The sequence below is a fragment of the Sus scrofa genome, chromosome 6, assembly GCF_000003025.6.
Source record: "Sus scrofa isolate TJ Tabasco breed Duroc chromosome 6, Sscrofa11.1, whole genome shotgun sequence".
NCBI classification, from domain to species: domain Eukaryota; kingdom Metazoa; phylum Chordata; class Mammalia; order Artiodactyla; family Suidae; genus Sus; species Sus scrofa.
The window spans coordinates 78,789,049-78,849,996 of record NC_010448.4 but is presented as its reverse complement, the minus strand read 5'-3'; the positions used below and the strand labels follow the sequence as shown (position 1 = coordinate 78,849,996).

Genomic DNA, 60,948 nt, shown 5'->3' with positions numbered 1-60,948 from the left:
GTCTCCCATCTGGAGAAAGCAGGGTCAAGAAGCCAAAACTCGGAGTTCCCGTCGTGGCTCAGTGGTTAACGAATCCAACTAGGAACCATGAGGTTGCAGGTTCGATTGTTGGCCTTGCTCAGTGGGTTAAGGATCTGGCATTGCCATGAGCTGTGGTGTAGGTTGCAGACTCGGCTTGGATCCCGCGTGGCTGTGGCTGTGGCTGTGGCATAGGCCGGCGGCTACAACTCCGATTTGACCCCTAGCCTGGGAACCTCCATATGCCGCAGGAGCGGCCCAATAAATGGCAAAAAGACAAAACCCAAACTCAGCTCTCTATGCCCAAAACCCTGCTCCATGGTGCCTACTTCCTCTCCTGGCAGAAAGAGTCCACCTTTCTATAAAGACAAATCACCCCATCCCTCCTAAGAGAGGAAGCAAGGATTGAGACATAGCAAAACCGTGCTCTCCTGAATCAGGATGCTCCATGATGTTTATAATTAGAAAAGTCGCTCAAAGCAGGCTAGAACCTTGTGGAGGCTGATGGAAGCAGCACAGACTTGGATGGAATTTTAAAGAGGCTCCACAGGAAGGAAAGGGAGGGACGAGGTGCTCTGAGCCCCAGGGAGGACAAGGCAGTTGCAACGTGGGGCTCTGACCCAGGCTGGCGTAAAACCCGTTATCACTTCAGTAGATATCTGATGCTCGAATGTAATTTGGAAAAGTCATCTCGCCTGGTGCCTGTGGACTTGGGGGCCATTTGGCAGGAGTCCCCAGGTCTGTGAGAACGTCCTCATGAAATTCTCCAGGTGGCCGTCCCCTTAAGCAACATGTGGGAACCCAGGGTCTCCCAGGATGTTCTCCACCTTTCACTGGATCTTCTGCAGGTCCTCGGGCCCAAAGGAGGCCGGTAGCAGCTCCTGGATGGTCCTGACAACGTATGTGCCATCCGGCTTGGTCATGTAGACGGCCCAGTTGGTGCCAAACTGGAAAAAGAGGCAAAGCCAGTGTGAAGGAGGCCGTGCGGCCCAAGGGTTAGAGCTGAGATGGGGTCAAGTCTGGTCCTACCTCCTGTTGTCTAAACTGCCTCTCTGTGCCTCAGTTTCCTCATCAGTGAAATGGGAATGACAATAATCATACCTGGTTCATAGCGCTTGAGGGAGGAGCCAATGAAAGATGGCAACATGTTAAGCAGTTAGCACAGTGCTTGGCACACGGGTTTTTTTGGGGGTTTTGTTTTCCTTTTTTTTGTGGGGGGGCCCTGCAGCTATAGCATATGGATGTTCCCAGGGTAGGGGTCACATCGGAGCTGCAACTGCCGGCCTACACCACAGCCATAGCAATGTCAGATCCAAACCGTGTCTGCGACCTACACCACAGCTCACAGCAATGCCAGATCCTTCACCCACTGAGCGAGGCCAGGGATCAAACCTGCATCCTTATGGATACTAGTTGGGTTCATTACTGATGATCCACAACAGGAATTCTGGCACATGGTTAATGGGCAATAAGTACTCTGCTCTGGAGTTCCTGCTGTGGTGTGGGATCGGCAGTGTCTCTGGAGCGCTGGAGCACAGGTTCAATCCCCGGCCAGGCTTGATGGGTTAAGGATCCAGAGTTGCTGCAGCTGCCACAGGGGTCACAGCTGCAACTCGGATCTGATCCCTGGCCTGAGGACTCCATACGCCTCAGAGCAGCCAAAAAACAAAAACAAAACTGTCCTAGGGCTTTGTAAGAAAAGCATCTAACCCCTGGGCCAGACCTCCTCCTGCTATGACGGAAAACAACTAGTATCTGCTCTCCCTAGAGACTCTCGTTCACTCCCGACAACCAGGTTGCCGGCCTGCCTGCCCTATCACCCTGCACTTTGAACATGCACGATTTCACGAGCCACACTTTGAGGTGGATGGCTATTAGTCCCATTTTACTGATGAGGAAACTGAGGCTTCGCGGGGTAATGTCAGCCAAGCAGAGTTTCAGCTCAAATCCGTCTCTGTCCTTCTCTTACCTACTAGGAGTGAACACTTGCTTGCTGTGTGAGGTTGGGCAAAAGATGAAACTCTTTGGGTCTCTTTTGATCTGTGAAATGGTTTTAGAGACAAAAGAATGCCTTTGGCAGGAAGATAGGTGTCCTGGGCAGAGAGCCGAATCAGCTGTGGGGTAACAGCAAGAATCTTGGAGTCACCAGACCGAGGCTCTACGTGGCCAGGTGCTGTGAGTATCAGAGGTGATGGGTATAAAACACCTGGACGCAGTGCCTGGCATGTGGAAAATTAATTAAGAAGAATAGGGAGGGAGTTCCTATCATGGCTCAGTGGCTAATGAATTGGACTAGGAACCACGAGATTGTGGGTTTGATCCCTGGCTTTAGGATTGTGGGTTAAGGATCCTGCGCTGCTGTGAGCTGTGGTGTAGGTTGCACGCAGATGCGGCTCGGATCTGGTGTGGCTGTGGCTTAGGCCAGCTCCGATTGGACCTATAGCCTGGAAACCTCCATATGCCACAGGTGCAGCCCTAGAAAAAGACAGAAAAAAAAAAAAAAAAAAGAAGAAGAAGAAGAATAGGGAGTTCCTGTCGTGGCTCAGTGGTTAACGAATCCGACTAGGAACCATGAGGTTGTGGGTTCGATCCCTGGCCTCACTCCATGGGTTAAGGATCTGGCATTACCATGAGCTGTGGTGTAGGTTGCAGATGTGGCTCGGATCCTGAGTTGCTGTGGCTCTGGCATAGGCCAACGACTGCAGCTCTGTTTCAATCCCTAGCCTGGGAACCTCCAAATGCTACGGGAGTGGCCCCAGAAATGGCAAAAAGACAAAAAAAAAAAAAAAAAGGAAGAATAGAAGCTGTTCCTATTGATGGCTAGCGGTTACTAGTGACAGCTCAGGTTTACAGCCTGCTGTTCATGCTCTTGTCTGAATCACCAAGTTATTATTACCTGGCACAATCAGTCTTCTGGCTTTTATAATTTTTTTTTTCTTTTTCAGCCACCCCAGGGGCATATGGAAGTTTTCCCGGCCAGGGCTCAAACCCCAGCTGGGGCTGCAACCTAACACCAATGCTAGATCCTTGACCCACTGTGCCAGGCCAGGGATCAAACCTGTGCCTTCACAGAGACAGGCTGGATCATAAATCCGCTGTATCACGGTGGGAACTCCTGGCTTTTTATTTTCATTTTTCGGCTGTGCCCATGGCACACAGAAGTTCCGGGGCCAGGGATCAAACCCTTGCCACAGCAGTGACCAGAGCCACAGCAGAGGCAGCACCATTCCATAACTGCCAGGCCAACAGGGAACTCCAGTTTTCTGGCTTTTTAAAATGTTTTAAGGGAAGAAATCTTTCTGTTGGCAGGCTCTGCCTGAGGGTACGGCTGAAAGCAGAGTGGAGGCGAGTGTAAGTGCCAGGCCCCAGGCCCCCAGGCTTCAGCTTTTATGATTTGCATTTTGGTTTCAGTCTTGCCTCTCTCTCCCTCAGCTTTTCCATTCGCCTTCTCTCATTTGCCAACATCTAATCTGTTTGGAGAAAACAGCAATTAGACCAAGGCAGGGCCTTGGGAGTCAGGGAGCTGGCATCCTTTTGTGATTTCTGTATGTGGCCTTGGACCTGCCGTGGTGCTGGGCAGCCATTTCTGTCCCCTAACGGGAGATGAAGTCCATATTGTGAATTCAGTGCCTTTATGGGCAGCATTCTTATCTGCATTTGGGAAATGATTTCTGCTAACTGTGTCTGGTTTGCAGTCCTGGCAAGATGCCGAGGGAAGACACAGATGTTCGCACATTTGAGAAATGCTCTGAAACCCTGAGAAACAAGAGCAAAACCAGAACAACTCTCACGTCTCCCAAATTCAAACAACTCCCAAAGCAGAAGCCCCCATGGGACATGCAAGTCCTATTCTGCAAAGTACCATTATGTCGCCTCAGAGGCCAAAAATAATCTGTCCCATCTATAGGATCGCCAAGGCAAGGGAGGCAGCTGTGAGGAGCATGGGCTTCGCGCTCAGCCTGAACTGGCCGTGGATGCCAGCTCACCTGCCACTGACTGGCTGGCTGCATGGCCTTCGGCAGGTCATTTCACTTCTCTGGGATGTGGGATAGATGGGGTGTGGGGATTAAATGAGATACTGCATTTAGAGGGGCCCATGGTGCCACGTTAGAGCTCAGGGGGCTGGGGATTCTTTAAACTGGTGGGTTTAGCCTTTTGGGGACTCTGGAAGACACAGCCCCTTTGTGAGTCCACAAAGGCTACTGATATGCCCCCTCCCAAATGTATGAATACACACCAGAAACTTCACTGAGCCCCGATTCAGAAGCCATGATCAAATCTACCCCTCTGTTTTTAGAATCGAAGAAACCGAGGCCTTGCATCAAGGTCTTTGTGAAAAGTAGGTCAAATCCCTTAAATACCTTCTGAAAATCATCAGTGAATCCCCTTTATTCTTTTCTTTCCCCAACTTTTGTTTTAATGTTATCAAATATACATAAGATCGACCATTTTCATCAATTTTTTTTTTTTCCTTTGGGCTGTGCCTGCAGCATGCAAAAGTTCCCAGGCCAGGGATGGAACCCATACCACAGCAGTGACAATACTGGATCCTTAACCCACTGAGCCGCCAGAGAACTCCCATTTTAACTTTTTTTTTTTTTTAAATGGCTGCACCTGCAGCATATAGAAGTTCCTGGGCCAGGGATTGAATCCAAGCCACAGCTGCAACCTACATCGCAGCTGCAGCAGCGCTGGATCCTTAATCCATTGCTCTAGGCCGGGGCTCAAACGCTCACTTCTGCAGTGACCTAAGCCAGGGCAGTCAGATTCTTAACCTACTGTGCCACAGTAGGAACGCCCCATTTTAACCGTTTTTAAGTGTACAATTCAGTTCACTTTATTCTTAGAATAAAATTTACCCTCCCTTCACGGCCTCCTAGGCCCCATGTGATCTGACCCTGCCCACCCCTCTGACTTGACCTCCAACCACTTTTCCTGCCTCACTCGCCATGTTCTAGCCTCTCTGGCCTTCTCGTGACCCATTCAGCCTACCAAGTGTGGGGACATTAAAGTTGCTGCTTCCTCCATCTGGAAATCTTTTGTTGACCTCGGTCTGCTTCATCTCTTCTCATTATTTATACCTCTGTCCAAATGCCCTCTTCAAAGAGAGGCCCTTCCTGGCCATCTAAAGCACTTGGCAAACTCTTTTCCATAAAGGGTCAGATAGTAAATATTTTAGGCCTTGTGGGCCATAAGGTGCGTGTGGATATATATATATATATATTTTGTCTTTTGAGGGCTGTTCCATGGCATATGGAAATTCCCAGGCTAGGGGTTGAATTGGAGCTGCAGCCACTGGTCTACACTGCAGCCACAGCTATGCCAGATCTGAGCTGCCTCTGTGACCTACACCACAACTCACAGCAGTGCTGGATCCTTAACCCACTGAGCGAGGCCAAGGATCAAACCCTCATCCTCATGGATACTAGTCAGGTTCATTAACTGTTGAGCCACAAGGAGAACTCCATGTTGTAACTCCTCATCTCTCTATGTTGTAGGGCCAAAGCAGCCAGAGACAAGTGAATGAGTGGGTGTGGCATGTGCCAATAAAACTTTATTTACAATAACAAGCAGGAGTCTGGATTTGCCCCTGAGCTATTGTTTGCTGACCTCTGACCCTGATCTAGAGTATCACCAGCTGCCTCTTCTGTCACTCTAGTCTCCTTTTTTCTGCATTCTTTTCTCCATAGCCCTCATCACACTCAGAAACTGTTTATTTATTTTGTTCCTTATTTATTGTTCGTCTCCTGCACTAGACTATAAAGTCTGCTAGTGCAGGGCCTGGCCTGTGTTTTCACTGCCATCTCCCCCGAGCAAAGTCAACCCCTAGCACAGAGCAGACACTCAATAAGTATTTGTCGAATGAAAGAATAATTTCCAGTGATTCATGCAAGCTTGGGAAGGCCTTAAAAGTCAGCCCAACCCAGCAAACAGGACAGTTGCTGTGTGTCCTCGCTGGCAGGTTGGCTTGGCTCCCATGGCCTGGAAAAGCAGGGAGTATCCATTCCAGAAAGAAAGGAAAGCTGCTTACCTCTCTCATGACTTGCCTGCAGGCCCCGCATGGCGAAATAAAATCATCTTGCAGATCACTGGGGAAGCAGAGAATCAGACACAGATCAGTCTCTTCAGAGGCAAGAGGCTCAAACTCAGGCCCTGAGGCTTGCCTGGCTCCAGATTCAGGCAACTCGCACCGGGCAGTTCCTGGTTCACAGATGCACTGTGTTCTAGAGGCTGAGAAGGGCACAGAGCTTTCCACACTGGCAAGAGGCAAGGCCATGGGCAGAACCATGGCTTCCACCAGTGAGTTCAATAAAGCTTTAGTGAGCACTTACTGTCACTCCCACCCCAGGGACACAAAAGTTAGGGAGAATTTGTCTCTGACCTTCAAGAGATTGCTCAGCCCAGTAGAACACTAGATAAATTATCATTTTTATTTATTTATTTATTTATTTATTTATTTATTGCCATGCCCTGTGCAATGCAGAAGTTCCTGGGCCAGGTATCAAACCCGAGCTACAGTCTGGACCTGTGCCACAGCTGCAGCAATGCTGGATCCTCAACCCCCTGTGCATCACGGGAACTTCCAAACATTGTTTGTTGTTGTTGCTGTTTTTGGTTGCACCCATTGGATGTGGAATTTTCAGGGCCAGGGCTTGAACCCATGCCACAGCAATGACAGTACTGGATTAATAATGCATTAGGCCACTAGGGAGCTTCCAAGTATTTTATTTTATTTTATTTTATTTTATTTTATTTTATTTTATTTCACTTTAGTCTTTTCTAGGGCCGCACTAGAGGTCTATGGAGCTTCCCAGGCTAGGGGTTTAATTGGAGCTGTAGCCACTGGCCTACATCACAGCCACAGCAATGAGGGATCCGAGCCACATCTGTGACCTACACCACAGCTCATGGCAATGCTGGATCCCTAACCCCCTGAGTGAGGCCAGGGATCGAACCTGCAACCTCATGGTTCCTAGTCGGATTCGTTAACTACTGAGCCACAATGGGAACTCACAAATTGTCATTTTAAACAAAATGCAGTAAGAATGCATGGTAGAAAGGGGACAATTCTTGACTAGGAAGGAAGAGAGAGTATTTTCTGGGGGAGATAGCATTGGGCCCGGCCTGTGGAGGTTGTGTAGAGTTCACCAGTCACCACTAGTGAGCACCTGCTATGCTCCAAAGCTTGGTACTAGGCACTCACCAGACATTATTTCATTTAATTCTAGGATAACCTACATGTAAGAATGACCATGTTACCTTCGAGGATACAGGTTCAAGGGAGGTGAAGTAACAGAGTGCTATTCTGAAGCTCTGAGTGTTGCAGGCAAGGCATAGAGTCTGTGCAAAGGCCCTGAGGCATGAAAGAATAAGACACCTGTGAGTCAATGAGAAAAGTGGGCTCCTTGCATCTGTGAAAGTCGGAGAAAAGAAGCTCATGGCCAAGGGGTTGTCTCTGAGGATTAAGGCACCTGGAATCAGGCCTCCAGCTCTGAGCAGGACAAAGGATGGTGCTTAAAGAAAGAGTAAACCTCCAAGTGTGATGAAGCACCAGAGGTTAAGCCAGTGGCCACCCTCATCCTTGCTCTTCTAAGACCCACAGCTCTGTGATATCTCTGGAAGATTACAGGATTTAAAATTTGGTTCTTTTTATTTTATTATTTTTTTCTTTTTATGGCTGCCCCTGCAGCATATGGAAGTTCCTGGGCCAGGGATCAAACCTATGCCAGAGCAGCCACCCAAACTACTGCAGTGACAACGCCAGATCCTTAACCAGCTACACCACAAGAGAACTCCTCTCATCCACTCTTTGGAGACTGGACTCTTCCCAACAGCCCAATGGGTAGGCATTTCTCTCCTTCACTTTACAGATGAAAAACTGGGCCCAGACTGCTGAAGCAACATACCCAAGATCAAAAGTGGAGCAGGCTTTGAAACCAGGTCTCACTAACCTGGGAGCCTGGGCTCTTAAGCTTCACTCAACATTCTGGCCAAGAGTAAGAATGAAAAGCTGGGGGAGAAGAACCATCCCAGAATGCACTGGGTACACGGGCACCATCCTGCCTCACTTTCCCTCTTCTCCCTCTCCCCTGTTCTCTGCGCCTCCTGCCTTGTGCTGGGCATTGATGGTTTCTTATGGTTTGTGCTGACCTTGGGCACACACGGAGGGCAACTTATCGGACTTGACAGGCTGGAAACCTGTGACTTTGAAGACAACAGCTGGGACCCCAGGGGGGCAGGCTTATTGCCCCATTAGCAAAATCCCACCTGAGCTGTGCTCCCTCCATCTTACAGCCTTGGAGGGGCTCTTCGACTGTTCACACCCATCAATGTTAACAAGGGAGCTGGCACTTCCCATTCACCCTCTGAATCCACAGGCTCAATTTTACAAATCATTAGTGCGGTAATGACCGCATTTCTGGCTCGGGGATGCCGGCGCAGGCTGAGTCCCCGGAGAGAAGCAGTTGGGTGCTGGAAAAAAATGCAGTTTTTGTGTAAACAAGGACATTTACTAATCATCACTAGCAATACCCAGTCATGTTTGAAAGTAGATAATGACCGAGAGAAAAAGCCTTTCATCTGGAGTTCTCAACAGAGCAAGCTACCTCACCATTCCCCTTTTGTTGACTTTGGCCTCCTTTTCCCCAGAATATCATTATTTTCTTGGATCAACCTTGAAATTAAGTTATCTCCCCCTTTTTTATAAAGTGTAATTCACATCCTGATCTCTGCTCATCCGCACAAAATGTTCCCAGGGTGGCCTCATTTATTCCTCCCAAAGCCAGATGGAAGCCAGGACAGACGTTGGTCACAGCAAGAGCTCCTGGAAGCCGGGGCCCTCTCTCCTGAAGCGCATCCATGGCTCCAGTTACTCAGGGGAAAAAAACCTTCAGTAATGAGGTCCACTGCGGGGCCAGACGGAGGCCAAATTTAGGATCTTAAAAAAGAAATGGCATCGACCTTACTCTCAACCGCTGCATTTCTTCCAGAAGGGTCTTGTATCTCCACCACAGGAGAGAGATCCACACTCCAAGTCCATGACCCTTGTGCCCAGATGTCTTTAAAGACTAATACTTTGGCAGCTAGGCAGTCTCTTTCTGGGTGGATCCAATACTTCTCAAATTATTTTCCTTGAACCATTATCCTTTTTTTCTTTTCTTTTCTTTTCTTTCTAGGGCTGCGCCTGTGCCAGATGGAAGTTCCCAGGCTAGAGGTTTAATCACAGCCGCAGCTTCTGGCCTACACCACAGCCACAGCAACTCGAGATCTGAACCTCACCTGCAGCCTACACCACAGCTCATGGCAACGCTGGATCCTTAACCCACTGAGCGAGGCCAGGGATCAAACCCACATCCTCATGGATACTAATCAGATTCTTAACTTGCTGAGCCACAATGGGATTACCCCCCACCTTTTTTTGCACCATTATCTTGCTAACAGAGTTCTCTCTCACAGACAATGCAAGAATACATAGTTCAGCGAGTACCTGTTGTGGCGGAGCAGCAGAAAGGAATCTGACTCATGCGGGTGTGGGTTTGATCCCTGGCCTTGCTCAGTGGATTAAGGATCTGGCATTGCCGTGAGCTGCGGTGTAGGTCACAGGCGAGGCTCAGATTCTGTGTTGCTGTGGCTGTAGTGTAGGCCGGTGGCTGTAGCTCCTATTCAACTCCTAGCCTGGGAACCTCCATATGCTGCAGGTGCAGCCCTAGAAAGCAACAACAATAACAAAGAATATACAATTCAACATTAAGTGAGAAGCATAATGGGGTCCAAATTAACAAAAGAGTCTATTCATGCACCTTGCATCCTGAAGCCAAAGAGGTGGAGTCCAGGGCCAGCAAGAACCCATCGAATTCCCTCTGAGGGCACACCTGTGGGAACTTGGATATTTATGTGTGAGGCATGTAGAGAGAGAGTTGATAAGTGCCCTTGTGCAGCCAGAACCTGGGGTGGAATCTGATCAGTTTAGACCATAACCCGGACTTCCCTGGCTGTAACCCCTCCAGCTTGTCCTTGTGTCCTGGGTCTTATACGAGAGGTGTAAGACTGATGCCAGGTGAAGGAGCCGGCTTGCTCAGTGAAGGATTCTGGTTTTGGCTCAAGGAGAGCAGAGAAGATGGTTCCCTTTCCTGGCAGGGGCCGGCACAGTGGAGTGAGCCCTCGAAATGCTAGAGAGCTATCTTCTGCTTCTCCACTAATTCCCAAGGAAGTTGCTCGACCTTTCTGGGCCTCAGTTTTTTCAACTGTAAAAACGAGTACAGTGTCCAGGAGTCTCTACCAAGTGATTTTTAGGTCCCTCCAGCTTTAGGTTACTATGTTGCCTTTCTTGTCTTTTTTTTTTTTTTTTTTTCTTCTTTTTTCTTTCTGGGGTCTCACCTATGGCATTAGGAGGTTCCCAGGCTAGGGGTCTAATTGGAGCTACAGCTGCCAGCCTACACCACGGCCACAACAACACGGGATCCGAGCCACCTCTGTGACCGACACCACAGTTCCCTGCAATGCCGGATCCTTAACCCACTGAGTGAGGCCAGGGATCGAACGTGCAACCTCATGGTTCCTAGTCGGATTCGTTTCCACTGCGCCACGACGGGAACTCCCTAAGCTGCCTTTCTGTTGTATCTGGAGGGATTCTGTGGTACTTTGTGCCGTGTTGTTATTAGAACAAAAGCACACCGGCCCTTGTCTTAAGAGTTGTTTTTGTTGTTTACCTGCTTTTCAGACTCACCAAGGGCAGAGTTCATGTCTTATTTATCTCCTACCCTCCGCACTCAGCCCAGCCCTGCAGTGCTTGGCTCGGCAGAATTGAGAAATAAATGCATGTTGGGTGAATGAGTGGATGAGTAACAGGTGTGTGGGGGGTGCTGGCTGAGTGGCTGAATGAAGGTTGCCATGACTTGCCTTTCACACTCACCTGGCGATGGCAATTGCCCTGAACTCTTTGTATCCTTCTGAGATGGCCTTCTGGATGGCGGTCCGTTCAGCACAGACGCCCAGCGGGTAGCAGGCATTTTCTATGTTGCACCCTGAGAAGAGAGGAGAGCCCAGTGCTATTTCCAGCAGAACCACTTCCTGTTGTGTGTGTTGAGTAAGAGACTTGCCCCATTCCAGGACAGGGAGGGACCCAGTACTCAATAAGGAGGGAGAAGAGGGCAATTTGACTGGGAGCACTAGGAGCCTCTGTGACCCACTGGTGCCGTGGCCCTTCCTAAGAACCTCCCACTCTCATTACTTACCTGATACCTGCATCTCGAGGCACAGCCTGGATGCAGGGGCAGTGTAATAGGGCAGATTAACTTAGCCTCATCTCCCCAGCAGAGATCAAGGCCAAGGGGAGATGCCGAGGGTTGAGAAAGTGGGCAGGACCAACCTCTTCCCAGCCCTAGGTCTCAGAGACAGAAGCCACAGGGTGGGGCATGGTGGTGATGCTGATTCAAAGATCGGCCTTGGGTAACATTTTTGGTGTGGATACCATTTGTTGGAGTTCAACTAGGGTTCTCTGTGAGTTACACTGCAAAACAAATTGTCGAGACAAAACACACTAACAAACAAAAAAACTCCCGAGCTTTGTAAAAGGTGCCAGTGATTGCACAAGCCTTAAGATAATCAATCCCTCGGAGTTCCCGTTGTGGCGCAGTGGTTAACAATCCCGACTAGGAACCATGAGGTTGTGGGTTCGATCCCTGGTCTCCCTCAGTGGGTTAAGGATCTGGCATTGCTGTGAGTTGTGGTGTAGGTCGCAGATTCGGCTCCGATCCTCCGTTGCTGTGGCTCTGGCTTAGGCTGGTGGCTACAGCTCCGATTAGACCCCAAGCCTGGGAACCTCCATAAGCCGAGGGAAGTGGCCCTAGAAGAGACCAAAAAAAAAAAAAAAAAGATAATCAATCCCAGCGTTCCCATTGTGTCTCAGTGGGTTAAGGACCCAACATTGTCTCTGTGAGGATGGGGGTTTGATCGCTGGCCTTGCTCAGTGGGTCAAGGATCCAGGGTTTCTGCAGGCTGTGGTGTAGGTCACAGAGGCAGCTTGGATCTGGTGTTGCTGTGGCTGTGGTGCAGACCTCAGCTGTAGCTCTGATTCCACCCCCAGCCCAGGAACTTCCATATGCCTCAGGTGTGGCTATAAAAAGAAAAAAGAAAAAAAAAAAAGAGACAATCCCCAGGCCTCTGGTGGGAGGTAGCTGCTGAGGCTCAAAGCCTCCAGTAAGGGGTTCCCCCCAGTGGGCCTCTCTGGAGTGTCCCCGGGGACAATGGGCAAGGGCTGTTCCCAGGATATAAAACGATGGTGTAACCAGGTTGGCTGCCCAACAGACTCCCCATTTTCAGGGAGATGAGGCCAAGAACAAATGGCCACACGAGCTGGGCTTTCCCCTGACAGTCAGGGTGTGACATATGGCATGTGGCTCTTCATACCTTGTCCTTTTCCCTGAGGCAGGATATTCATTGTTCCTCAGGATTCACTCCTCCTTCTTCTTTTAAGCAGGACAAGTGATTCTCATTCCAATATGGCTGATCATGCAGAGACTACACTTCCCAGACTCCCTTTTGCAGCGGAGTATGGCCATGTGACTTGGTTTCTGCTAATGTGATGTGGCCCACAGTGAGGTGGGGAAATTCTGGATCACATCTGTTGCAGAAACTGCTGGCCTTTTCCTTCCTTTCTTTTCCCTCTCTGGGCTGGGGTGGCACGGACAGCTTTGACCACTCTATGTCACAGGGATGGAGAACTAATAGAACAGAAGGGATTTGGGATCTTGGCCAACTCGTGGAGCAGAATTGAGTCGCCTGTTTGCCCTGGACCAGCTGCCTACTGTCTTTATTTTTGGCTGTGTCCGTGGGAAGTTCCTGGGCCAGGGACTGAACCCGTGCCACAGCAGCTGCTCAAGCCACTGAAATGATGCCAGGTCCTTAACCCACTGCACCACAAGGGAACTCCCCAGCTGCCTACTTTGAATCATTATGTGAGAGGAAAAGAGAACTCTGTCATGCTTGAGTCCTTGTATTTTGGGATCTTTTTGTAACAGAAATGTTTGCTAAATACAGAAATTTGTGCTAAAACTAAGATATGACTAACCACAACTAAAAAATCTAGAGTTCCCTGGTGGCCTGGTGGTTGAGGAGATGGTTGTCACTGCTGTGGTGCGGGTTTGATACCTAGCCTGAAAACACTGCATGCCACAGGTACAGCCCCTACCCCTGCAAATCTAGGCATTCCCATTGTGGCGCAGTGGAAATGAATCTGACTAGTATCCAAGAGGATGCAGGTTCAGTCTGTGCCCTTGCTCAGGGGGTCGGGGATCCGGCATTGCCATGAGTTCTGGTGTAGGCTGCAGATGTGGCTCGGAGCCCACGTAGCTGTGGCTGTAGTGTAGGCTGGCGGTTACAGCTCCAATTTGACCCCTAGCCTGGGAACCTCCATATGCCATGGGTGTGACTGGCCCTAAAACAAAAACAAACAAAAAATCTAAAATATGTGGTATTGACTTGGCGGCTAGGCAATGAGAAAGAAAATAACAGTTATAGCAAGATGGAAAGCTTGCTGCTCTGTGACAGGTTATTCGGCAAAGCCCCACCCTGCAATAACCTGGAAGGCAGACCATGTTACCTCCCATTAGGATTTTTCTCCCCGGCATTGGGAGACAGCCCTGTGGCAAGGATCGGAGTAAGGCTGTCATCTCCACCCAGTCTTTGTTTCAGATGCCTCAAGGTAGCTGTCATTAAAATGAGGGAGTAGGGCTGGTCTGGGCTGGGCAGGGAAGCCAGTGTGTGAAAAAGGGAAGTTGGTAGCCTTAAGAACTATGCACAGAAAGGATTCGTTGGGTGGGGTTCTCCTGTGTGAAAGCAACTGGGAGCAAATAGACCAGAGGGTTTCTAAGGTTTTGATAGTATTGAATAGCCAAAGAAGCCAAAAGTCTTGTCCATGAAAGCCTGATTATTCAATCACTAAAGAAATCCCTAGGCCCAGAGTTCCTATCCTGGCACAGGAAACAAATCCCACTAGGAGCCATGAGGTTGCAGGTTTGATCCCCTGGCCTCACTCAGTGGGATTAAGGATCCTGAGTTGCTGTGGCTGTGGCGTAGGCTGGCAGCTACAGCTCCAATTGGACCACTAATCTGGGAACTTCCATATGCTGAGGGTGTGGCCCTAAAAAGACCCCCCCCCCAAAAAAAGTGAAAGAAATCCCTAGGCCCCCCTGAATTCCATCAGCAGTTGACAGAGCTGTGTGGCCTCAAGGAAGGCCTTTTCTCCAGCACCCACTTCAGATGTATGGTGGAGGATGAGAGTGGTCAGAGGAGAACTCCCAGAGGGTAAAGCAGGGGCCCCAGGGACAGTGGACAAGGAGATTACACCTGAGCAGAAAGGGGAGGCAAGGTGTATTCCAGGGCAGGGAGGATAACTTGTTCACTGGATGTCCTGTTCTTCCCTTCTCACAATGGGAGATTTGATGACAGGTAGCCTTTCTTACTCCATGTTGTATATTTTAGGAGTGGTTGTGAAGTGGGGGGCAGATGATTATTTTTTGGTTTTCAGGCCACTACATTAGCAAGGTGCCATCTCATCCTGAGAAAGGGGACTGTGCCCCACCGCGGGATCCTGCTCTTAGCTGGGTGCAGTAAGCAGGTGGACTTTTGAGTTGCCACCCTCAGGAAGGTGGTGAGTCCTACATGTGGGAAGAAAGATGTACCCAGATACTTACAGGCCACAGGGGGTCTTGTGGCAAAGACTAATTGTTCCCAGTGTTTACACCCCTAAAGAATCTACTGGATGGATTTCCCTTATGGCACAGAGGGTTAAGGAACTGGCCTTATCACTGCAGTGGCTGGGATTGCTGCTATGGTGCCAGTTGTGGCCAAAAAAATTAAAAAGGAATCTATTGGAGTTTATCTGGGTACATGCCTATCCAGCTGGAGACTATATTTCCCAGCCTCACTAGAACCTTTGGGCGGTCCTCTAAGTTTAGCCAGTGGGATGTGAGTGGAAGTATGGAGTGAAACTTCTGATTGACATTTATATAGGCAGCCGGCTTACCACCTCCTCATCGAGGCTGAAGCATGGATGTGATGATATGTGACAGTTTTGAACACGCAGATGAGGACACCACTCTAGAGATGGTGGGACATCAAGGCAGGAGTCTGACCTCCTGAACAACCTTGTGAGCGGAGCAGAACAGGCCGCATGTGCTGGACTCCAGCCCACCCCTGGTCTGCTAGATGAGAGAGAAGTAGGCAGCCATCTTGTTCAAATCACTGTCTTTGTATCTGTTTCATCAGCTGAGTCTGTTCCTTATCTACTCACTCCCTTTCTTTAAGTCTGAGTCTCTATTGTGTTTGTGCAGAATTTTATTCCTCCTGCAGTCATCCAATTTGGCCACTGTCTCCCCATACATTTTCCTCACATATTTTTCTGTCCCTTCATTGTTTACATTGGCCACACAGGAGGTGTTAATCATTTAACCCATCAACCAGTATCATGGTTCTCAGGACCACAGGCTTTCATGTCCAGGACTGATGGAGAGGGATGGGTGTCACCAGATGGCCTGCCCTGTGGGCTGGTGCCCTGGCAGCACGTTACCTGTTGAGAGGAGAGAGGGTGTTCACTGAGAATCCAGCATGGAATGGCCAGGTGGTGGTAGGTGGGGACAGGTATGGAACCCTGCTTTGTGGAAGGAGGATGGGTGTGTATACGGGTCATCAAATAGTTTTGAGCATCAGTGGTTTTCACAACTCAGCACCTCTTCCTCTTTTGCTTTCTGGAGAATGAGCCTCACTTCATTTCTCAGCACGGTAGTTCAAATGAGAGTTGCCAACTTTTCTCACATGACTTTGTTATTGGCCCAAGGATGAGCACCTGATCCACAGTGGTCCAATCAGAGTTGAGTCCCTGGCCCACACTGGGCCCATCAGAATTCTTTTCTGTGAGGGATGTTCCCTTCCTCTCTAACACTAAGAGCTGGGCCTGGGCCTTGCTGGTGGCCTGGCTTCCCTTCTTTACGGAGGAGACCAAGAAGAGACAATGAAATGGACACGTGGATGAGAGATGGTGGGAAAAGAGTCTGGCCTGGTGCCGGCTGCCCCTGCAGCCCAGCGACACTCCAGGTCTTCCACCATGTAGTCACAGGAACCAATACACTCTGCTTTTGTCTGAAATAATTTACATGTTTTTCTATCATTTGCAGCTTTTGCAGAAATCGGTTCCTAGAATTGGGGTACAGAACAAGGAGCAATCAAGGCATTGCAACCCTGAAAGGGGGTGTTGACGTTTACTGACTGCCTACTTTGGGTTTTTTTTTTTTTTTTTTGGTTTTTTTTTTTTTTTTGCCTTTTCCAAGGCTGCTTCCCGCAGCACATGAAGGTTCCCAAGCCAGGGGTCTAATTGGAGCTATAGCTGCTGGCCTACGCCAGGGCCACAGCAATGCAGGATCCAAGCCGTGTCTGCAAACCTACACCACAGCTCATGGCAATGCCGGATCCTTAACCCACTGAGCGAGGCCAAGGATCGAACCTGCAATCTCATGGTTCCTAGTTGGATTCATTAACCACTGCGCCACGACGGGAACTCCTTGACTGCCTCCTTTGGCCAAGCATTTGTTCATATCCACACATGAGTTCCTGGAGCCTAGAGATCCAGTCCTTTACTGCTCAGCCTCTCTGCTAGGTCAGGAAAAGGTCAATGAATAAATAAACCAGTATCTCTCACCTCCCACCTAATCTCCCCAGCTTGGTTCCTGGTCTCTGCCTGGAATGACTTCCTTGCCTTCTCCTACCTGGCTGCCCCTCCCGCCTTTGCTGACCTTCGACCTTGCTGCACTGGACTCCTGCCTCTCCCGGATTAAGATCCTCGCCTGCCTTGCTCCCCACTCCACTTTCTGTCTAGCAACCTCCCAGCCCTGCCTCTTCCCAGACTCAGGGACACTCCCCATCAGACGTGATTCACAGAAATCTTGGGTTTTGATGATAGGCTGTGAAAGCCAAAAGCTGCCAGACTGCAGAAGGCCCAGTCTCTGAGGGCAGGAGCCTGTGTCTGCTTTTGAAGTTCAGAATGGCCTCCTATAGAGGCGCCTTCCTTTACTATGCGTAAAAACTTCAACAGGCCAGTTAAGGAGAGGGGGGCACAGGGACAGAGGTTGTTTAAGAAGGGAGCATGCTCACATACTCCACTGTTCAAACAGAATGGGTTTTGTTTTGTTTTTGTTTTTTTGTTTTTTGCCTTTTTTAGGGCTGCATCCGCAGCACATGGAGGTTCCCAGGCTAGGGGTTGAATCGGAGCTGCAGCTGCTGGCCACAGCCACAGCCATGCCAGATCCATGCCGCAACACCAGATCCATGCTGTGTCTGTGACCTATACCACAGCTCACGGCAACGCCAGATCCTTAACCTACTGAACAATGCCAGGGATTGAACCCGCAACCTCATGCTTCCTAGTTGGATTTGTTTCCACTGTGCCACAGTGGGAACTCCAGAATGTTGTAGAAAGAGCCTGTAGGTTCTGGTTTGCCCTGGGACCCTTTGCCCTCCTGGCTCTGAGAATTTGGGAAAGGGACTGAACCATCTTGAAGCTCAGGGTCCTCATTTGTAAAATGAAAATGACAGTGCCTTCCTCTCAGGCCTCTAGTGAGAATGAGTTGAGATCATGCATGGAAAGCAATTAACGCAAGGCCTGGGGCAGAGTAAGTTTTCACCAGTGGGCGCTGCTGTCCTTAACTGCATGAAAGTTGAGGCTTGGGCGATGGTAGGCCTGTGTGACTGAGCTTCTGCTCCTTGTAGACACAGTGTGACCGCGGCCCCATCTCTGTCCTTCAGGCAACTTGAAATCCTTTCCAGAATTACAAGGCCCTCTTCATCTGGTGCCAACCTGCCTACTTCTTGGACCTCATTTCCCTTTGCTTGCCAGGATAGTCCTGCCACAGGGCCTTTGCACCTGCTGTTCTAACTGCCTAGAGCTCTCTTCCCCCTCTAGGCACATGGCTCACTCTACCCAGGTCTCTGCTCAAATGTCACCTCCTGAGAGAAGCCTTCCCTCATCATTCTACCTAAAATTCCTTTCTCCTCCCACACCTGGAACCCTCTCAATCCATTTATCCTGCTTTAACAACTTAACACTTCCCTGAAATAAATGTCTTTATTATCTAATTTCCCCATTATTCCCCAAGTATAAACAAGTATAACTTCCTGAGGGCAGGGACCTTGTCTTTTTTTTTTTTTTTTTTTTTTTTTGCTTTTAATGCCCCCACCTGCAATATATGGAGGGATGAAATTGGAGCTGCAGCTGCCAGCCTGCACCACAGCCACAGCAACGCCAGATCCAAGCTGTGTCTGTGACCTACACCACAGCTCACAGGAATGTCGGATCCTTGACCTACTGAGCAATGCCAGGGATCAAACCTGTGTCCTCATGGATACTAGTTGGGTTCGTTTCCACTGTGCCACAATGGGAACTCCTGACTTTGTCTTCTATTGTGCACTGCTGTATGCCCAGGGCCTGGAACAGTCATTATGCCCAGGGCCTAACACAATAAGGCCAGGGAGGCTCTCTGTTACTTGCTATTGAATGAGTGGAATCTCCCACTTTAGTGCTAGTTTTCTGAGATGCAAAGGAATAACTGTATTTGGGTCCTCTGTTAAGTTCAAGTGTAATTTCTCAGTCTTGCTTGGAAAAAAAAAACAGAAGGAAAGAAAAAAACAGAAGGAGGAAGAAGAGAGGAAGGAAATCCTTGGCCATGAATTGCGATCCTGAAAGGCCAGACAATTTTGTTTTGCTTCCCAAGCCGAGAAAACAGCATGTCACCTATCCAACTCCATTCCCAGCGTTTCCCTTAACTGACTCTGAAACACACAGAAGGATGAGCTGGGACGGTGCCAAGTTAGGAATCCATCATTATAAGATTGGACTGAAAATAATACTGTGATGACAGTGCTGTTATTACTAATTGTTTTCTTTTAATATTTTATTGCTTTCCTTTTATCTGCTAGGCACTCTGTGGAACACTTCATCTGTATTATGTTATTGTTTTTGTCCCAGCTGCCCCCAAGGCATATGGAAGTTCCTGGGCCAGGGATCAAAAATGAGCCAGAGTGGCAGCTTATGCCATAGCTGCAGCAATGCCGGATCCTTAACCCACAGCGCCAGGTCCGGGATTGAACCTGCACCTCCAAAGAGACAAGCTGGATCATTAACCCACCGTGCCACAGCAGGAACTCCTGTTAATCTTGTTAACAGCTCTGTAAGGCAGATCCTATAATAACCCCATTTTACAGAAAGTAAAAGCTGAGGTGTGGGGCAGGGAGCCAGGACTCACATCCTGACCTGTGGCATTTCAGTGAAGATGTTTGAGGTGGTTTGGTGCTTCAGGCAGGGCTCAGGTTGGATGTCATCAGGACATTAGCTAGGAAAGAAGTTCACAAGGAGGTGATTCAGACCCAGTCCCCCGGAAAAGAGAACACTGCCGGAGGGTACGGTCCCCCTCTCTGCGTCCCCTCTGTCTTCTGGCAGATCTTAAGATTAGAGCAGAGGTTCTCACAATCAAGCAAGTGGGCAGCAGCATCTTCTGAAGGGCTTTTTAAAAGATTTCTAAGTTCCCATTGTGGCTCAGCGGTAATGAGCCCAACTAGTATCCATGAGGGCTCGGGTTTGATCCTTGGCCTTGCTCAGTGGATCAAGGATCCAGCATTGCCGGGAGCTGTGATGTAGGTTGCAGATATGGCTGGCATCTTGCACTGCTGTGGCTGTGGTGCAGGCTGGCAGCTGTAGCTCTGATTCGGCCCCTGGCCTGGGAACTTCCACATGCCTTGGTGTGGCCCTAAAAAGCCAAAAAAAAAAAAAAAAAAAAAAAATTTCTGAGCCCCATTCCTGGAGTTTCTGCTTCAGTAGCTTTGGGCTTGAGCCATTCATATTTCTAATAGTGCCCAGGAGGTGCTGAAGACCGCACACAAGAATTACCAAACTAGAGAAATGTCACGTCCATGTCCTTGAAGAAAGACTCCACTCTCTCCACATTCCTGTCTCCCTGTCCACAACAGGTGCAATGCACAGGGTCACAAATGAACTTAGAATAAGTGAGCTATAGAGTTGAGGGGTTTTACTGGTGTCCATCTTCGTAATGAATTGCTTTCTTTTTTGGCCATGCCCACAACATGTGGAAGTTCCTGGGCCAGGGATCGAACCCTCGCCACCGCAGTGACAATGCTGGATCTTTCATTGCTAGGCCACCATGGAACTCCTGTAATGAGCCACTTTTGAATGAGAGTGGAGAGGGCCAAGGAATGAGGCTGGCTCGGTGGGTGAGCAGGGCTGTGGGGAGAGGAAGGTGGTTAGGGAAGCCTGCTCAGACTCACCTAGAAGTGCCGTGGGTGGAGCTAGGGGGCCTGGGTTGGGTCAACCGCTGCAGAGAGGGGTCATATGGAGCATCAAAGAGAGATTGTGAAGGAGAGGGAGCCCAGCAGGGAACCAGGAGGGCAGGGGCTGGTTGGGGGAAGATGGATGAAGAATCAGATGGGTTTTTTTTTTTTTTTGGTTTTTGTGATAGGGCTGCACCTGTGGCATATGGGCCTTCCCAGGCTAGGAGGTGAAAGCAGAGCTGCAGCTGCCAGGCTACACCACAGCCACAGCAAGGCCAGATCCGAGCTGCACCTTTAACCCACACCACAGCTCATGGCAACTCCGGCTCCTTAACTCATGGAGCGAGGCCAGAGATTGAACACACATCCTCATGGATACTCAGGTTCCTTACTGCTGAGCCACAACATTAACCTCCGATGAAGGATCTGGAGCTGTAGCCACTGGCCTACACCACAGCCACAGCCAAGCAGGATCCAAGCCTCCTCTGTGACCTACACCGTAGCTCACAGCAACATCGGATCCTTTAACCCACTGGGTGAGGCTATGGATACTAGTTGAGTTCATTGCCACTGAGCCACAAAGGGAACTCCCATTTTTTTTCAAATACAGTTTTTTTCCTCCCAAATTACAGCTGATCTAATAAAGTGCTCCACGCCCACCCCCATGGCAATGAAACATATAAAGTGCTGAAATCCCAGAGAGAGGAGGGAAGCGGGAGACTGAACACCGACAAAGTCCTGGGGGCGTGAGCTGAAGAAAAGATCCCCCACTCCTTGGGGGCAGGGGGGCCTGCAGGGTAGTCCTCCTAGTCTCCTCCACCCCCTCCCTGGCTGAGCACTGCCACATGGGAGGCCCTGGCTGCCTCCATCCCCTGCCCCCATCCCTCTTGGGTCCCCTCTCTATTCTTCGGGGTCCTCACTGCCCCTGCCCCCAGCAGCTCTTCCCTGGGGAGCTCTCCTCTTCTCTGCAGCTGCCCCCCAGGTAACCACAGATGGTAACTCTTACAGTTATTAATTACCATCCTGGTGGCCCAGCTGCGAGGGGCCCAAGACCCAGGCTGGGGTCAGGGCTAACAGAGGAAATATGATCATCACTATGTGATTCTGACAGCAAGACCATCAGACTTGCTTTTGAATTGGACGGGACCCCAACTGCCTCTGAGGGTGGAAACTCCCCAGAGGTTGGTCTTTTGCGCAGGCGGAGAAAGTCACAAAACTAGGCAGACCTGTCCCACTCTAAGCTATAAACTCAGTGCTAAATTCAGCTGTGCCCTCTGCCTCCCAATTGGCTCTAATTCATCCCTGATAGCCTGTCAGGTTTTTTTGTTTTTGTTTTTGTTTTGTTTTTTTTGGTCTTTTTGCCTTTTCTAGGGCGGATCTTGCGGCATATGGAGGTTCCTGGGCTAGGGACCTAATTGGAGTTGTAGCCACCAACCTAACCCACACCACAGCCACAGCAACGCCAGATCCAAGCCGCGTCTGCGACCTACAGCACAGCTCATGGCAACGCCGGATCCTTAACCCACTGAGCAAGGGCAGGGATCGAACCCGCAACCTCATGGTTCCTAGTCGGATTCGTTAACCACTGAGCCACGACGGGAACTCCCCTGTCAGGTTTCTTCTGGTCGCTCAAGGTCCCCTTTTCTTCAAGCCCTGCCTTACTCTATCCACGCTTCCTTTCCTTCCAAGTAAGGAGATTCGGGGATTCTGGCAAATGCCCTCCATTCATCCTGCCTTCTCAGGACAACTCTCTCTGCCCCCTTCTGCATATCTACGCTGCAGCAAAGGCGAGGGGCAGCAGCAAGAGCGTGGCATTTAGAAGCAGATCATACTGATCTGTTATCTCGTTTATAAAATGTGTGCTTGGGAATTCCTGTTGTGGCTCGGCAGGTTAAGAACCCCACTAGTATCCTTAAAAGTCCTCCACAAATCTGCCCCCAAATCATCACTATCATTATCCCATCATTAATAGCAGTGATAGTGGAAGCAGCCACTGTTTGTGATGTGCTTATCGTGGTCCAGAAACTATGCTCATCACTTTAGCTCCTTTTTTCTTTCCATTTTTTTTAGGGCCACACCTTCGGCATATGGAAGTTCCCAGGCTAGGGGTCCAATCAGAGCTGAAGCTGCTGGCCTACATCACAGCCACAACAGCATGGGATCCAAGCCACATCTGCAGGCTAGGCAGCAGTTTGCAGCAATGGCGGATCCTTAACCCACTGAGTGAGGCCAGGGATCGAATTCGAATCCTCATGGACACTATGTTGGGTTCTTAACATGCTGAGCCACAAGGGGAACTCCATTTTAGCTCCTTTAAAGACAGATGCTCATTCAAAAACTCACAATTAGGGGTGAAATTCAATGTAGTTAATGACTGATGCAGCTCAGGCACCAACAATCAGGGAGGACCACTGGGTCAGGCACACCAGCTCTGTTCAAAGCCATCGTGAAAGGCAAGTGTTGGGATCCTCAGTTTACAAATGTGTAAGCTGAGACTCTGGAGAGTGAAGGGTCTTTTTTTTTTTTTTTTTTGCTTTTTAGGGCCACACCCACGGCATATGGAATTTCCCAGGCTAGGGGTCGAATCAGAGCTATAGCCGCTGGCCTACACACAGCTACAGCAATGCTGGATCTGAGCCACATCTGTGACATACACCACAGCTCACATCAATGCTGGATTCTTAACCCACTGAGCGAGGCCAGGGATCGAACCCGCAACCTCATGGATACTAGTCAGGTTCATTTCTGCTGCGCCACAAGGGGAACTCCTGGAGGGTGAAGGGTCTTGCCCAAGGTCACACGACTGATAAAACAGCTGCACCAGGATGCAAACCCAGGGGGCTCGAACTCCTCCAGGGCCTGTACCCCATCCCATGAGGCCTCCACAGGTTCCCACTGCACAGTCCTCTCTCTGGTGACATCAGGTCCTTCCCTGCTATTTAAATAGGCCACGCTTCTGTCCATCTCATTTCATTCCCTCCTACAATTATTGGTTGAGGCCCCACTTGGAGCCTTGGCCTGTGTAAGAGGAGGGGGCCTACATGGGGGCAAGGACTGTCATCGTTCTTTCTTCCTTTCCTTTCCTTTCTTTTCTCTCCTCCCTCTTTCTTTCTTTCCTTCCTTCCTCTCTTCCTTTCTTTGCCATTTACTAATCCCCGAACTCCCAGACCCTCCCCCTCCCTCCCCTCAGCAACCACAAGTCTGTTCTCTGTGCCAATAGCTTTGTTTCCGAGACTGTCATTTCTGCTCACAGCAGTATGTCCAGCACCTGGTACATGACCTAGCACATAATTGGTCCTTGGCAAATATTTGCGAATGGATAAATCAATGCAAGGTTGGGGAGAGCCCCTCTCCATCTGGAGGGGCTATGGAGGCACTGGAAACAATCAATGGCTCATTGCCTGTTCAGGCCCTAGAGCCATGGGGCAGTGTGGGTTGCAATGTTGTTTGCAGTGGTGGTTAATGTTTAATGCTCACCTGAGCCCCCGGGCCAGGCCTGAATTTGCACAGGACACTCAGATTCTCTCTACTCCCTGCAGGAAAGCAAACTTGGGAGTCAGGGGAACGCTGGGTTCCAATCTCGGCTTGTGATCTTGGGCACTTAACCACTCTGAGCCTCAGTTTCCTTCTCTACAAAGGGGTGGCATAATCCTGCCTTGCAGGACTGGAAGGGTTGGAGGGACCGCATGAGTCATGGTCCTTCCTCATCCTAGCCCTCGCTCAAGGTTACCTCTCCTGTTCAAAGATGTTTAAGACCCAAGTGACTCATAGAGCCAGCAAGAACCTCAAAAGACAGGAGGTGGACTTCCTGTTGTGGCGCAGCAGAAATGAATCTGACTAGGAAGCATGAGGTGGCAGGTTTGATCCCTGGCCTCACTCAGTGGATGAAGGATCCAGTGTTGCCGTGAGCTGTGGTGTGGGTCGCAGACGCGGCTCCGATCTGGTGTGGCTGTGGCTGTGGCTGGCAGCTATAGCCCTGATTCAACCCCTAGCCTGGGAACCTCCCTATGCCACGGGTGTGGCCCTAAAACAAACAAACAAAAAAAAAGACAGGAGGTAACTCAAACACCAAGAACAGCCCAGAAGAGGCACCAGAGAGGGCGCCGAGGTGTGGGCCCCCCAGTCAGGTTCCCTGCGGAGCAGTGGGGGTGGGACTGGCTCACACCTGGCCCAGGGCTGCTGGGTAGTTAACAATTAGATGGACACACACGTGAGCCTCTGATCCTTTAACTAGCGGCTGCCAAGTGGAAGGGGATTCTGGGCGGCAGGACTGGGCATTCCCCCGGGGTCCCTCTGTGCCAATTCACATCTGCCCTCAGGGTGGTGGTGGGAATGGGAGGGATGGGGAGGGGCATGGCTTCCCTGCCATCTCCAGGCCCTGTTCCTCCCTGTCCTCGAAGAGGATGTCCCTCAGCTCGGAAAAAGCAGGTCTGAGTTTTTGTTTCAGCGAGCGTTTCTTTAAAACCAACAAACCGAAGAGCTTAGGAACAGATTAGTGCCAACTCAGATTCCGGTTCCCCACCTCCCTGAGCTGGCACTCACTGCTGGTTACCCAAACCCCGCCGCCAAGACTCCCTGCAAGGCGCTCACGGCCCCCCCCACCCCAGGAGTAACCCCTGGATTCCTCGATCTCAACCCTCCCCCCCGCCCCCGCCATCTCCCTGCGCAGTGGGTGACAGGAGGAAAGCAGGGTCTGGGGGACCCTAGCCCTGATCACTACAACCTGTGTGACCTTGAGCCATGTCACGGCTCTGGACTTCAGTTTCTTCATTGAAAAATGGGCACAACACCTGGGTGAGTGTGCGGAGGGTGAGGACTTACTGCTGAAATCCTGGAAGCTTTAGGAGGGTGCCAGACAGAGGAGGGCTCAGAAAGTGTTAACCCTCTCCCTCCTGCTCCAGGACTGCAGATGTTCGGCATTTATGGACTCACCTTCCTGCTTTCCCTTCCCACTTCCTTCCCCATCTCTCCTTGGCTTCCCAGTCCTCCAACAGGGGAAAAACCACTGGATGTGAGCAGCATATTCACCCCCACAGTCTGGGACAGCGGGCAGGGCAGGGACGAGGGGCAGCGTTACGGGGGTGGTCCAGCGACGAAAGGATAGGGCACCCTCCTCCCGCCCATCCTGCTGGTCCTCCTCTGACCTCCCGCCCCGGCTGCCGTGCAGGGGGACCCCGGGGTGCCGCTCTTACCGGAGAAAATCCTCCCGTCCCCGGTGAGGAGGGCCGCCCCCACCGGGAAGCGACTGTAGGGGCAGTAGGCGGACTTCTTGGCCTCCCGGCAGGAGAAGAGCAGCTGCTGGACGTGCTCGGGCTCCAAGGCGGGACTGGGACGCTCTTGGGCCATGTTGGTCCCCCTGGGGCTGGCAGAGGATCGGAAAGAGACCTCACAGCCAGTGTGGGCTGGGCCCCACGGCGGCAGCAGCTCCTCCCCCCGGGGTGTGTCTCTGCCTAGTGGCTCCCAGGTGAGAGCCCCACGGGGATGCTGGGCGGGGCCAGGCCAGGGAGAGGAGCCTCCTTTGGTTTGGGGTCAGAGGGCGTGGTGTGTGTCCCAGGGAGGAAGGATGCCACTATGTCCACGTATGCTTCCCACTTCCCCTTGGGGACCACTCCCACTGCTGACACACTGATGAGTAAAAGGTCAAGGGATGGGCGTCGCTGTGTGAGGGGTGACTGTGGACACACACACCTCAAGGGAGAAGCTGTTATGTGGTCTGTGTGAGGTCTAGGAAGTCCAAGCTCCAAGGATGGAAAACTCTTCATTTTGTTGAATGACTTCTTCCCTGAGTGATGTTATGAGACTGAAAGGGCAGGTGCTGGGGCAGCCGCAGTGGCTTCCCAAGTCAGGGAGCTTGAGGTGGTGCAGTAAAGACTCTTTTCTTTTCTCCTTTTCCTTTCTTCCTTCCTTGCTTTCTTGCTCTTTTGCCTCTTTTTTTTTTTTTTTTTTTGTCTTTTTGCTATTTCTTGGGCCGCTCCCACAGCATATGGAGGTTCCCAGGCTAGGGGTCAAATTGGAGCTGTAGTCACCGGCCTACGCCAGAGCCACAGCAACGCGGGATCCGAGCCGCGTCTGCAACCTACACCACAGCTCACGGCAACGCCGGATCGTTAACCCACTGAGCAAGGCCAGGGACCAAACCCGCAACCTCATGGTTCCTAGTTGGATTCGTTAACCACTGCGCCACGACGGGAACTCCCTCTTGCTCTTTCGCTTTTTATGGCCACACCTGTGACATATGGATGTTCCCAGGCTAGGGGTCAAATCGGAGCTGCACCTGGCAGCCTCCGCCACAGCCCCAGCCAACACCAGATCCGAGCTGCACCTGTGACCTACACCACGGCTCATGGCAACACCGATCCTTATCCCACTGATTGAGGCCAGGGATCAAACTTGCATCCTCATGGATATTAGTTGGGTTCGTTACTGTTAAGCTACAATGGGAACTCCTGCTTCTTTATTTTCACCCATTCTCCTTCCACCTCCTCTCTGTCTCAACCCAGAATTAAAAAGGATCTCAGCTGGAGGGAACCTCTGAGATCATCCACTCAGGCTGCCTCATTTTTTTGTTGTCATTGTTGGTGAAATAGCCCTTGGGTTGCTGATAAAGGAAATGAATTTGCATCCTGGCTCCACCACTTCCCGCACGTACAACTGTTGGCAGGTGATTTGACCTCTCTGAGTCAGTTTCTTTATCTATACAATGGGGATAATGATCATCTCTGCCCTGCATTCTCGGATTAGAGAAGAGCTCAAGCTTTGAAGATTAGTAGATCTTAGTTTGAATTCCAGTTCTGCCATTTATTGGCTGTATGACCTTGGGAAGTTAATAGTACCTCTCTAAGCCTCAGTTTCCTCATCTATAAAATGGGTGCACTGAAGTTCCGTTGTGGCTTTTTGGGTTAAGACCCGGACTAGTATCCATGAGGATGCCGATTCAATCCCTGGCCTCGCTCAGTGGGTTAAGGATCCGGCATTGCTGTGAGCTGTGGTGTAGGCTGGCAGCTGCAGCTCTGATTCCACCCTTAGCCCAGGAACTTCCATATGCCACAGGTGCAGCCCTAAAAAGAAAAAAATAAAATAAAATCAGTGCACTAACAGGATCTTGCAGAGCTGTAGTGAGGATTAAATGAGATAGAATGTGTGTACTGTGAGAGTGGTTGGAGGGCCTGTAACATCAGGTTGTGAGCACCCTTTGTGATTCCATGCAAATTGGGTTATTGTCATTAAATGAATTGGCCAAGATTACCTAAGAAGGGCAGAATGCCAGTTAGGGTGTCCAGAAGCATGCAAATGTCCCCAGACTCCCAGCAAATAGGAGTGAATCTACAGCTTCTCATGGGGGGAGCGGGGTGGGGGGTTGGGGAAGGGGGGAGGAGGCAGAGCTCCTTGCCCAGCGTGCTGACATCTCTGGGCTCTGTCAGCCCCGCCTCTCTGTGTCCTGGGCCTGGAACTCTTAGCCTTTTGGAGACACAGGCAAACGCCCAGCTTGGCCACTGTAGAGTTGGGTAAAGTTTATCTCATTTCCTCTTCCCCTCCCCTCCCTTCCCTCCTTCAAATTTCCACACACCCTGCTCTCTGAGAAGGAGCTGGTTTCCTCTCCCTACTGTTGCGGGTCCCTCCCCTCTCCTCCTGGAGCTAAACCTTTGGCATCTGGAGCAGTTTCCTGAATCTGAGGCTGGGCTGGTGGAGACACCAGCAGGAGGTCTCCCCTGCTTCTAGTCCTGCACAGTCTTGGGAAGCCAAAGGCCCGCCCCCAAGGCTTAAGGAAAGAAAGCAAAGGATGTCCCGGGACCACATGTGCCCACGTGACATGGGAACAATTCTAGAGCTTTTGGCATCTGAATAGAACCACGATGGGGAAGAGTTATGGTACCCTGTTGGCCTGCCAGGCCTGTCAGAGTGCAGTCCTCTTCCTGTCCCCTGCCCTGTCTTGACTCACTCCGGCTCAGCTCAGCCCAGCCCTGCTCAGGCCAGGGGCTGGACTCCTTGGCTCCAGGGTACCAAGAGAACGTGGATGACCACCAGGCTAATTTTGGCCCTTGGGACTTTCAAAGCTCTTTACTTACCCATGATCATAAATGGGGACAGTGCCCATTGCAAATCTGGCTGTTTGGAACCTGGGAGCCAGCAGGAGCTCCGGAAGTCCTTAAAGAAGGGGATTGGGGTGGTCATCTGGATAGAAGGGGAGAGTAGGCCTGGAGACTCGCTTAGAGCTAAATTATCGGTGAATGATTTCTTTTGGGGGGGGGCTTTTAGGGCTGCACCCATAGCATTTGGAGGTTTCCAGGCTAGAGATCCAATTGGAGCTACAGTTGCCAGCCTATGCCACCACCACAGCAACTCGGGATCCAAGCCGAGCCTGCGACCTACCCCACAGCTCATGGCAACGCTGGATCCTTAACCCACTGAGCAAGGCCAGGGATTGAACCCCCAACCTCATGGTTCCTAGTCAGATTCGTTTCCACTGAGCCACAACGGGAACTCCTAGATGAACAATCTTGACAGCATTTTTGAAACATGATTTAATCTCCACTTTATGTTAAAAGAAGAAAAGTTAGTTGCCCAACTCAAAGAATAGGATTATCGAAGGAAGATCTGTTTTAGGTGGGAGTGGAGATTATCAAAGACCCAAAGCCCTCCCCATCGCCCACCCCCCAGGCCTTTGTTCTGTGTGGAGAACCACCCAGATTCCTCAGATCACTCACTTATCTGCTCACTCACTTATTCATTCGGTGGAGTTACTCCTGGTCACTCATCCTCTTAGCTCTTTCCATGTGTGGGCCAGAGCCTGTGCTAAGTGCATACATTGAATTATTTCATATCATCTTCACCACAAGGTAGATACTGGCAATATAATTGTTCAGATTTTGCTGATAAGGACACCTGAAGAAGTGGATCTCAGATCTGAATTTGTTAGGCTCTCACCCATCCCAGAACTCATTTTGGAGCTGGTAGAATGGCCATGCAAGGAGCATCTGGGCATCTGACCAATCAGTTTAAATATTCCTTCTGCCTCTTACTACCACCTGTGTACTTAGGCAAGTCAGGTCATCATTCTATGCCCCCTTTCCTCATGTACACAATGGGACAACGCTGGTATCGCCTATGGTGGCGTATAGCGACCAGAGTCCTGTTCTGCTTAGGAAGCTTTCTCATTTCTTTTATTTTGATTCTTTTTTTTTTTTTTTTTTTTTTTGTCTTTTTGCTATTTCTTGGGCCGTTCCCATGGCATATGGAGGTTCCCAGGCTAGGGGTCGAATTGGAGCTGTAGCTGCCGGCCTATGCCAGAGCCACAGCAACATGGGATCCGAGCTGCATCTGCAACCTACCCCACAGCTCATGGCAACACCGGATCCTTAACCCACTGAGCAAGGCCAGGGATCGAACCCACAGCCTCATGGTTCCTAGTCAGATTTGTTAACCACTGTGCCACGACAGGAACTCTCTAGACTTACCTTTAATTGAGCCAGTAAATTCACATCTTGCTTAGGCTTGTTGAGGTTTTTTGTTTTGTTTTGTATTTCTTTAAGGCTGTACCCATGGCATATGGAGGTTCCCAGGCTAGGGATCAAATCGGAACTGTGGCAGCCAGCCTATAGCACAGCCACAGCAACGCCAGATCCGAGCCACATCTGCAACCTATACCATAGCTCATGGCAATGCCAGATCCTTAACCCACTGAGCAAGGCCAGGGATCAAACCTGCGACCTCATCGCTCCTAGTTGGATTCGTTTCCGCTGTGCCACAACGGAAACATCATTGTTTGAGTTTGCCAACCCTGCAGTATCTAGACTAACATACCACCTTCTATGATTGTTGTAAAAATAAATTGAGATAATATGTATAGCTCTTGGCAGAGTTATTGGTACATGGTAAGCACGCAACAGGTGTTCGTTTATATTATAATGAATACTGTGAACCAGTCCCTGTGCTGGGCACTAGGGAATTAGAGGGGAATGAGACTTGGTACCTGCCTTTGAGAATCTCACACTCTAATGAAGGAGACAGACATATATAAAATACCTAAGACACGATTAAGTACTGGGTCCCATGGCAATATGGAGTAACTAATTGTCTAGGGTGAAGGGTAGGTGGGTTGGAGAAAGATTCCCAGAGGACATGAAACTAGGAGGAGTCTTAAATGATGGGTGGGTGTTCGTAATGGACAGAGTGGGTGTTAGGGTTGAACTGTTCCCCCCCCAAAAGAAATGTTGAAGTCCTACCCCCCAATATCTTGGAATATGACCTTATTTAGAAATCGAGCCATTGGAGATATGATTAGTTAAGATAAGGCCACACTGGCGTAGGGTGGGCTCCCAATCCAATATGACTAGTATCCTTATAAGAACTTGATCATGTGAAGATACAGAGACACAGGGAGAATGCTATGTGTAGATGGAGAAGAGACTGGAATAAAGCCAAGGATTGCTGGCTACCACCAGAAGAAGGGGAGGGGCGTGGAACAGATTCTTCCTCAAAGCCCTCCAAAAGAACTAACACTGTTGACACCTCGATTCTGGACTTCTAGCTTCTAGAACTGTGAGAGAGTAAGTTTCTATTGTTTTAAGGCATTTGTGTGGTACTTTGTTATGGTGGCCCTAGGAAACGAACAAGTGGACATAGCAATGCTGGCAATGCCTCACCTGTACCCTTAGCCACCCCAGAGGTCATCTCCAGTGTCTACCTCCAGTGGACAGATCCTGGCTTCCTACCTTAAGCATACCCTAGACTCAGTCCATACATAAGATAGATCAGAAATGTCAGGGAATTAAAACCTGGAGAGGGATTGGAATCCACAATTTATCCAGAATCCCTAAAATTGGAGTTCCCACTGTGGCTCAGAGGTAACCACCCCAACTAGTATCCATCAGGATGCAGGTTTGATCTCTGGCCCCACTCAGTGGGTTAAGGATCCTGAACTGCTACGGCTGTGATGTAGGCTGGTGGCTGCAGCTTCGATTTGACCCCTGGCCTGGGAACTTCCATACATGGCTGTGGGTTCGGTCCTAAATTAAAAAAAAAAAAAAAAAAAAAAGAATTCGTAAAACCAGTAAAAAAAAGACAAACATCTCAATAGGGTAGTAGGCAAAAGACTTGAACAATTTTACAAGAAGAAATGAGGGTGAAAAGACTCTACAAGTTTCCAAGTCTTCAAACTTGGCCACATGAAAATGAAGGAGTTTTGTTCTGTGAAGGATGTCACAGATAAAGCTATAAGAAGCTTAAAAAACTGGGGGGAAGAAAACCCATTTTTTCAATGGGTAGATCACAGCAGATGAATAACATAGTGACTGTGTAATAAACATGACAAATCAACAAGAAAAAGGAAATTCTATAGAAAGATGACCAAAGGATATGACTGGGCAGTTTACAGAAGTACAAATGGCCAGAAAGTCTTTGCTCAACCTTCTCATAGTCATGGGAACGAAATTAAGACAATGAGATATCACTTTGCATCCATCAAAGTTGTAAGGAGGAAAAAAAAAAGTAAGAGGGTAAATGTTGGCAAAGATGAGGGGAGATTTTAAACTAGTACAGTATTAAGGAGAGCAATTTAGCAGGACTTGAAATTATCTATATGTTTTCCTTGAGAGTCACTGATCCCAGCCCTAGGTAAACAGAGACATGCTCAGATGCATCCATAAAAGGATTCATATGAGGATGTTTTCTGAAAAGGTTTAAACTCTTACTTTTCACTTTTAAGTTTTTCATCAATTCATTCATTTTTTAAATTTATTTTTAAAAATTACTCAATGAATTTTATTGCATTTACAGTTGTACAACAATCATCACAACCCAATTTTATAGCATTTTCATGCCAAACCCCCAGGGCATCTCCCCACCCTCCCATCCCGTCTCATTTGGAAACCGTAAGTTTTTCAAAGTCTGTGAGTCAGTATCTGCTCTGCAAAGAAGTTAATTGTGTCCTTTTTTTAGATTCCACATGTAAGTGATAGCATATAATGTTGATGTCTCGCCATCTGACTGACTTCACTTAGCATGATAATTTCCAGGTCCATCCATGTTGCTGCAAATGCCCTTATTTTTTTCCTTTTAATGGCTGAGTAATATTCCATTGTGTATATGTACCACATCTTCTTTATCCACTCCTCTCTCAATGAACATTTAGGTTGTTTCCATGTCTTGTTATTGCATATAGTGCTGCAATGAACACTGGAGTGCATGTATCTATTTGAGTCATGGTATTCTATGGATAGATGTCCAGGAGTGGGATTGCTGGATCAAATGGTAATTCTCCATACTGGAGGAGTCTCCATACTGTTTTCCACAGTGGTTGCTCCAAATTACATTCCCACCAACAGCGTAATAGGGTTCCCTTTTTCTCTCCATACCCTATCCAGCATTTATTGTTTGTAGATTTTTTTTTGTCTTTTTTTTTCTAGGGCCACACCCGTGGCATATGGAGGTTCCCAGGCTAGGGGTCTAATCAGAGCTGTAGTCGCTGGCCTATGCCAGGGACACAGCCATGCCAGATCCAAGACACATCTGCAACCTATACCATAGCTCACGGCAACGCCAGATCCTTAACCCACTGAGCAAGGCCAGGGATTGAATCCGCAACTTCATGGTTCCTAGTCGGATTCATTAACCACTGAGCCATGACGGGAACTCCAATTGTTTGTGGATTTTCAATGATGGCCATTCTGGTCAGTGTACACCCATTCATTCTGTAATTCAAATTTTTAGTAATTCTAGTATGAGATAGAATTCCAATTTGATTTTTTCCCATATGGATATCCAATGATCCTAGTACCACTAACTGAATACTCTGTCCTTGCTCCAGAGATCCACCATGACAGCTATGTCAAACTTCAGTTCTATATATGGGTGGTTTGGTTGGACTTTCTATTATGTTCCATTGGTGAATTTTTTTCATGTCTACACCCATGCCATATCTGTCTTTATTATAACTTTATAATAAGTGTTGATTTCTGGAGGCCCTCACCTTCCTCCACGTGCTCCCACCCCCATCTTGGGCCTTTGATCTTCTATATACCTTTTATAATCGGTTTTTCAATGTCCATTGAAAACTCTTATACAGCCTCTGAAGGAATTTGTAAAAGGTTGGAGTGTTCTGTTTTTTGATGTTTTGGTAGAATTTTCCTGTAAAGCCATCCTGAGCCTCAATTTTTTTTTTTAAAGAAAAAAAAATAAACTATCAATTTAATTTCTTTAAATGTTAAAGAGCTATTTGGTTTTCTTATTTCTTCCTGAGTCAGTTTTAGTAATCCAGTTGTGTGTGTGTCTGTGTGTGTGTGTGTGTGTGTGTGTGTGTGTGTGTGTGAGATTTATTTATTTATTTTTGGTCTTTTTAGCACCGAACCCACGGCATATGGAAGTTTCCAGGCTAGGGTCAAATTGGAGCTGCAGCCGCAGGCCTATGCCACAGCCACAGCAAAGCCAGATCCGAGCAGAGTCTGCATCTTACACCACAGATCAAGGCAATGGTAGATCCTTAACCCACTGAGCCAGGCCAGGGATCGAACCTGAGTCCTCATGGGCACTATTTGCGTCTGTAACCACTGAGCCGCAATGGGAATTCTTTTTTTTTTTTTTTCTGTCTTTTCTAGGGTTGCTCCTGCAGCATATGGAGGTTCCTGGGCTAGGGATCTAATCGGAGTTGTAGCCACCAGCCTACACCGCAGCCACAGCAACGCCAGATCCAAGCTGCGTCTGCCACCTACACCACAGCTCACGGCAATGCCGGATCCTTAACCCACCGAGCAAGGGCAGGGACCGAACCCGCAACCTCATGGTTCCTAGTCGGATTCGTTAACCACTGAGCTAGATGGGAACTCCCGCAATGGGGATTCTGTGTGTTATTTTTTAATTTCATTCAGTTTTTTGGTAGGGGCCACACCTGTGGCATATGGAAGTTCCCAGGTTAGGGGCTGAATCAGAGCTGCAGCTGCCAGCATATGCCACAGATATAGCAATGCCAGATCTGAGCTACATCTGCAACCTATGCTGCAGCTTGTGGCAAAGCTGGATCCTTAACCCACTGAGCAAGGCAAAGTATTGAACCCACACCCTCAAGGATACTAGTTAGGTTCATAACCTGCCAAGCCACAGCAGGAACTCTGTGGGTGTGTTTTTTACAGCTTTTGTCAGTTTCATCTAAAATTTCAAAATTCCTTGAGTTCCCGTCATGGCTCAGTGGTTAACGAATCCAACTAGGAACCATGAGATTGCAGGTTCAATCCCTGACCTTGCTCAGTGGGTTAAGGATCCAGTGTTGCCATGAGCTGTAGTGTAGGTCGAAGACACGGCTCAGATCCCACGTTGCTGTGGCTCTGGTGTAGGCCGGTGGCTACAGCTCCGATTGGACCCCTAGCCTGGAAACCTCCATATGCCGAGGGAGTGGCCCTAGAAAAGGCAAAAAGACAAAAGAATTAAAAAATAAATAAAAATACAATTTCAAAATTCCTGGCATAAAGTTATATAGGGTGTCCTATTATTATCTTTGAAATTTCTGATATTATCAGTCTTTATCTGTGACTTAGCACATGGTTGATCTTTGTGAATGTCCCACAGGTATAGGAAAGTTTGGATGTTTTGTGTTTGTTGGACCTAAAGTTCTATATGGTGTTTGGGACTTATTAATCATGCTCTTCAAAAAATGATGCCTTTCTGGAGTGCCTGCTGTGGCTCAGTGGTAATGAACCCACTAGTACCCATGAGGACCCAGGTTTAATCCTTGGCCCTGCTCAGTGGGTTAAAGATCCAGTGTTGTTATGAGCTGCAGTGTAGGTCACAGACATGGCTTGGATCCTGTTTTGCTGCGACTGTGGTGTAGACCAATAGCTGCAGCTGCAACTCGACCCCTAGCCTGGGAAGTTCCATATGCCAGGAGTCCAGTGCTAAAAAGACCAAAAAAAAAAAAAAAAAAAAGCCTTTCTTATTTGTGCCTAATGTATTAGTTTTGGGGAGAGATTTCTTAAAATCTCTAGCTAAAACTATTCATTATATATATTTTCCATGTGTTCATATCAGTTGTTGCTTAATATTTTTTAAAGCCATATTGTTAGGTCCATATATATTTGTGACAATTATCTCCTTTTGGCTTATTGTTTATTTATATATATTATCCCTTTTTATTTCTCATGATTTACAAAACACCTATGGAGTTCTCGTTGTGGCTCAGCAGAAGCGAACCTGACTAGTATCCATGAGGATGTGGGTTCACTCCCTGGCCTTGCTTGATGGGTTAAGGATCCTGCATTGCCATGGCTGTAGTGTAGGCCAGCAGCTACGACTCCCTTTCTACCCCAGCCTGGGAACTTCCACATGCCATGGGTGTGTCCCTAAAAAAGACAAAAAACAAACAAACAGAACACCTATATCTTTGTCCCCTGATATTAATCCTCTGATTAATATCCTGGTAATCCCTTTTATTTTAAGGGTTTTAGCATGCCATAGACCCCTTTGACAACCTGGGGAGGCCTGTTAACCTCTTTTCAAAATAATGTTTTAAATGCTTAGGATTATAAAGTAAGCCAGTTGTACTGAAATACAGTTATCAAATATTTAAAATATTTATGTACTTCTTTTTTCTTTTTTGGCCTTGCCACTGTATATGGTGTTCCTGGGCCAGAGATCATATCTGAGCCACAGTTACCACCTAGGGTGTAGCTGTGGCAATGGATCCTTAACTCACTGTGCTGGGCCAGGGATCGAACCTGTATCCCAGTGTTGCAAAGATGTTGCCCATCTCATTGCACTACAGTGGAAACTCCTGTGTACTTTTAAATTAATGCATTAATTGGAGTTCCCGTCGTGGCGCAGTGGTTAACAAATCTGACTAGGAACCATGAGGTTGGGGGTTCGATCCCTGCCCTTGCTCAGTGGGTTAACCATCCGGCGTTGCTGTGAGTTGTGGTGTAGGTTGCAGATGCGGCTGGGATCCCGCATTGCTGTGGCTCTGGCGTAGGCCGGTGGCTACAGCTCTGATTAGACCCCTATCCTGGGAACCTCCATATGCCTCGGGAGCAGCCCAAGAAATGGCAAAAAGACAAAAAAAAAAAAAAAAAAAAAAAATTAATGCATTAACTAACAAGATCTAATAGTAAGCCTAATAACTACCATGATTTTGAAATCATGATAGAAGTAAAAGGTATTTTGGGATACTGCAATAAAGTGATGTGAAATATTTATGATTTATATTGGTGACAAAGTCACAGATGCTGGTAATATTTTTGTGATTTGTTGTCTACATTTATAAATGATGGAAACACTAAATTTTAGTTAGAGGTTAGTGAAAATGAAGGTGTATTTTTTCCTTCCATGTTCTTGGACGCCCTGCCTTCTATCCAGTAATTCAGTGGGAGTCCATGGGCCCTAAGACATGAACACTTGCCTTGTTTATTTGTTTTAACTTTTTTTTTTTTGTCTTTTGTCCCTTTAGGGCTGCACCAGCAGCATATGGAGGTTCCCAGCTAGAGGTCTAATCAGAGCTACAGCTGCCAGCCTACACCAGAGCCACAGCAATTCCAGATCCAAGTCGTGTCTGTGACCTACACCACAGCTCACAGCAACCCTGGATCCTTAACCCACTGAGTGAGGCCAAGGACCGAACCTGCAACCTCGTGGTTCCTAGTCAGATTCGTTTCTGCTGTGCCACAACGGAAACTTCTTGTTTTTTAATCTTTTGGCCCCTTGCTGTAAGCGAGTCTGTTATAATGACATATTATTGGCTTTAAGAATATCTCTTCTAAAAGTCTCTGTCTTTTGATTAGATACTTTAATCCATTTATACTTACTGTAATTATTGTTATAATTTAGATTTCCCCTGCCGTCTTATTTACTATGTGTAAATAAGTAAATATATATATCAGTCAGAATGAGGTTTGACTTACAGAAAACTCTAAATAATAGTGGTTTAATTAAGATATAATTTTATCTCTCTTTAAGTCTAGGACCCCAAAGTCACCAGAGATCTGGTTTCACCTTCAGGTTCATCTTATGATCCAACATTGCTGCAGGAGCCTTAGTCTTCACAAACTCATTCCAAGCAGCAGGAAGGAAGAAGAGTGGAAGAAAAAATAATTAAAAGGGTGCACTTCCACTTCCACTTTATTAGCCAGAATTTGGTTAACTGGTCTTATCTAGTAGCAAAAGAAACTGGGAAATGTTTTCTTTTTTTTTTTTTGTCTTTTTTTTGTTGTTGTTGTTGTTGCTATTTCTTGGGTCGCTCTCGCAGCATATGGAGGTTCCCAGGCTAGGGGTTGAATCGGAGCTGTAGCCACCAGCCTGCGCCAGAGCCACAGCAACGTGGGATCCGAGCCGCGTCTGCAACCTACGCCACAGCTCACGGCAACGCCGGATCGTCAACCCACTGAGCAAGGGCAGGGACCGAACCCGCAACCTCATGGTTCCTAGTCGGATTCGTTAACCACTGCGCCACGACGGGAACTCCAAGGAAATGTTTTCTTTTAGCTGGGTATATTGATGACTCGAATAACGTTGGGGTTATTTTACTAAGGAAGAAGAGGATGGTGGACATTGAATGACTATTGCAGTCTCTGCTTTAATCTCCCCACCACAGATGTGTGTCCAGCTCTCAGGGGCAGTGGCTCTGAACCTTCAATATGGTACCTGACCCAGAGAGGATTGGCCTGCCATCTGGTGGCAGGTTGGTTACATGAAATTCCTTTCATTATGAGGTAGCATAGATTTACCCTCAATGAAATAGACATTTATTCTAGTTATTGTTTCACATTCTCTGCTGGCCAAGCTTCTGCCAGCAGCTTCCATATGCCACAGGGTTTGATCCCTGACCTTGCTCTCCTAAACCTTCTGTGTGGACTCTGTTGTCGGCAATGGAACCTTGACCAACAGATTCTATTTCATTTTTGTTTCTTTTTCTGACTTTCATTAAATCCATACTCTCCCCCCTCACCAGTTTGAAATTTATTTCTGAAATTTAAAAAACCATTTCTACCAGTTTGAAGTTATTATAAACTTCTATTTTGATGACTCTCCATAATTATTACGAGCCATCTTTACGTTTATTTCCTCTGTCAATGTCTAAAGCTTGTCAACATTTATATTTTCCTTCCCACCAGGACAACACCTTAGCATATTCTCACTTCTTTCAGTCCCCTGCCACTCCACTACCGAGTGGGTTTTCTCTGGGATTTCTAGGGCAAGTTTGGAGGGAGGGAGGCAGCTGACTTGTTAGTTTGTGATTATCATCAGAAATCAGAAGTACATTGCTTCATGGAGTTCCCATCGTGGCACAGTGGAAATGAATCCAACTAAGAACCATGAGGTTGCAGGTTCGATCCCTGGCCTCGCTCAGTGAGTTAAGGATCCGGCATTGCCGTGAGCGGTGGTGTAGGTCGAAGATGCGGCTCTGAATCCATGTTGCTGAGGCTGTGGTGTAGGCTGGCAGCTGTAGCTCTGATTGGACTCCTAGCCTGGGAACCTCCACATGCTGCAAGTGTGGCCCTAGAAAAGGCAAAAAGGCAAAAAAAAAAAAAAAAAAAAAAAAAGAACAAGTCATTTCTAACATAGGTTTAACTCTTCAAAAAATTGCAGTGAAGAACAACTTCCCCCCATTTTTTCACATGAGAATGTGAATGCACTGAAGTGCACGGGCACTGTTAACTTATTTTTCTATAGATCTTGGAATCAAATTTCTGCTGCCTTCTCTGTGTATACACTCAATAATTTAGCACATATTTATTAAGTAACTACTATGTGCCAAACACTGTTCCATACTCTTGGGATGTGTCAGTGGCCAGCCGACAAAAATCCCTGCTCTCGTGGATCTTACCTTCCAGCAGGGGAGAAGGGTAATAAAAATGATGATAATGCATGTATGCATTATATAGTATGTGAGGAGGTAGTAAATCTTATGGAAAAAAGAACAAGTATTTAAAAAAATTTTTAAAAACTTTATGATTTTTATTTTTTCCATTATAATTGGTTTAGGGTTCTAATTTCTACTGTACAGCAAAATGACCCAATCACACACATATATATATGTTCTTTTTCTCACATTATCCTCCATCATGTTCCATCACAAGTGACTAGATACAGTTCCCCATGCTATACAGCAGGATCTCATTGCTTATTCACGCCAAATGTGATAGTTTGCATCTATTAACCCCAGACTCCCAATGGATCCCCTTCCCTCCCCTGCGCCCTTGGTAACCACAAGTCTGTTCTCCAAGTCCATGAGTTTCTTTTCTGTGGAAAGGTTCATTTGTTCTGTATATTAGATTCCAGATATGTGATATCATACAGTATTTTTCTCTTTCTGACTTACTTCACTTAGCATGAGAGTCTCTAGTTCCTTCCATGTTGCTGCAAATGGCGTTATTTGGTTCTTTTTTAAGTCTGAGTAGCATTCCATTCTGAATCTTCTTAATCCATTAATCTTAATTAATCATTCTTAATCATTAATCTTAATCCACACATCTTCTTAATCCATTCATCTGTCACGGACATTTAAATTGTTTCCATGTCTTGGCTATTGTGAATAGTGCTGCAATGAACATAGGGGGTGCATGTATTTTTTTTTCAAGGAAAGTTTTGTCTGGATATATGCCCAAGAGTGGGATGGCTGGGTCATATGGTAGTTCTATATTTAGTTTTCTGAGGTGCCTCCATCCTGTGGAAAAAAGAACAAGTAGAGTGGGGCCAGGGGAACGGGCAATGCCAGAGCGGGGAGAGGCAGGTCTTGGTGTAGAATCTGGTGGTCAGGGTAAACCTCAGTGAGAAGCAGATGCTTGAAGCAGGTGAGAGAGTAGGCAGGTATCTACGGAGGAAACCGAATTCCCAGCAAAGTAATGACCACTGCAAGGAAAGCCAGGTACATTTTAACCTCGTTTATGTATGTCATTGACAAGCACATTTTTTCCCCTGTGAATATCTCACATTTCTACTTTTGTAAAATTATACAAGTGAGCACAAGTAGAATTTGGTAAAATTATACAAGTATGTACTCTAAGTAATTAAACACCAAGCAAGTCTTGACTATCCTTTGTTTTGTTTTGTTTTGTTTTAGGGCCACACCTGCGGCACGTGGAAGTTCCCAGGTTAGGGGGCGAATCAGAGCTAAGCTGCTGGTCTATGCCACAGCCACAGCAGCGCAGGATCCAAGCTGTGTCTGGGACCTACACCACAGCTCATGGCAACGCCGGGTCCCTGACACGGTGAGTGAGGCCAGGGATCAGACCTGCATCCTCGTGGATACTAGTCTGATTTGCTTCTGCTGCACCACAACGGGAAATCCTTGGCCATTACATGTTAAAAGGCATACCCCACACCACAGTGGGCTAAATATTGTTCATTGGCCCTTGATATTTATTCTGACTCCTGCTATGGTCTGCCTTCGATAGCAGAGGTCGAATGACTAAAAACAACTTTTTTCTCCACCTGTAGCTAGGGTCTGGGTGAGAGGTAGTTCTGCCAATAAGATTCACCTGCATGAGATACGGAACCTCACATGGGAATGAGCTAGCTCCCTGTGACACCAGCAGCCAGAAGCAAGTTCTGACCAGTGTAACCATGCAGCTGGACTCTACATTCCAGAGTCTAGTCACCAGCTTCACTGGTGCAGGACAGTTGGGCAGCAGCAGCGGAGGGAGCAGTGACCTTGGCAGCTATTGTGATATGACCCAGAAACCAAGGAGAGCCCTGACTTCCACCACTCCAGTTTTCCTGATAAAATTGTAAGCATCAGCTGCCTGTATTAAATCCCTTTCTTTCTTTCTTTTTTTTTTTATTTTTTATTTTTTTGTCTTTTTGCCTTTTCTAGGGCTGCTCCCATGGCATATGGAGGTTCCCAGGCTAGGGGTCGAATGGGAGCTGTAGCTGCCAGTCTATACCACAGCTCACAGCAATGCTGGATCCTTAACCCACTGAGCAAGGCCAGGGATCGAGCCTGCATCCTCATGGATACTAGTCAGATTTGTTTCCCCTGAGCCATGACAGGAACTCTGAGAATGAGGATTTTCTTGATACTGCCCATTCATATAAAACCTAGAAATCAAATAGGTTTCTATGTGATGACAACTAAAGCTGCTGTAAGACTACTCTATCAGCCATGACCTCCAACTCCAGATTTTTAAAAATTATAAGAGCCTTATTGTTCTCAATGATTGAATTTAAAATAAATAAATTTAAAAGTTTGAACCAAAAAAAAAAACCCAAAAAAACAAAACCATATGTACTAATAAAAGTCAGCCCTCCCTGTGGATTGAAAATATTTGAAAAATAGTTTCAAGAAGTTCCAAAAAGCAAAACTTGAGTTTGCCATTGCTGGCTTCTATTTACCTAGCATTTACATTGCATTTACCACTATCTACATAGCATTTACATTGTATTATGGATTATATATGCAATGTAGGGGAGCTTTAAAATATGCAGGAGGATGTGGGTAGGTTATATGCAAATATGACATCATTTTATAAGAGGGACTTGAGCCTTCGTGATTTTAGTATCCTCAGGGGGTCCTGGAACCAATCCCCTACGGACACTGAGGGATGACCGTAGTGCTTTTTTCTGTTTTATATATCAGAGTTACTTATACTTTTATTTAAAAAAAGGGTTCACTGCCAAAACACATGGGACCCAGCTGCAGGACCTGGAGCACTCCTTAATGTCTGAGCCTCATTTTCCTCATCCGTAAGGTGGGGGTGACAACAGCACCTCTCCCCCGGGGTTGTTGTGAGGAGTACATGAGATCATGCGTGTGAGGCACTCAGGACAAGGCCTCGTGCACAGAGAGCTTCAGTAAGTGTCCGCTGCTGTTATTATTGTTGATGATGATGTTCTGAGTCCTGTCAACCTTGGGACTTTGGGACCTGCTTGGCTGAGTTCCATCTTCCTCTGTCATCTGTGCTTTTCTCAGATCACTCTCCTTCCCAGCCTGGGGCCCAGAGACAATAGCCCCCATGCTCCAAACATCCCAGGGGACCTCCCAGGCCAGTTCTGTCCCTACTCAGAGCCCAGGGACAAAGGACTGAGGTCAGAGCTGGTGGGGGAGGGACAACTTCTTCTGGAACTCTGCATAGGGGTCTACTCTGGGCAGCACCAGGCACTTGCAAATTAATTTTTAACATGGCCCAGGGGAGTCCAAAGGGCTGCGTTCCAGCTTGTGAGATCATGAGATCCCATTCCCTCCCAGGGGTCTCTGGGTGGGGTAGAGGCTGGCCTGTGGGCGAGGCAGCAGGACAGCAGGTCCCAAAGTGGCACCCTCTGTGGCTACCCTCGGGGCTCCTCCAACCAAGGTGAGCCAGGATGTGGCCACCGGTTTTCCCTCCTCTCCCAGGTCATGGCTGCAAGGACACGGTGGGGGGAGGGGCAGAAAGAGGAGGATTTGTCTGCCTGAGGAGGGGGGCAGCAGGAAGAGCCCTAGAGAGGTGGTGACACTGCAGCTGGATCTTGAAGGATAAGCAGTTCACCAGTGAGCTGAACAGGGAAGAGCATCCTAAGAAGAGGGAACAGCTTGAACAATGGCTTAGAGTGGCTGTCCATTTCTGCTTCCCTGTAGTGATTAGTGGGAAAATTTTTTTTTTTTTTTTTTTTTTTGCCATTTCTTGGGCCGCTCCCGTGGCATATGGAGGTTCCCAGGCTAGGGGTCTAATCGGAGTTGTAGCTGCCGGCCTACGCCAGAGCCACAGCAACGTGGGATCCGAGCCGCGTCTGCAACCTACACCACAGCTCACTGCAACGCCAGATTGTTAACCCACTGAGCAAGGGCAGGGACCGAACCCGCAACCTCATAGTTCCTAGTCGGATTCGTTAACCACTGCGCCACGACGGGAACTCCCGGAAAAAATTTTAAAGTGTCACATATATGCGGGCTTGTTCTGAGGCCTGCAGAGGAGGATGCTGGGGAGGGTACCCTAGGCCATGGCCAGTCCCAGATAAAACACATCTCAAATGAATGACTGGACGGGCAGCTGGGAAGGGGCGGGAGGGAGCATCAGAGTTTGACAAGTGCCCAGCAAGGATGAGATCAAGCTGGGCAGCATGACATATCCTCATGGCCACCCTGCAAGGGAGGAGGGCTGCACGCTGTAGAGATGAGGACAGAGAGGCTCTGAGAGGGGAAATCGGTTGCACAGGGTCCCTTAGAACGCAGGACAGTGGCAGAATTGATTTGTAGGATCCTAAATGCCATTCACGGAGAGAACAAGAGGTTCGACAGGACGTGTGACAAAAATGGGCAGCTGGGTTCTCCTCCTGTGCCTGGGCAGCTCAGCGGAGGCTGGGCCTTTCCTAGCAAACCTGGTTCTTCAAAGAGAGGGGCCTCCTGCTCTCTCTGGGGTGGGGCTCTGGGAGTGCAGAGGGCCCCTTTGCTATACCAGCTATGGGGCCAGGCCCTAGCAGGGCCCAGGACATGCCATGTCCCCCTGACTGCAGCCTCCACACTCAGGGACACATTTCTTGGTTTTGCTTTTGCTTTTTAGGGCTGCACCTGTGGTACAGAGATGTTCCCAGGCTAGGGGTTGGATCAGAGTTTCAACAACCGGCCTACACCACAGCCATAGCAACACGCAACCCGAGCTGCGTCTGGAACCTACACCACAGCTCACAGCAACGCCCGATCCCTGACCCATCGAGCGAGGCCAGGGACCGAACCCGAATCCTCATGGATACTAGTTGGATTCATTTCCACTGCGCCATGACGGGAACTCCCATGTCTTGGTTTTCCTCCTCCTTCTCTGCTGTCTCCATCCCTGACTTCTTTTCTGTTCGGCCACTAAGCATGGTGGGGTCTCTGCCTCTGCCCACGTTCGCTCCTCTCCTCTACCAGATGATTTCATCCAGAATTATGGCTTGAAGTGTCATCTAGAATCATCACTTCCAAACTTATATGCCTTGTTCTTGGAAATAGTCTTGCATATCCAGCTGCCCACTTGACCTCTCTGCTGGGGTGTCTATCAGCCTCTTCATTTGAGGAGATCTAAAACAAAACTTCTGGGGTGCTCTTTCCTCAGGTGAGGAAAAGGAGAGGCCACCTCCCTGGCTTGAAGTCCTAAAAATGCCCACCAAAGAAAACATAACTCTCAACTTGAAGAAAACAAAAAACCAAAACTTCGGAATTCCTGTCGTGGCTCAGCGGTTAATGAATCTGACTAGCATCCATGAGGATGCAGGTTCGAGCCCTGGCTTTGCTCAGTGGGTTAAGGATCTGACATTGCCATGAGCTGTGGTGTAGGTCCCAGACATGGCTCCGATTCAACCCCCAGCCTGGAAACCTCCATATGCCTTGGTGTCCTAAAAACCAAAAAAAAACCGAACCTTCGGTTCTCACTCAACTCCCCACTTGCTCCTGCCCCCCACCCTGGCCCCCCACCCTGTGACTCAGTTAAAGGTATGATAAGTTACTCAGGCCACAAACCTAGAGGTGACCCTCGATGCCTCGCTTCCCTTCATCCCCCATTCACTCTATGACCAGGCTCTGGCTCTACCTTCAAAATATGTTTTTAAATTCAGCCACTCCTCCCCATCTTCCCCGTTCCAGCCCTAGTCCCACGGAACCGCTGAACCTCTAGTTAATTCTCCTGCTTCCTCTTTTACTCCTTCTCCCAATTCCATCCTTTAAAAAGTGGTCTGAGTGACCTTTTTTTAAAAAAATTTGTGTGTGTGTCTGTGTGTCTTTTTAGGGCCATACCTGTGGCATATGGAAGTGCCCAGGCTAGAGGCTGAATCAGAGCTGTAGCTGCCGGCCTACACCACGGCCACAGAAACACAGGATCCGAGCTGTGTCTGCAACCCACACCACATGTCACTGAAATGTGGGATCCCCAACCCACTGAGCGAGGCCAGGGATCCAACCCTCGTGCTCATGGATATAGTAGGGTTCCTTAACCTGTGAACCATGACGGGAACTCCTGAGGGACCTTTTTAAAACAGAAACATCCTAGAAGTTTCCACTGCTTAGAATAGGCTCCAAAGCCTTTACCTTGGCTCCACCCCCCTCTCCCTATGTCCTGCATCACCCCACCAGCCATATCCAACACACCAACGATGCTCTCATCACAGGGTCTTTGCATAGGTTGTTCTCTCTCCTGGATGTCTCTTCCCCAGGTGGGTCTTCAAACGGCATCTGCTGTGAGAGCCTTTCCCGACTGCAGTGTCCCTATCACGCTCTCCTATTGCTCACTTTCCTTCAGAGGGCATATTGCTATCTGAGAGCATTAGTTATGGTTGTCTGTCTGTCTGTCTAGAATGACAGTTGGATGTTTATCTTGTCTTTTGGGCACCCAGACTAGTGCTTGGCACACAGTAGAGGTTAAAAAAGCAGGAGTCCCCTTTTGGCTCAGTGGTAATGAACCTGACTAGCATCCATGAGGACAAGGATTCCATCCCTGGCCCTGCTTTGTGGGTGAAGGATCTGGCATTGCCATGAGCTGTGGTGTAGGATGCAGATGTAGCTCGGATCCCGCATTGCTGTGGCTGTGGTGTAGGCCGGCAGCTGCAGCTCTGATTTGACCCCTAGTGGGTGCGGCCCTAAAAAAAGAAAAAAAAAATATGAAAGGGAGGGAGGAAGCCACAAAGTACAGTTCAGGGCAAACTCTGGGGCCCCAGAAGAGGAGACCCAAGAGTCCATAAGAGATTTATCGATATCTTGGTTACTTAACCTTAAATAATTGCCTGTTGGGGTCACCTGCTCTCTGTCTGAAATTCCTTTCTTCCCCCATTTAAGAGCAGTCAGGCTAAAGCCCTCTCAAGGCAGCCCTTAACTTCCCAGTCTGCAGCCTCTGCAGGCAGATGTAAGGTGACCTCACGGAAATCTCTGGTCAATTCACTTTGGGTAACTGGAGGCCAACAGGGAGGGTTCCCCCACAAGGAAACTCGCCTCCATGGTATGATAATAATAAGGACTACATTTTATTGAGCTTTCATTTCAAGCCAAAGATTTTTAAATGCTTTCCATGAATTTTCTCATTCAATCCACGGAGACATGCTTTAAGGCTCTCGTATTAGTTATCTACTGCTGCGTTAACACAAAGTAGTTTAAAGGAACAACCAGGGAATTCCGTGGTGGCGCATCAGAAACGAATCCGATTAGTATCCATGAGGATGCAGGTTCCATCCCTGGTCTCACTTAGTGGGTTGGGGATCTGGCGTTGCTGTGAGCTATGGTGTAGGTCCCAGGCATGGCTCCGATCCTGAGTTGCTGGGGCTGTGGTGTAGGCTGGTAGCTGTAGCACTGATTCGACCCCTAGCTGGGAACTTCTATACGCTGCACATTTGGCCCTATAAAAGCAAAAAAAAAAAAAAAGGAACAACCATTGTCATTTGCTGGCAATGTGGATTGGACTTACTTGGGCCTTTCTTTTGCTGGTCTTGACCGGGGTCACTCACAGGCAGTAATCCAGGGGAACAACGGGGGCCAACTGGTTTAAGACGCCTCTCTCACATGTCTGGTGGTGGGTGCTGAGCTGTTAACTGGGCCACGTGTCTTCAGCAAGCCAGCTGGGGCTTCTTCCGAATGATGGCCGAGTTCAGGACAGCAAGCCCCAGCGTGCGGCATTGTTCGAGCCTCTGCTTGAGTCACATTTGCTGCTGTCCCATGACCAGAGGAAGTCACACAGCCAAGCCCAGAGTCGGTGTGAGTGGGGACCACACTGGGAGAGAGAGAGTTCATTGGAAGCAATTACTGAACAATCTACCCGGAGGTTAGTATATTATTATCCATGTTTTCCAGGCGAGGAAACTGAGGATCAAAAAGAGTAAGAAGCACACTCCAGGCCACATGGCTACGAAGAGGCGGAGTAGAAGAGAAATCTTTGGCTCTCAAGCCATAGGCGCTCCACTGCTTTGCACAGCTCCTCACCGTGAGGAACCAAGTCCCCACCAAAGGCAATCATAAGATGTCAAGTTTGTTTTCCCCAGGTTCCCAGGTCCCCCTTTCACTCCAGTCAGTCAAAATCACATCAGCTTAAGTTAAATAACCTCTGTTGCTGAAGCTACTCATCTGTAAAATGGGTCTAGTAATAGAACTCTTTTTTCTTATCATTTTGTTTATTGCTTGTTCTTGCCCTGCTAGAAGGGGGGCCCCTTGAGGGCTGTTTTTTTTTTTTTTTTTTCTTTTCACGACCACACCTGTAGTATATGGAAGTTCCCGGGCTGGGGGTTGAATTGGCCAGCCTAAGCCTCAGCCACAGCAATGCCAGATCTGAGTTGTGTCTGCAACCTAAGCTGCAGCTTGCAGCAACTCCAGATATTTAATCTGCTGAGCGAGGTCAGGTTTCAAACTCACCTCCTCATGGAGACTACCTCAGGTCCTTAACTCACTGAGCGACCATGGGAACTCTGAGGGCTGGGATTTTTTATTTGCTTTGTTCACTGATTTATCCCCCGTGCCTAGAACTGTGCTGGGATAGAGCAGGTTCTCAATAAATCTTCACTGAGTGAATAAATAGTTGGATGGATGAATGAGGGGTTAGGAATAGAATAGGTGGGAGAAGATGAGGGAAGAACAGAATTATTGCTTTGGAGTTCCCGTCGTGGCGCAGTGGTTAACGAATCCGACTAGGAACCATGGGGTTGCGGGTTCTGTCCCTGGCCTTGCTCAGTGAGTTAAGGATCCGGCGTTGCCCTGAGCTGTAGCGTAGGTTGCAGAGGCGGCTCGGATCCTGTGTTGCTGTGGCTGTGTCGTAGGCCGGCGGCTACAGCTACGATTCGACCCCTAGCCTGGGAACTTCCATATGCCCGCTGGAGCAGCCCTAGAAAAGACAAAAAAAAAAAAAAAAAAAAAAAAAAGAATTAGTGCTTTAAGAAATCTTGAAAAAAAAAAAAAGAGTTCCCATCATGGCGCAGCGGAAAAGAAACAGACTAGGAAACATGAGGTTGCGCTTCCATACCTGGCCTCCCTCACACTCACCGTCTTAAGGATCCAGCGTTGCCATGAGCTGTGTCACAGACCCGGATTGGGTCTGGCTTTGCAAGAAACAGCTCCAATCAGACCCCTAGCCTAGGAACCCACACATGCCGCAGACGCGGCCCTAAAAAAAGGACCAAAAAAACCAAAACCAAACCCAAAAACAAAACCGAGAGAGAAATCTTAAAACAAAACAAAACTCCTGGAGTCTCTGTTGTGGCTCAGTGGGTTAAGAATCCGACTAGTATCCACGATGATGTGGGTTCAATCCCTGGTCTTGCTCAGTGGGTTAAGGATCCAGCATTGCTGCAAACTGCAGCGTCGGTTGCAGACACGGCTCGGATTTGGTGGTCCTGTGTCTGGCCTAGGCCAGCAGCTGTAGTTCTGATTCCACCCCTACCCTGGAAACTTCCCTATGCCGCATGTCCGGCCCTAAAAAAAGGAAAAAAAAAAAAAATATATATATATATTGTATATATATATATGTATATATATATATATATATATATATAAAGGCCACTGGCTTCTCTTCTCTGCCTGGAATAGTTTGCAAACCACTTCTTGGGTCTTTAAGCCCTATGGTGAGGGGGTCGCCTCTTCAGGGATGCCCAGTTTTCAGGGACACAGACCCCTTCCACCTAGCGGCTGCGCCCTCCTTAGCGCTCGGCTCCCTCCGCATCCTGCTGGCAGCTTGGGGAAAACAAAAACAGGGCTTGCTCGGGGCGGGGCTTAGGGACCATGTGAAAAAGCTCACATTCCATTGGCTAGAACCTAGTCACGTGGACGCACCTGGCAGCAAGGGAGGCCGGGAAATGCGCAGCCACGCCCAGAGGGATCATAATCTTGGAATTTCCCAAGGAAATTGCACCAGGGAGGGCGAGGCACCCACTTTCCTTACCCCACAGTACTTTTTCTTTTTTCTTTTCCCTGCAGAATCTCCTTCTCCCAGAATGTATTGACTCATTATGTTTTTTTATTTAATATTGGCCTCTCCTCACTAAGATGTGGGCACCTCAAGGGAAAACATCCTTGTGTGTTTTGTTCACCTGGGAACCCAGGGCAGGGCCTGGCATGCAGGAGGTGCTGGATATTTATCAAAAGGAAGTTGAATGGATGCGGGCGTGGCCCCCTGGCCTGCAGCCCCAACCTGAGAGCACAGTAAGCACAGAGGGTCAGTGTCTCCCCTGCCTGCTGCTGAGAAGCCTGCGGTGGGGAGCTGGGAAGTGGCTGGGCGTGGCTTAGAAAGGGCGCTGGTACCCCTTCCCAGGACCGAACCCACCCTGTACAGGCCTGAGTCCTCTTCCCCTTCACGTCCTGCATCCAGTCCCTTCTGGCCAGGACCTCTGACTCCATTCAGGCCAAGAGGCTTATTTCTCTGGCGAAGGAGCCGTTGTGGCTGAATCTCTTGTATCCTTGCTCTCCCATGCACAGGGCAGCCGACACCAGTCCGTTTCCCCACCCAGAACCTGCTGTGGTTTTTGTTTGTTTGTTTTTTGTTTTTACAGGTGGTGTATGGAAGTTCCCAGGCTAGGGGTTGAATCAGAGCTACAGCTGCAGACCTACACCACAACCACAGCAATGTGGGATCCAAGTGAGTCTGCAACCTACACCACAGCTCACGGCAATGCTAGATCCTTAACCCACTGAGTGAGGCCAGGATGGATACTAGTTGGGTTCTTAACCACATGGGTACTCCCAGGACCTGATTTTTTAAAATGTAAAACACAAAGGGGAGCTTGATTCCTATTTTCCAATTTGGGGGGACAAGCACATGGCTATGTGGCAACTTCAGAGCATCCAAACTGTAGAGTGGTCCCTCTTTGGGAGCTTTCCTGTGCCTCATTTTCGAGAGGAGGAGACAAAGCCCAGAGAGGTAAGGAGACTTGGCCAGGGTTGCCCAGTATTCCAGTGACCAAGAGCCCCCGGCAGTGCCCCACATCACACTCCAGGGTGTCCAGGTCCCCTTCAAGGCTCATTCCCTTTCCTGGGCAAGGCACTGAGAATGCCTGTGGGCAGGAGAATGGGCAGCCGGGACACAAGGAGACAAGAACAGGTGGCTCTGGCGGGGAGGGGAAATGAGATACCGCTCTGAGCTCTAGCTGGAAGCTCACAGTGGGGTCAGGGACCAAGCGGAGAGGAAGATGGAAGCAGCAGAGAGAGGTGGTGACTTGAGGGCTCAGAGAGGGGCTCTGGTTCTGGCTTTGAAGGTGAAGAAAGAACTTCATCCTGATTTGTCACCTCTTAAGCCCTGCAGGAGCCCTATCTGCTGCCAACCTCTACAGAAGTGGGCAGCCAGCACTCTCTCCGGCAGCCAGGGCCACCAGCCCCTGTGGCCGTGATGTAGCACAGACACCTCTCAGAGCAGAGGAAGAAGCGTCCCTGGACCAGCAGTCAGGAGGCTTGGGTTCTATCTGTCAATTCAAATTGTTACTAAGCTCCTGCTGTGTGCCAGGCACTGTCTTCAACAGGCAAGGTGTCGGCTTCACAGGGCTTCTATTCTAATTAGAAGGCAATAGTGTATCGATGACAGGCAAACACACATGGGACCAAGGTCATTTCAGATGATGACAACAAGCAGGGTAATGGGAGAGAAGGCTGGCTGGCTCAGTGTTAGTTTGAGTTGTGGGGGAGGGTGGGAAGAGGGAGGACAGCTCTGAAGATGTGACACTGGTGCTGAGATCTGTGTGCAGCAGCCATGCAAAAATCTGAGGGAGATGTGGTCCCTCCATGGGACATGTCAAGTGCAAAGGCCCTGAGGCAGAAATGAGCTTGTGCTTGGGGCAAATGACTGGTGGGTGAGAGGGGCAAGAGGAAGAGTATAGACAGAAGCCCCTTCCTTTTGTCGTTATCTCGACAGGATTTGAGTACATCCTATCTCCTTTTTGGCCCCTTCATTTTTGGCATCTGTAAGTTTAAACAAACCTTTCTTGGTCCTATTTCCAGTTTTTATTTTAACAGCTTTTGCACAGGGGACAGGATATTATTAGTCTGGGAGTCAGAAGACCTAAATTATGGCCCCACATTTTCCAGCAGCAAGCGTGTGACCTTGGGCAAATCCCCTTTCTCATCTTTAAACCAGCGGGATTGTACCACAGCCTCTAAAGTCCCTTCTGGCTGAGACATTGCATCCCCAGGAATTCATATTAACCCCCCCCCTTTTTAAATCAAGAGATGTTCAAGTTTTATATAAAGAAGTTTTAAAAAACTGATTGAAAAACGCATGCTCACATTAAAGAAATAGAAAGGTATTTCATACCAGTTTCTGGGATCACTATGGAACCACCCCCCCCTTTTTTTTTACCGTCATACCTGCGGCATATGGAAGTTCTTGGGCTGGGGTCTAATCAGAGCTGCAGCTGAAGTGTATGCCACAGCCATAGCAAGGCAGGATCTGAGCCGCATCTGCAGCCTGTGCTACAGGTTGCAGCAATATTGGATCTTTAACCCACTGAGCGAGGCCAGGGATTGCATACACATTGTCACGGACACAATGTCAGGTTCTTAACTCACTGAGACAATGGGAACTCCCTTGATCTGGTTTATTTTCAGCCCACATAGGGATCTGCTCAGCATACATCTGCTCCTTCCGCCAGGATCTGTACACAGCTGACATTTATTAGATGCTTTTCAAAATACCAGCCAACTTGAACAGACATTAGCAGAGGATGGTCGAATACTTTGTGTAGCTATTAAAAGAATGAGTTGGACTGCAATCCACTGAGCTGGAGGGAGGGGCATGATGTAAGTGGTGAAGCTAGCTGCTGGATGTGTTAGAGAATGACTCTGTGTTGGTGAAAAGCAAACAACAAAATCTCTCTGTGTGTATGTGGGTTTGTTTAGGCTCACAAGTCAGGAGAAAGGTGGGAGAGGATAAGCCGCAATAGGTAACGTTAGTTATCAAGGAGCGTGTGTGTGTGTGTGTGTGTGCGTGCTAGCATGTGCACACGCATGTGCCTCCCCTAAAGACAGTAGCACATGGCCCAGGACCCATCCCACCACCTGGGCCTGCTTATTGATGAGACTTTGGCAGAGGGGCACTGTGATGCCAATCTCCGAGTGTGTGTCCTTTGGAGACGCAGGGAGATGGAGAGGAACAGGGGCGGGCAGTATCCACTTTGATCTCAGAATGTCCCTTTCCCCTCCTGGCATCTGTGACTCTATTCCAAAGGCTGCTGAATGATCACAATCTGAGGCTGGTTTTGGTGGCAGGAGATGCTGTGCAGGGCCTGTGGGATCCGAGATCACAGGTGTGATTACAGCATGAGAAGCAGATGCCCTATCCAGCCTGCCCTTTCCTGTTCCTGCTTTAGGGCTTCAGAGGCAGCTGGGGCTGCCAGGGTTTTCAGGGGCTCGGCCATCCCTCTGACTGAAGACACAATGCCACCAGCCAGCCCTCAAGGTTACCCTGGGGGCAGCGGTGTGTATGTGGGAGGAGCTTATCGTTTGAGCTCCATCAGCTGTTTCCTGGCCATGTCACTCTCCCCTCCAGGGCATCCCTTGCTGAGGTTTGTGTTCCTCTCCTTTGCCCTGGGCTCCTTCCCCAAATAGGAGCCCTTTGGCCTGCGTGTTCAGGCCTCCCTCCAGCTTTTGCGTCTTAGCGTCAGTGAGGAAGGGCCCTGCCCGTGTCTGGCACTTGATGCTTTTCAAAGACCTTGCATATTCCATGCCATTTGAATGGTTCCTTCCACCAGTCCTCTGAGGCAGAAATGATTACGGAGAAAATGGAGATTCAGAGCAGCTAAGTGACTTGTCCATCGCCCGGAATGAATGGCAGGCAGTTCTGGGCCTTTGACTTCAAGACCAGCCTGCTCAGCCCAGGCTGCGTCCTCAGAAGTGCCCCCTCTGCACTGACGTTCCCCTGGGAGACTGGCTTAGTAGGCCACATTTACATCTGAGGACCCAACTCCTTAGTCACAGGTGAGGGGACAAGGGTGGGTTCTCCATCTGGGGTGACTGCCCAGACCCTGGCTGCACCCATCAGCCCTGTGCTTCAGCATGTGAGCCAAGGCCAGAGGCTGATGAGACAGATAAAGGGCCACGTGGAGTCAGGGTCAAAGCCATGTGCTGATTGAAGGGGTCTACTGGAAAAAAAATGCACAACCTAAAGGGTGAGAATTTGAAGTTCCTATTGTGGCTCAGCAGGTTAAGAACCCGACATAGTGTCTGTGAGGATGTGGGTTCGATCCCTGGCCTCACCCAGTGGGTTAAGTATCCAGTGTTGCTTGGATCAAGAGTTGCTGTGGCTGGGGCTGTGGTGTAGGCCGACAGCTGCAGCTCTGATTCAACATTTAGCCTGGGAACTTCCATACGCTGCAGGTGTGACCCTAAAAAGAAAAAAAAAAAAAGTTGAGAATTATGTTTTATGTAGCCAACAAAACTGAGGACCTAATGCCAGGACACATTATCTCCTATCACTCGGAGGGATGGCTCCACAGGGACAAAGGGGTGGAGGGATCCAGGATATATAGGAGTTTTTGCAACAAAGACAAGTAGTCAGAACATCAAATGATGACTGTTAAAGAAAACCAGACATCTCAAGTTAAGGAATTTAGCTTTTCTATGTGTGAGGAGTTGCAAGAGTCTGTGCTCACTGAAGTCATTCCTTTGATGTCCATCGCAGCTCTCTGGGGCTGGTATCCTGCTTTTCTCCATTCTGAATCCCCTCAGGGTGCCCAGGTGGGGATGGCTCTTGTGGCTGAGGGCTTGGCAGCTGGCAGCCTGTTTGTCTCTATCCTGAGCACTCTCAGGGCTCACTGTCTGGGTGGCTGTATTGTGATGGCTTGATGGCTGCAGCATTGTTTGTTGACTGATGTGGCAGGTGATACTTTTCACTCACAAAGACTTGGAGGGAAGGAAGTCGCACTGTAGGCGGGGAGACCAAAGAGGTGCTTGACAGAGCAGCCCAGATGGATGACACGGTGACCTCAGACAGGGAAAGAGCCTGGGGACTTTTGGATTCCATTTGCTGCCAGATGTCCTACAATTGGGCACCATGACAGACCCTTGCAATGATCCCCGTTTTTCCAGAGTTGGGGACCTGGTGAGAACAGAGATGGCAGGGACAGGGCTCTCTTAGATGCAAATGACAGAAGATCCATTTCACATTGGCTTAAGCAAAAAGTAGAGCTTATTGGCTCAGGGCACTGAAAACTCTGGAAAGAGACTTGGGCAGGCCCGGTGGGATCCAGATCAAGCGACACCATGGGCCTTAGTGACACTTGGGACTCGTCATGGATCAAGTGACACCATGGGGCTTGTGGCCCACTCTGCTTTCTGCTGCTGGCCTCTCAATCTCTCCTCTTGGTGGCAAGATAGCAACACCAGACATACTCTCTCCTCTCAGCAACTCCAGTAGAAGGTAAGAGTATCTCTCCAAGAGTTGCAACAAAAGTTCCAGGGAGTTCCTGTTGTGGCTCAGTGGGTTAAGAACCCAATATAATGTCCTTGAGGGTGTGGGTTCAATCCCTGGCCTCACTCAGTGATTTCAGGATCTGGCATTGCTGCAAGCTGTGGCATGGTTGCAGATGCAGCTTGCATCCAGCTTTGCTGTGGCTGTGGCAAATGCCTGCAGCTGCAGGTGCAGCTGCAGCTCTGATTCGACCCCTAGCCTGGAAACTTCTATATGCCGCAGGTAGGGCTATAAAAACAAACAAACAAAACCTCCAAAATTCCCAGAACTAAATTCCACTGTCTCTGACCATGGCGCATGCCCATCCCATAACTAATCTCTGGAACTATGAATATGGAATATTCTGATTGGTCAGGCCTGGATCACACATCCTCCTCTGGAGCCCAGGTGTATGAAATTAGCTCCACCAGAAGCCCAGGGACCAAGAGCAGAGAATGGTGGTTTCACCAGGAGCATCAGGGCAGCCAGTCTCAAGAAGAATGTGTGAGTCAAGGTGAGCTACATGCTACAGTCGACACCCCAACATGTCAGTGGCTAACAGTGCGATTTCACTTCTTGCTCCCATTGGTGGCAGGGCAGGGGCTCTACTTCACGTGCTCATCCAGGGACCCAGGCTGGTGGAGGCTCTATCATCCTCGACACATAGCTTCCAAGGGCACCCTGGGTGATGACAGAGAGCAGGCTGGCAGGAGAATAAAGCCAAGGTTATGTTTCCTTTGGGTAACATTCATCAGTTGTATTGCCCAGAACTCAGTCGTGGGACCACATCTCAGTGCAGGGGAGAGGGAGAGTTTCATTGTGCCCAGGGGGGGAGGGGGAGGTGGTTCCCCATAAAGGGAGACTGGATGAATGCCAAGCAGGCCCCAACAAGATCCACCTGTGCTTTCTAGTACAGCCGAAGTCCTTTTGCCTTTGTCAAGTGTTCTCAGCTTGCAGAAGTACCGGCCCAGTCTTCCCAGCTGAGGTCTACTTTATGATGGCTTGAACTCCACCTTCAACCTTAATCCCTCGCCTGCCCAACCTCCTCTCCTCTTTAAATCGAGTGGTGAGGAGTCTCAGTTATTCTGGATCAGTCGACAAACCCATATATGCTCTACAGACAGGTGGGCCGTCAACCAAAGGGAGAGAGGGGACAGTTTTGGCTCGGAGACTTATAGATCCAGATGTTAGCCCCCTGCATCCTTTCTGGCTATCCTTTAACTGGCCCCTAAGCCAGCAAACTCTTCCTCTTCTTCATAGCTTCATAGGGGAGGGAAAGTGGCCCATCACTCACAAAGTTTGGCATCCCAGCTTTCTGAAGACCTCGGCTGGGAAGGCTATGTGCCAGCATTGCTGCTGGCAGCAGCTAACCATTCATTCATTCATTCATTCACCTCTGGTGCTTACTGTGTGCCTGGCATTGTGCAGGGTGCTAAGGTGAAAATAAGCATAAGATATTAGGTCTAATCTGGTGTTAAGGCAATCAGGCTTATGTCAGGTGAACAACTGGAGATGAAAATAAGACAAGCTGTAGTTGAATCTTCTACCATGATTTAAGATGACACCATCCCAGACATAAACAAGCAATGTATTCAGTGTCTCAGAGACCAGGCCCCTGATCTCCTCATGCCAGATCTGTCAGTAAGGAGAGATCCAGGTAAAATGATAATACATAGAAATAAATATAATAGCAGCCATTACAATTTATTATGTGCATCAGGAACTGAGCTAAATAAATTACCCAAATGTAAAGCTTTCATTTTCCCACCATATAAAATCTAGATGCACCCACCCACCCCTCTTTTTATAGATGGAAAATCGAGGCTCCAAAAGCCTTCAGAAAATGATTCCAAATTATAAAGCCATCAAGTGGCATCTCTGGGACCAGCAGTCAGGTCTTGACTGCCTGCATGTTAAATTAGAGACGGCACCTGTCTGGATGGTGCTCCCACTGCCCAGACGGCACACCTGGAGGGTGGTCAGTCATCGCCAGGTGCTGCTCTGTATTGTGAGTGGCAGCCCTGTGCTGGGGCCGGACTAGAACAGAGAGTGTGAAGGCCCAGTCCTGGGGCTTTGGAGCTCAGAGCAGACTTTGGGGACAGAGGCTTCCATTTCCTCCACTGGCCTCATCTCTTGGGCTGCTGTTCTTCTCCCCGAGAATAGCCATCTGCCTGAGCAGGCCGTCTGAGGATGTTTGCCTTCAGCGTCTCCCAGCAGAAGCCTGGCAGAAGGAACACCTCTCCACCCCCTTGGTTTCCTATCCCATGATGTCTCTTCCATCTGGCGCATTCATTCATGTATTCATTCAACAAATTAATATTGAGCCTCATTCTCTGCCCTGTCATGCGTGGTCCAGCTACTGAAGGGGGTGGGATGTATGAGAGGTAAGACACATGGAAACTGGAGGCACAGGTGGAACCTGCTGAGGACCATGAGCAAAGCACAGGCCACATCCTGTGTGAGGAGAGAGATCACCCCAGATTTGGCAGGAGTGGAGGAGGGGGCTGCTGTAAGGAGAGCTTTGGAGGGGGGTTGTGCTGGGCCTTGAAGAGAGGGTAGACTTGAAGACCTGCAGCTCGAGGCAAGGACATTCCAGGCAGTGAGGTTGGCACGGGCCTGAGCCTGGGAGCAGGAGCACATGGTGAGCCTGGGGACTTGGGAGCACGTCCGTCTGTGGGAGAGGAGCAGTGAAGTCAGGATGGCATTGGCGGGGATGGGGAGCCAACTTTATCTTGTGAGCTGGGTGCTGTGGCTCAGTCTCAGCCCAGCCCCTTCTGACTGGGATCCGGAGATCGGGAAACAGGAGTTCCTCTTGTGGCTCAGCAGGTTAAGAACCTGACTAGTAGCCATGAGGATGTGGGTTCGATCCCTGGCATGGCTCAGTGGGTTAAGGATCTGGCATTGCCACAAGCTGTGGTGTAGGTTGCAGATGAGGCTCGGATCTGGCGTTGCTGTGCTGTGGGGCAGACCGGCAGCTGCAGCTCCAATTCAGTCGCTACCCTGGGAACTTCCATATGCCGAGGGCATGGCCCTAAAAAGACCAAAAAAAAAAAAAAAAAAAAAGTACTTAACACGGAAGGAGGTGTGGTTTCCCAGGCTGCCTCTCCCTCCCTTGGTAGCAATGATGCCTGGGGCCTGGTGGCTGGAGCTGCCCCAAACACCCCACCCTGTGCCCTGGTGGCAGTTGGTGCTGTGCTGGTTTATCTGTGGCTTATCTCCTCCTCAACCCACTGGGGGAGGGAAGTTGGACCAGGTTCTTCTTCCTTCACACACAATGAATATGGAGATGTGGCCAATAAAAACCCTTACAATCACATTGCCTGGGAGAGTGGAGTGGGGGTGGGAAGAGGCACATTAAAATCCCAATCCACGGAGAAGAGCCCTAGGGGTAAAACAGTTGTTCTTTGCATGTGCTGGGCATTTTCTTACTTGCTGAAGCTTTTTCACAGACATGATTCTATTTCATTCTTACAATCAGCCTATGAGGTATATATTAGCCCCCTCCCATTTTACCATTGATAAAAGGAGGCTCAGAGAGGCTGAGTGAGTTGCCAGACAACACACAGCCGGTAAGGAGGCAGAGACAGCTCTTTTACTCTGGTCTTCTAACTCCTGGTCAAGACAGCACAGTGTGAGCGAGGAAAGGAAGGAGACTATTCTATATGTGTGTGTGTGTGTGTGTGTGTATCTTTGTTTTGGGAGGCAGCCAGAGCAGAGTGGAGGAGCAGAGAGAAGTCTGGGAGCATGCTTGTGAATTATAATATTGCAACTGTTCCTTTGCTTATATGTATTTCACTTGAAAATGTAAGAGCTACGGGGAGGGACTCCTGGACTGTTAGCACCTAGCTTAGTGCCTGTCCCAAGGCAGGCGTTTAGTACATTTCTGCTGCACAAAGCTGATTAAAGAGGGTGTGCTTGTGACCTTGTTTCTGGGTGAGGCTGTCTTGCAGCCCATCCTCCTCTCCCACCTCTGACATCTCACTTCCTTTTCTCCTTCTGCATGTGGGGAGAAACACTAGCAGATCCCTAGGCAATGCCCAAGAGGGAAGCAATGAACATGCATGGCATCCTTGCCCCATAGATCCCTGCCACCTGCCCCCCCAAACTTGTGACATCAGGTCCCCTGACCCTGCCTGGGTTCCACCAGGGTGAAGTGGCAGTGGTACCCTCTGTTCCAGCAGCTCCAGGAAACAGAACGATCCTGATTGCTGGCGATTGCAGAAGCCACTCGTCTGGGCTGTGGACAACTCTGGGATCAGTGCCCAGCTCAGCACAGAAATAAAGAAGATATCCAGCTCAGGACTCATGCTGTCACAAGTCTGGAGAGACTGCAGCAGTTCCTCAAACCATCCCTCTCCTTTTCATCCCCGAGGAGACCTGGCATATCCCACCTGCTTTGACAAACACACGGATCTTCTCAAAGACACATGGCTGATAAGAAGGCCCCAGCCCAGTGCCCCCTCCCTGCCAAGTGTCCCAGAGCCACTTGTGTTTGAGTGTCCAGGCAGACAGACATTCTGCGAGGCTGAGACAGACAGCTGACACCCCTCCAAGGCTTGGCATATGTGATTTGCAGGCGAGGCACCTGCTACTGTCTCCTTTCCCGGACATGAAGGGGACAGCTTCCTGGCAGTGGCCCCTCCCCCCAATCCCCAGAGTTGGCTCCAGCTGCTCAAGGGGACCTTCCTGGGGTTTTTCCTGCCTTTTAGGGTTCTGATGATCATTTTCTCACCCCAGCAGACCCAGCATCGAACACAACACAGGAGTGGTGACAGGCTGAAAAAGCAGGAACACTTTATTTACAATGATCATTTGGTGACACAAAGATCTTTGGGCTTTTAGCAGCCTTGCTGAGACACGTGGGCAGGAGCCTGCTCCCTCTGTCCGGTGACCGCACCCTTCTGCCTCCTCCTGCCATGAGAATCCCGCTGCTGTCAGGACTCTCCTGCACTGACAAGCCTCCACACGGAGGCTTCCCTCCTGTGTCCATTTTCTGGGTAGTCAGTGTCCTCAAGCACCTGCCAGAGGTTCTCCTTACCTCTGCTGGAGGCCCTGTCTTGGTCCTGGTTATGGGACACCTAGCAGGAAAGCACACACATCTGTATGCAGAAGGATGGAGCGGGTGAGGAGTCCTGTGGGAGTGCCAGGTGCCAGGGCACAGGCTTGGGCAGCTGCCTGGGGCAGAGAGCTGTTCCCTGGCCTAGCCTGCTGTTGGTAGGACCATCCAGAGTCATCTCCAGAGGCAGAGCAGTGGAGTCTCAGAAGTCCTCCAAGGGATAGAGAGGCCAGCATAGGGCCTGAGAATTCTTCCTTTGTGTATATGGCAGCTGACTCGGTAACCACTTTGGGCCCAGCCTCAATTCTCCAGGGTACTACTCTTCCCCCTACAGGAATGCCTCCCCAGGGTTGGTCTCATCCCTGGAAGGACAGCTAGCCTGGCCAACGGCAGGACTGCTGCTGCCACCTGGCCAAGATTCAAGGCCAGGCTTCTGGATTTCTGGAAACGTCTCCTCCCTTCTCTGGAGTAGATGTTTTGGGAAGGAAGGCGTGGTTTATGCGCAAAGAGACTTGGTGTAAAGCGTAGGGGGGCAATTCCATAAGGAAGGGCGCCGGGAGACTCGAGTGGGGGCGGAGGTGTACACAAAATACTGCTTGCTCCCCCCATCTCGTCCCCCAGTACTCAAGGGCATATCAGGCGTCACCCTGAGCCAGGACGAGGCACGGGGCGGACAACGACAGAGACCACGGGGGAGGCAAGGGCTCGGGGACCAGGGGGAGCCATAGCAGGCAGGGCCGGGGTTGGAGGCTGTAAGTCAGGCTGGCCGGGTCTGGGGCCGCGAGTCCTGTCCCCTGGGCTCTCAGCGCGCCTGGCCCGCCCGTCCCGGGGGCCGGCCTTCCAGCGGCGGGGCTGCGAGGCCGGCGGGGGCGCCGGGGCGCCTCGAAGGCTGCACGTCCTCAGCTCCCGGGCCAAGCTGAGCACCTCCGGCCTCTCGCACTGGGAGGCTCCTTCCTCGCGCTCCTCCGCCTCCTCGTCCTGGTCCTCGTCCTCCTCCTGGATGCTGCTGAGGCGCGGCGCCCCGCGGCCGCGCTCGGCGGGCGGCGGCCGGTAGGCGCACTTGGCGTTGAGCAGTCGGCGCAGCGGGGCGCGGGGTACGGAGGCGGCGGCGCCCCCCGCGCGGAGGTGCTGCTGGCGCACGTGGCGCGCGTCGCTCTGGCGCTGCAGGCGCTTGAAGTCGCTGAAGGCCGCCAGCGCGGTCTGGCGGAGCAGGCGGGCCAGGGCGCGCGCCTTGTGCGCCCGCGCCAGCAGCACGGCGTGGCAGCGCAGCACCACGGCCTTGTG

At 49.3% G+C, this 60,948-nt stretch overlaps 2 protein-coding genes across 2 annotated transcripts in view; both read right to left on the bottom strand.

The window, feature by feature from the left end:
- On the bottom strand, positions 843-25,749 carry CDA (cytidine deaminase). Its single transcript, NM_001244385.1, is given in 4 exon segments — positions 843-965; positions 6,050-6,107; positions 10,931-11,042; positions 25,542-25,749. Coding segments are annotated over 4 exon segments (441 nt in total). The 5' UTR covers positions 25,696-25,749; the 3' UTR covers positions 843-848.
- FAM43B (family with sequence similarity 43 member B) overlaps positions 59,378-60,948 on the bottom strand; it is a 3,917-nt gene continuing 2,346 nt past the window's right edge. The window contains exon 1 of the mRNA XM_003356177.4: positions 59,378-60,948. This exon is cut by the window's right edge and continues 2,346 nt beyond it. Within this exon, the coding sequence (XP_003356225.2) occupies positions 60,307-60,948 (642 nt within the window). The 3' untranslated portion in view covers positions 59,378-60,306.